General features: G+C 32.4%; 5 protein-coding genes and 1 non-coding gene across 6 annotated transcripts; 3 read left to right on the top strand and 3 right to left on the bottom strand.

Moving 5' to 3' along the window:
* Window positions 1–1,500: 1,500 nt before the first annotated feature.
* On the top strand, window positions 1,501–17,042 carry Smp_163500 (hypothetical protein; the record flags this gene model as incomplete). Its single annotated transcript, XM_018790916.1, has 7 exons — window positions 1,501–1,566; window positions 2,846–2,977; window positions 5,484–5,538; window positions 8,429–8,802; window positions 11,331–11,982; window positions 13,540–13,614; window positions 16,093–17,042. 7 exons carry the CDS (start codon window positions 1,501–1,503, stop codon window positions 16,605–16,607), a joined length of 1,869 nt encoding a protein of 622 aa, XP_018645928.1. The 3' UTR covers window positions 16,608–17,042.
* Window positions 15,212–15,283, top strand: Smp_tRNA_01698_Pseudo_TTC.1.1. The gene has a single exon. It is a non-coding gene (tRNA).
* A 2,793-nt stretch (window positions 17,043–19,835) lies between the features above and the next one.
* On the bottom strand, window positions 19,836–29,970 carry Smp_163490 (hypothetical protein; the record flags this gene model as incomplete). The annotated part of the gene is made up of 6 exons (XM_018790915.1): window positions 19,836–19,928; window positions 22,382–22,579; window positions 24,924–24,993; window positions 25,138–25,337; window positions 27,733–27,900; window positions 28,957–29,970. The coding sequence occupies 6 exons, from the start codon at window positions 29,968–29,970 to the stop codon at window positions 19,836–19,838; spliced, it is 1,743 nt and encodes a 580-aa protein (XP_018645927.1).
* Window positions 29,971–44,611: 14,641 nt separating this feature from the next.
* On the bottom strand, window positions 44,612–50,170 carry Smp_163480 (hypothetical protein; the record flags this gene model as incomplete). The annotated part of the gene is made up of 3 exons (XM_018790914.1): window positions 44,612–44,629; window positions 47,390–47,539; window positions 50,162–50,170. The coding sequence occupies 3 exons, from the start codon at window positions 50,168–50,170 to the stop codon at window positions 44,612–44,614; spliced, it is 177 nt and encodes a 58-aa protein (XP_018645926.1).
* A 1,341-nt stretch (window positions 50,171–51,511) lies between these two features.
* On the top strand, window positions 51,512–51,598 carry Smp_198760 (phd finger protein, putative; the record flags this gene model as incomplete). The annotated part of the gene is made up of 1 exon (XM_018790913.1): window positions 51,512–51,598. One exon carries the CDS (start codon window positions 51,512–51,514, stop codon window positions 51,596–51,598), a length of 87 nt encoding a protein of 28 aa, XP_018645925.1.
* Window positions 51,599–55,282: 3,684 nt separating this feature from the next.
* Smp_173110 (hypothetical protein) lies at window positions 55,283–57,015 on the bottom strand (the record flags this gene model as incomplete). Its single annotated transcript, XM_018790912.1, has 4 exons — window positions 55,283–55,414; window positions 56,329–56,519; window positions 56,601–56,755; window positions 56,804–57,015. 4 exons carry the CDS (start codon window positions 57,013–57,015, stop codon window positions 55,283–55,285), a joined length of 690 nt encoding a protein of 229 aa, XP_018645924.1.
* Between the last annotated feature and the right edge of the window lie 15,074 nt (window positions 57,016–72,089).

The following is a 72,089-nucleotide window of genomic DNA, read 5'->3' as shown; positions in this document are numbered from 1 at the left end:
AAACAAAAAAATTATCAACAATACCCTCCCCCCCATTAACTAAGTATAGTTGTTTTATTATTGTGTTGGTATTTTTATGATTGTTAACAAGAATCAATTAGATTAATTTTTATGTCAGTTATTATTTACATAACTACCTTGTACTGATTATGATTACTAAATTATGAGGTGGCATTAAATAAAAACAAATAATGTTCTTGTAAACGTACAAGTTCATTCAATGATTTTTTTTCTTCTTCTGTATAGGATATTGTAGTAATTTGGTTGTTAGATAATAATGAGTAGTATGTACTAAATTTTAGTATTAAGGAAAATTTACATGGGATAGTTTTGATTACGGATGGAATTTAGCTGGATAACAAGTGAAAATTAGTAAGGATTGAACATGATTTTGTCCTAGTATGAGACCACTTAACAGTATTTACTTCTGAGGGAAGTGATTGAAGTTGGAGATGTGAATTCCTAAATGGTGACTAAATGACCTAGAAGTAATCCGATTGCCTTGAGGCCTAAGGGCCCTCAATTTGTTTCCTGGCAAAGCTATGTCTGGTTACTGTCAAGAAGTCCTATACAAAATCGAAATAACTTTCCACTTAATTATATAAACCATCTTCTAGCTTAATATTCTCTAAAAACCTTGTATCCTAGGTGGGATATAATGTTTATGTTGTAAAAAATATCAACCAGATGAAATCAAATATTGCAAAGTTACAAAACTTGCTTGAAATATTCCAACCCTTGTTTATTGTTCGAACTAGTGATATGTATAAATTAACCCGCTAACGAAAAAAGTTACATTCCATCCAATCAGCTAATTGCTATACCTTGCTGACGAGGTTATACTATGGCTTCACAGTAAGGTGATAATTGATGAGATAGTGAGTAATCTACAGACTGACTTCCTCAACTCTATGAAGGCACTTTACCATGTCTGTCTTGTGTCAATATTTTGTATATCAGCCAGTTTACTACATTATAAAATCTACCCTTTTGGTTAGCCTTTTTTTTCTTTAAATACAAACCATTCGGAGGCTTAAGTCAATAGTATAGCCTCATGAGTAATCGTCACTCAGTCAAGTCGTCTCATTGCATATCATCGATCTATAGGAATTCTTCCTATTATTTCAACAACGGAAAATTTGTTCATTAAAATCATTAACATTCTTCTCCACTCAACTAGCTTGCTGCTCCTCGAGTAAAAAAACAGGAGAGATGAACAACCGGTACAATTACAGGTAGGTACGACACCTGACATTACCAATATATCACACAGACAATGAATATTGCTTGGAGAAACTATAGTGGAAATATCTAGACAAAAATGGACGATTTAGATCCAGCGTCTCATTTCAAGATTTTGTTTTCTTAGGGATATGCTATTTCACAGACTCTGATCGAGGCCGTCTCGGTTTAGACTTGTTTGACAGTTTACACGAAACTAACACGCCTCTTAGTTTCACATGTAATAACGTTCAATCCACTGTTTCTACAAAATTTTCAATGGAACTACAGAAAAAAGTTTCTGCTGTTTTCGGACCAGATTTGGTTCGTTCCAAAACTGTGCAGGTAGTATATCACTTTTTTGGTCCCATTAAAACATTGTCATCGACGGTAGAAAATATTCAGCAGGTATTTCTTATCACACCTAGTGAAGCAACTTTCCAGAAAAAACACTCATCAGAAACTTTGTTGGGATGTAAACTTAACACGATGCTCCTTACTGTCCCTGTGATTTCTCTAAGACAAAGCAAAGCATTAAAGATTCCAAATTACAACACTAATGTTTGATCTTGTCTATCAACCCTATCAGAAGGATAAGAAGAGATATCAAGAAGTCAAATAAAGTCATTGTAGCTTTAAGAGAAAAAAATGGATTGGACATTCTAATCTACTACGTAGGATAAGTACTCCTGATTCTGCTATTACTACAAGAATACCACTGAGTATTTTATTCAGTAACTTTAGTTTCCCAACCCAGGAAGAGAACTAAGCAGAACTAACACATGACCCGAATTCGGGTGTTTGAAAATCCCTACAAACCTTCAAACCAAATTGAAAGTAGTTGTTTGATAAACATATGACCCATTTAATCACCATCGCCATTCCTATTTCATTATATGATACATAAATCAAGTCAGAAGTTGATTCTAACAAATTATCATGTATTTTTTTATTCGTTAGTTTTGTTTGAAAAGTTATCTAAACATGAAAAACTTAAATTTTTACAAAATTTTTTTTAGTTTTAATGGTGCCATACAGTTCTATCTATAAGTTTTATTTGAATTTTTATATTCTGACTAAAAACGTTTAATGACATCTTAATGATCTTCTCAGTGATATGAAGACCTGATTTATTTTTCTAGCCCTGGAATCTGTTTCTTTTTATCGAAAACTGTTTGATAAAATTTTATTACCTTTATTAACATTTTATCGGTTTATTGTTGTGGTTATTATTTTGTCTTGGATCAATGGTGTCTCCTGGTTGCCAGTCTAAGGGCATTTTTTTTCGTCTAATTCCACAGTTTAATCGTTGAATGAGTTCTAGACAAGTATGATATTCGTGACTAATGAACTGACTATTTGGAGGCATGGGAGACTAGAGGATATTTGTATCGGAGCTCAGGACTCTTCAGTATGTTACACCTAAAAACATATCGACAGTCTAACTCAAAACCTTCAACTTACCCTCAAATCCCATATTAGTAGCTTACGTTTTAAATTTCGAATTTCATCCTCATCCTACTAAAGTTTTTTTAGTTATAAATTCTTCGTTTTATGAAATTTTGTATTTTTTGTTGTTGTATCTTTTTCCAATTTATCAATAAAATATCAACTTATCAATTAGGCACCTATCGCACCACCAAAAGAATCCCTTATACAATATGTGGTCAATGTTTATTCACATTTAGCGAATACTTATTCAGTTCAACGAAAAATAAATTATCTTGTTTCTATATTTAATTATATTCGAAAAAGCGTAAGTGATTTCAATATTCTTTAATTTTTAATATCTATATTACTATTTTATATGAAAGTCCATTCACATATCAACACTCTAAAACAAGTTTAGTCAATATACGTTGAAGATTAAAAAAAGTAGTAGAAGAAGTGTATATAAAGTTATTTCTAAATCTCTCAATATCTCCTATAACTAATGAATCAATCAGTTAGTCGTAAACAACATAGCAGCTTACACAAGTATATATCGATCCGACATGCCACACAATGAATATCAGTATTTTTCTGTCAAGTACAAATTTAAATATTCAGCTTTAAGTTAACTTTCTCCATAATTAAGATCCATATACATACACAGTTGATTAGTTTAAAATAGCATGAAACTAACGTCAATGGTTCCACTGTAAACATTACCAAATTCCAATCAATAGCTTATTTAATTGAATAGAATTATAACTAAACCTTTTCACAATCTAAATGAGAATTACATAGTTTAATTGTGAAACTTTTATTGGATTAGAGTAGAAATAGGTAAATTTAGCTGCTCAATAATTAGATAGACAGTGGTGTTTCCTGTTTTAATTAACATTTTCTTAAATTAACGCTTATGTAGCTGTTTGGTTACTCAGATGTATATAGGTAAGCAGATTCGAGCTTATGACCCAGTACCTCAAAGATGAATTTTATTTAATCATCAAATAAACCCTGACTCTTGTATATCGTGTTATGATGTAGAAAGAATTAAAAAGCAGATAAGTTGAAAGGTTTAACTATTATCGACTGAAATAGAATATTTAAATGTGGTCAAGTGCTGACTAGGATGACTGAAGGATCTTTAAGTGATTGATATATGAATATACTAATTTTTATGTGATTTATTCACTGTCAGATTTGTATAATTTGAACTAAGTAGTATGTAACATCCATTAATCACTAATTTACCATGTGAACACATACCATATTGATCAATTTTCATACTGATTTATTTTGCTCTTTTGATCCTGTCATAACAACAATTGACCATAACTTCTGCTAAATGAATATAAGAGGATAGAACAATTAAACATTTGCAACGCTGTCTATTAGTCCATAAAAATATTCGTCTAATAAACACATATACACATTAGATTGATTTTAAGCGGTGAATTTCATTTCGTACATAATTAATATGAGACTAATTTGTAATTGCAGATTAAAGATGATTGAATACGCATACGTCGTTCCGTATAACTAAACTCTGAACTTTCAGGTCACATAGTGAGCTTAGACCGTTAAAACAGATGTGGAGTTCATTAACAGTAAATAGGATAAATCTATAGATTGTTATTCTTTAATACTGGTGGTAGAGATGATTCTAGAAACCCCGGCTCAATCATAAATCGATCGAAATGCACTTAATCGGCCTTTGTAAAATGAGAAAAATTTCAATTGTCTGTTATTCATTCTACAAGGATGAATTGTAGTTTTTTTCTTTTCAAAATCAGCTAACCACGATAACTTTTGTTCTTAGCTATTACTGTGTAGTGATGCATTATCATTATGTTTGTTAGAATGATAGAAACTAGAGTTTGATAATAGTGATAATAAGTATCGAGAAACTTATACAAGTATATGTATTCAAAGGTCATAGTTTGATTATGAGTTATATATCAGTATGGAGTAGAGGAAACATTTTATTGCAAAACAAAAATCAACTTTATTGAGATCATGAACCGATTAATGTTACCCCCCATTGAAGACGTGGGAGCACTGGGCACTCGTTTCGTCCCAGTATAGGATTTCCCAATTCAACAATCTTCACAGCACCACGCTGATAAAAATAAGATTTTTTAAATCTTTAAATACTAGTACAGTTACAAAAGTCTTCGTCGTTAGATAAAATTTACTGTGTGTACATGACTAGCTAGTAATTTTTTGATTGGAAATAATTTTGTATCATCATAATCACTAGGAATTTGAAGTATCGCTTACAGTTCTGTGTTGAAGAGTTAGGTAAACTATTGTGTCTCCACACAAAAATATTCACCGATAAAGCCAAATGGTTTAAGGAGGTGAATATAGGGAGTAGATTCTTTGACAAAAATTGCCATGATACATCACTAGATTTAGTAATAATCTATATTAGAATAACAATGAACCAGTAAACAAGAGAATTAGTAAATTTTTGCATGATCCCGTTGTTGATATTGAAAATGGTAGTGACTATCTAGGCTTAGTAGTCCAGTGAATGACACACTAATATTTGAAAGGAGAGGTATAAGCATTGAGTCTAAGTAAGAGGATCACCACTGGGGACTAGATAAATTCAGCCAAAATAGAATGACACACATTCATAACAAGTCATAATCTATGTGTTCAAAAAAAGAAAAAAAATCCTCAATCTTACTTTGGAGAGTGTAGATCATAAATCTGATCCATAAACACAATCTATTTTAATTAACAGCATAGTTATACACATTGAAATATCAAAAAAAGTAAATAACTCAATTTATTTTATTTTTACGATCAAAAAAATATTCGTTTAGATATACAATTTGAAATCGGATCAAGAATTAGATGCAAACTCTTTGAGTACTGAAGGTTAGTAATTTTATTCAAAATAACACAAACAGTAATTTATGTTGATATTTTCTAATAAGTAATAATAACAATACTTTGACACAGTAACTGAATATAAGTTGGTTAATTTGATTTCAAGTCATATCCAATTGTTGTGACTGAATAAGTTGAAGAAACGTTTGAATTCTTGAACTCACGGCTATATAGTATATCATCAGTGATCAAGTCTGATATTATTTCGAAAGAAGCATTTATCATGGTTGAGTTAATAGATAAAGTGATATTTCAATTTTTAATTCAGTTAAATCATTCATTTTACCTGCTTACTCACTTAGACCTGTTACCCCTCTCAGAGGTGCATAAGCCGCCCACCAGAATTCCTTATCGAACTTTGTTCTGGACAATCCTTTCCAGTTTCTATTCATCCTTTGGTGTTTGCTTCGAATTCTCGGTGCAGTGTGTTCTTTGGCCTTCCTCTTTTCCGTTTCCCTTCAGGATTCCAAGTAAGCACTTACTTCGTGATGCAGTTTGAAAATTTTCTCAATGTGTATCCTATTCACTTCCAACGTCTTTTCTTAATTTCCTCTTCTTCTGAAAGCTGGTTTGTTCTTTCCCACAGTAGGCTGTTGTTGATGGTATCCGCACAACGGACACTGAGTTTCTTGTATAGAAAATTGTTTATAAATACTTGTACCTTTTTGATAATGGTTCTTAACTTTTCAGCTCCGTACAGTAGAACCGTTTTGATGTTCGTATTGAAGATTATGACTTTGGTATTGTTTGGCAGTTGTTTTAAATTCCATGCGTTCTTCGAAATTATAAATTGGGATTTGTTTAAAAGAATCAAATAGGAATAAAATAACTCAGTAAAATGTATTAGTGCTCAAATTCAAAGTATAATACCAAAACAAATTCCAGGCTCATTAAAATAGTGTGCTACTTTCATAAGATGTTTATATTTCCAGTTTTTATAATCTCGACTTGACCAGATTCTCTTCATGTAATGATTCTTTTTCATGGTTACTTTAATAATTTCTTTGATCACAACTTGAGAGTATGTGGTATCAGAAATCAAGTTACATTTAATCTAAAATTTGCAAACCAAATAAAACTGTGTGAAAATAATCTCAGTAAAATTTATTCCTAGTGGGGTGCGTACTACTTATGCGGACAGACATAAGTAGGATGTAGCAGGAATTAGATGCAGAATGCTTACCAGCAGATGAGTGAAATAAAGTGGACATATAGGAAAACGAAGAGCAATCAGAATATCAGCAGGAATAGAAATCTCCTTAGGTAAAGATAATTTGACTGGATATATTTTTCAACTTTTGCATCATGTATTTTTGTTGCGTACAATAGAAGTATCCATCATCTATTAAGATCAATAGATTTCAACAAGTTAATAAAGGATACTTTTTGTTATGGAAGTGTATTCTTAAAGCAGCTGATGAGTTATCTTTCAGAAATATTCATACCCAACGTATGATTTGTAGCTAGTTTCCAAATAATTTATATTTGATAAATGGATTCAATGAAGTCTGCTAGTTGTATAACGACTTAGCTATCTCAAGAGTGGAGTTTTATAGCTTCGTATTATTGAAAAATTCAATTGCAACTAATTGAGATATTTACATGACTTAGAAATTACGTTAATCTCGTTAAGTAACTCTTCTCATTAAATTACGTGTCATATATGAACATTTGATTTGTTTAGCAATGAATTAATGATAACTTATAAAAATTTTGTTTTAACAATTATGCCATTGATTTTTGGCTTTAAATGAGTAATTCCCAACAAGATATGTTAATATTATTCAAAATATTCCACTTATTTCCATCACGAATTGAATGGTCCCTTGTGCTTTGTAATCTATCGCTAAAACGAGGCATTCATCTGGTATTTCCTGGTTTTCAATGTTTCTCTCGGTAATGTCGTTTCTTAATTCAAAAGATTGAACTTCAAATATTGTGTTATCAAAATTGCCTATTCATGGAAACCTCACCTATTTCTTCTTCTTTGAATGAGTTTCAAACAATTCAAATGTGTTTTCTTTTGGAATAACAATGTTGATTTGAATTATCGGTCACTGATTTCAGTTGTTGCCTTCGTAAATCATTCAATCTATTTTATACTAACTGATCGCTATCTAGTAAACCATATCATTTCTTTTAGTTCTTAGTGCTGATCAAATATCTTTGATTTAGTTAGAAGATGCTCATTAGTCTAAGTGATTTTATATGGATTCCATGATATTTTGACTTTGGTTTTTGTGACGATTTCAGTTCCGCGAAAAGTTTTTTTATAGTTGGTTTGCCAACAGCAACTTATCTGATTGTGATAGTAAGTTATATGAGTTCGAATATTACCAGAAGCATGACATATGTCAGTCTAATAGACTTTCATTGGTCACATTTTATTACTATTAGTCAAACGTTTGTATGCTCCTAATGTCCTCATTCATATTGTTGAACTGATGCATATGTAAAAGGTGTATAACAAACTGTCTCTGATTGTATTGATTCTCATATGCCTCAATGTTAGTCAGTTGAACTGAGTCAAACAGACTAAGTCACCTATAAAGTGTTTTCTCACTTATCACGTCCAAACCTCGTTACATCGAAGTGTCAACTTGTCCATGATTCCCAGACACCTTGCTGATGGATAACATCTATCATGAAATCTTAGTCGAAACTCCCTTGTAAACTGGCTGTAACACTTCCAAGATCAATTTACTTTACTGTTCTCTTGAGTGTTTGGAAGTTATTTTTTAATGATGATGAGTTGATGAGAAATAAATAAGTTGCCACATGGTTACAGAAAACGTGTTCCTACAGTCTTCTGTATTTATGACAATAACAACATTACTCACAGTCAGTTGATTATTTTTATTTCTCCCCCCCACCTAAGATCTTCATGCTTACTATGCTTGGGTTTTCGCTCGATCTGGCCTACTTCTCACATCACTTAATCCAACAAACAACCATGACATTCGATTACGGACCACTTCACTTACAAACAATAGTAATAATGCCAATAAATCAATAATCTGTCCAGTCGCATTACAAGCTGATTATCTAGATGGAGTTTTAAATACCCCTCAACTAAATGATCAAGCAACAGGATTGAATGATTTATTTGGCTCATTGTATTGGATATGGAATGATAAAAATGCATTATACCAATCACTTGAATCTAGTCCATTAGTACATCAAAAACTTTTAAACATGGAACAACCAAATACTTCATCATATTCCATAAATAAGCAAGAATCGCAGTTAACTGTAAGTTGGCTATATTTTCACGGAGTTAATCACTACCATTTATTATTATTATTAATATTAATATTATCGTTATTATTATTATCATCCAGAGCTAATAAGGCGTATCTCTAAATGCCACTATTTATTAGATAGATTGTATAGAGACTGAGTATGGCATACGAGGTTATGTGTGGTTGGCCATTGGTAAACAGCTTACAACTTAGAAAAACAGACGAGAACCGGTAGGCACCAAGTTTCGGTAATATCATTCAGAATCATTTAAGTAAAAAACTGAAATAAGCTCCCTGTACAGTCTAAAATATCAGTTAGTGAGGACTTTATCTAGATGATTGAAAGAGATACAAATATGATAGAATTTGGAAATGATTACCATTTTTCATTGGTTTGTCATCCTAGTATTGAAATGACCAAACAATAACTTCAATTCTAAAGAATTTTATGGTCGCTCAGTACCACCGATTTTATAAAACAGTAATGGACAACTATTTGATTTTCTCTGTTTCCACTAATTTCTCAAATAACTCCATTTTGTAAAGACGGATTTTGAAATTATAATAAAGTGGAAATATTCCGTGTTATTTTGAACAAGGTTTCACATAATTCCTGTAGATTGTTAACTCCTGTAAAAGTTATACGAGAACATGATGTCAGAAAAGAACTCTGTTGATCCTAACAGTTTATACTAACATTTCGAACATGGTAATTTTTATCACAGACTGATATTATTAGCCAGAGAAGTACTGAAAATCAAATAGCATGGAACAGCTATTTTATGTTAGTTTGAAACTCCTCGGTTGCATGTACACTTGGTCTTAAACATGATTAAATCTGGAACATTCAGGTTTTTCTCCAGTCTCAACAAAATGCAAACACTGAGTTAGAAGGCAATGATCTAAATTTCTAAAATAATGAACAGAGTGAAATTTAAATCTATGATTTGTACTAGCATGGACTCTTCAGTATTATTAATTTCTAAATCCTACTAGGCTCATTTTATCTCTACAACTTTAAGTATCATCTTTTAATTTTCTATTCTTTGACATTGTCTAGTGAACTAGTTTTGAGGTAATGAACTTATCATAACCCAAAATAACTAAACTAACTGATAAATAACCGTTAAACAATCATCAGCAATTATTGCATACGAGATACGTAAATTTTCAAACTTTTTTCAGCTTAATAGTCACATAATTCAGCCCAACCAATTTACTTCAACTCATTCTGATTTCAGCTCCAGAAAGGGTTCTGAATAGCTTTCCTAACATTTAAAGGATACAAGAAGATACTCATCACTTTAGGTATTGATAACATATTCTGTCGCATTATGATACTTACGGGAACTATTATTTATCCACACAGTTTGTGCGTAGATATTTCACAATAAATAGGTTTATTTTTGCCCTTAATTTCGTACTTTTCTCAAATCTACCTCAGAGTTCAGAATAAACTCATTCACCATATAGGCTTCAAAATCTTTAAATTATGTGTGTTTTCCAAGAAATCAAACAAATTACTTGTTATTAAGCGCAGATTTATATAATTTTCATCACATATACCACTTTTACGATTTCAGTTGCAATACAAACAAGATTAGATAATCGCTTGTCTTCTCACATGTCCAGCTATTTCTTTGCTTTGATAGTGGGGTAATTAAATCGAGTGAAGAAGGTGCAGTAAATAACATAATAATTAATAATAGTTATGACTAATTTTATCTAATAAAATTTTGATGATTTATATTGATTATTTTGACGTAAAAATGTGATTTTTCAAGCACAATTCTGCTTTGTAAAGTAAATTTATTTGCTGAACAGAACTGTATTTTGTGAATGGGACCAGATACCCCACATATTTACGAAATTATTGAGAACAATAATTTTAACTACTTATAACCATATATCAGTAGGCTTTGAGTTCTAAATAAAAAGCAAATACATTCTTGATTATTTCCTCTATCATTACACATAGAATGGTACAGACAAGTCGAATAAAAATCAACGACTTCACCACAAGATCGTGTATGAACTATTTTCTATTGCTTTTCGATCACATTAATTATCATTTGGATAATAAATTAGTCCTAATCAATGATAATAAAGAATTTTTAATATCCCAGTGAGTAGAAAAACGAATTTCCGACGTTTCTCAATTTAGTTTATTATTTCGTAAGACGATAAACAATCTTTTATGTTGAAGTTGAAATGTGTATTAGAATTAAGTGCTTTAGATTGTAATAAGTTTAATTTTCTTCAGTTATTCTGTAGTCAAAGAATCCCCTTCGAAATGTTGCTATTCTTACAAACGTTTTCCACAACCGAACTAACTAAACGTCCTCTGGAGAGAAAAGACTTTTAATTTAATTACTGGAAGACTTACAGTTTTTATTTTCGGTATAAGCCATTCTCGATGGACTCTTAGTGTTTTTTTTAAAGCTATACATGTTCTAACTTCAATCACTTGTCTTCTCTTCAGCTTATCCTAATAATCATATTAGATATCTTTTATAAATTGTTTATTTCAATTTACAGACTCAACATGAATCATTACACAACATGATCAATTCGTTTGATTCAGGTCCCTCGAAATTCATTCCATATCAACATAAACATGATCACTCAACCTCTGTGGAAAATAAAAATTCATCTAATAGTTTATTTCGTTTAACTACAGAATTTAGTAGACGACGTATAATACCACCACGTCGAAGAAAAACCGTCACCGGTGTAAATTTGCCAAAAACACCTAATATGGAACATTCGAATGAGATAAAATCTTCTCCAACCAAAATACAACATAATGTTAAACATCTGACACATGATTCAAGTATGAACATTAGACAGTTCTCAAATCTATCAAAACCTCAGTCTATTTCCCATTTAACATTGAACGAAGATCACTTTTGTCCTGTTCCGCTGAATCAAAGTAATAATAACAATAATACACTATCAAGATGGCGCCCATGGATTGCACAATCAAACTTGCTGACACATTCAACGAGTACATGTCCTCTACCTGTTCCATCTTCTCTTTCTTCGACCACAAACCTACAAATGTTTTCTTCATCTCCTGTTCATGCGAATACCGTAAACTGTTTACAAGTATTAGTAATGAATGAAGAAACAAATCAACTACAGTCGTTAAATTATCCAATAAGGCCAAATATGACGGCTAGAGAGCTAAGTGAGTATATTTACATTCTAGCTGTACCTTCTGCATATATTTACTTGTTTACAAGAACAAAGATACTCATTTAATTTGTGATTTTAAATTCACTTGTATATCATTTAACGAGAAGTAAGATCTCTATAAGAACAAGTCTCATCATGAATTGATATCACCTAAGGATTTATAGAGGACCGGAAAGTATTGAACGATTGTTTTTTATTAGTCTCCTAAACCTTAACAGTATACATCAACAACCTCGTTAAAGACAAAAACTAGAACTTACAAGACATGTGATCAGCTACCAACATTTAGATTAAAAGCCCGAATTAAAAACTTCTACCAATTTTTGATAATATATGACAATTGCTCAATGTCATTGTTAAAACCCTCTTTTTACTATCGACAATAAGAATAAGATTGAATGAATACGATAGAAAATATCTACAAAAATAATCACATTTTAATTGAAACAATTAGATGATATATAAACAAAGGCATATCTAGATTGTTTGTCAATGTATTTATATTATTGAATTCAGTCAACATAGTCATGTAAAAATTCATTTGGTATTGTTTACTTGAATCTTCCCATTAATGTTTAGGACTGTAATTGATCAGTCTCTTATTGGCATATGTGCATACTGTGCGTATTGCCTCGATATTGCCTTAAATCACAAGCATTATAAGGAGAGATGAATAGTGGCTAGCAGCGCAGTCGAGGACGCACGTTTCGTCCTATTCGGGACTCGTCAGCTGAATGTATCTGCATCTAAGAGTTGATGTTCACTCTAGGACTTGAACCCAGTACCGTTCACTTCAAACGCTTTCGCATTATCTCAAGATATAAATATTGGTACAAAGAGGCACCAGATATATATGCGCCACACAAATCTTTTTTGATTTGTATGTGGGCTGTGATACTGCTCGGGTGCCCAAACCGAAGCAGGAATATCAACTTTACAATCATTTAAAATAAGTAAAACATTTTGTAAATTTTTTTGTTATAGAAATATGAGTTGATGAATCCATGCAATATCGTCTCATCTAAATAAGGTTTACAAATCTCTCAGGAAATATGATATTATTTAGTTAATACATAGAAATATAGTTTTCAAATTCTTCAATTCCATTCAGCTTATGATGTAATTAACATGTCATATATTGTCATGTGTTATTTTATTATCTGTCAAATTATATTGTTCCTTATGTTCCTTTTTTTTGTCTTCAATCAATGTTATCATGTTTATTAGGTGACATGGCTCAGAATTGATCACAATGGTGCAGGTGTATACACTCTTTATCTTCCTTTAAACCTTGAGATTAAAATTGCTTCATATTTATCTTCCTCCCTATACTATATCCTTATATACAACCTATCTTTTATGTACTACAACCACTAAATTAACTATTTCTATGAATTCGGTGTTCATCTTGTTGTGCTAATGAGGTATGACAACTTGGACCGATGCATATATGTGCCTGGTCCTACGTTTTAGCTAATTGACTGACTGATCAATGTTTATTATTTATTCACTTTGCACATATTTATTTGTTTTATTTACTTCTTTTCAGATAATCTGATAGCATTTCAAATGAGAACATTTGATTCAAAAGATTTTGGATTATTTGTTTACATTAATGGAACAGGTAATAATTTTTAGTTTGTTTCTTTTTTTCTAGAAATTAAATGTTTATATTCTTTCACAAATCAATGTGTAACTTATTTAGAGTATTACATTGTATTATTTTTATGGTTTTTATTTGAGGTGTTAATAGTCCTTAGAAGATATTACTAAGTATAAGTAACTTGACTGGAAAATTGAAAAAACTAATACACATAGTGATACTGAAACGCTTGCACAACTACGAAAGTCATCATCCAGAAGTTACTGGTGTTTATTAACAGTTGTCTACGCAAAATACTTCGGATCCGTTGGCCAGACACTCTCTGCAACATTCTACTGTGGGAGGCAACAAACCAGATCCCAGTGTAGGAAGAAATGAGGAAGAAACGTTTGAAGTGGATAGGACACACATTGAGGAGATCACCCAACTGCGTCACAAGACAAGCCCTCACATGCAATCCTCAAAGTCAAAGGAAATGGAGACAGACATGAGAAAAATGAACAAAAATTGGATAGAACTAGAAAGGAAGGCCCAAGACAGAGTCGGTTGGAGAAAGCTGGTCCGCGGTCTATTATCCATTGGGAGAAACAGGTGTAAGTAAGTAAGTAAGTAATAGAGGGAAAATTGAAATTCACGAGGAAGCTTTAATGCCTCAATCGGCGATGTATTGAGTTCTTGAAACTAAAAGTATTAATTCACATTCTGGTGTTAACCCCAATATATATGTACAATTACATCTATCTGATGAGTTCCAAGTAAGAATAAACGCGCTTCTTGAACTTCGCTGCTAGCCATGATCAATCTTTACTTAGATACTTGTAACTCAATGGCAACATCAAGACAATCCGCTCAGGAAGATATATGGCAAAGGAAACTGAATAAAATTCAGTCGATAATATCAACAACGGAAAAACTAAAACAATTACATTATTACCAGTATACTAACAAACCCACACAAAAATAAATTGTGTGCTTCAAAGCTGAGTATATGAGCTTGTACATGGTTACTAAGTTGAACTGAAATGAAAAAAGAATCTACAACTGAAGTTCTATATCATTTATGTACTGTTGATAAATTCAATCAATTCACCACCCACTGGTTTTTATTAGTGTTTAGGAATTATCATTTTTATACTCAAGACAAAGTTCATTTAATGAATAAGAAATAACGTTACTATTATTATTACTGATATTACTAAAAATGTTTCTCTGATGAATTTAATGTGTTTATTTTTATTCAACACCAATGACATTATCTAACATCACAATGGATGATTTTCTTGACCAAACCACACTGTTCATAGGAAATTCAATAATCTTTAATTGATAGATTAAAATCTAAATAAGTTCCAATATCAGTTTATTTCATTTTCATACTCAAAACAAAAAATTCAATGTATATAACTTAAATTCACTTGGTATTGTTTACTTAAATCTTCCCATAGATGTTTAGGACTGCAATTGATCAGTCTCTTATTGGCATATGTGGATACTGTGCGTATTGCCTCGATATAATCTTAATTCACAAGCATTATAAGCAAAGATAGACAGTAGCTAGCAGCGCAGTCCAGGAAGCACGTTTCGTCCTATTTGGGACTCGTCGGCAAGTGGCTATCAGGACTCAGTAGCTGAGTGGATAACGTGATGGCATTTCAAGCGAAAGGTACTGGGTTCGAGTCCCAGAGTAAACATCAACTTTGAGATGCAGGTACATTCAGCTGACGGGTCCCGAATAGGACGAAACGTGCGTCCTGGATTCCACTGCTAACCACTATCCATCTTTGCTCATATAACTTACTTTTTTATAGTATTTCTAGAGTTAATTTAATTACTAATAAGTTATCAACTAAAACAAAATTTACAGGTACTTTGTAATAGTACTTTTATATAAATGGTTAAAACATACTAATGAATACTCAAGTTATTGCTTATTTTGTCGCTTGTAGATAAAAAATCTAAACGTAATACTTCGTAATTTAATAATTGAATTAATCATTCGAATAAAGCTAGACCACCATGGAAAACCTGGAAGCACTGGATGGTCGTTTCGTTCAAGTGCGGACTCCTCAGCAGAGCTCATCTACGATCCCTCTCGATAGATCGATAAGGGAAATAGTTATTCCTGACTTTAAAAAAATTACTCTTTTCATAACATGGTATCTAAGCTAAATCATACTGGAACACCAATAAAATCTTCCTATATATATGAGAATTTTTAAAAATCTGATAACTCTAAAATTAATAACCTTGTAACTAGTGACCTTATGACTTAATATCAGGTCTATTATAATCAAGATAAAAGAAAATAGACATTATAAACCCCGTTAGTTACTATGATCTCAGCATCTATTGTAAGACTTCATGCAATCCTATTTATCTTGTCTAACTTACATATAGTATCGGCTTTTCATAAATTCATAATACCATATAAATTAATTTGTTAGATTTTGACATTCTCTGATTAACTGAAAGTTTTGTTTGTTTTTTTCTCTTTGAAAGAAATTCAACTGGAAGATGAATTACGAATAGCTGAATTTACTAGTTTAAATTCAGATGTTTTATATTCAGCACATATACTTCCAACAACAACAACAACAATGGCCACACCGTCACGTTCACAAACTGGTACACCTATTTCACCTAAAGACCATGAAAAATTTCCATTCAAAAGTCATATTTCTATCAGTTCACATTCTGATTCCACTACCAGTAGTTCATCTGAGTTCCGATCGCGAACAGTATCACATCGTTCGGGAAAGTCAAATCGAAATCGTGCTGCTTGGTGGACAATGTGTAAATCGAATGGCCAGTCAAAGCATCAGTTAGTAGTGCCAGTTCAAGATTCAGCTTTTAAAAATACTTCAGAATATCATGAAAATTCAGGCTTGCATAAACCAGTGTTAGTTTATAAACGTAAATCTGGCTATTTTGCCTTATCTGACCGACTGTTGGGATCAGGATTAAAATTTATCCAACAACAAAACCTAGAATTGTCTTCCCCTGAGCAATCGTAACTGTGTCAAATAAATAAAAAGAGTTTCGAATGATTTAAAAAATTCCAAACTCCTGTAATCAACGGAACTCCCGAAATTTTCACATTTCATGACCCAAAATGTATTTCAGAAAATATTTCACTGAATTTATATTACTTATAAATTTAATCAGTAGTAAAAAGTAACAAATTAAAATATATTTTACAGACAAAATGCCTTGGATCGATTTAAACAAATCTTTGCAATTATGTGCATTTAATCGGACCAGATTTTTTTTTTGTTGTTTCGCTACAATCAACTAAATTGTTCAACAATCTGGTCCAGTAGATACACGAGTACATAGCATTATTCATAATAACATTTATTTTGATTTTAGCTTTCATTTCATAATATGACTGACCACTAAAAATTTGTGCTTACGATGCTCTTACTTATTAAAGCCTATTTGAAAGTAAACTAATAAAATGATGGCAGTTCTATCTGTGTAATCTTTCTTTTTAAATAATTTGTTTTCTTCATATATATATATATATTCTTGTTGGAAGTTATAATTATAATTTTCCCATTGAAATTTTTACTTGCACACCTTACCTGTTATTAGGAAAACACAGCGTCAGCATTTCACGGATGAATCATATGACGTTGAACATATTGTTACCTAATACAAAAATCTATTTGGACGAGTACGTAAGTTTACACTGAGGAAATTAAACTTAAAATTCCTACAGAAAACAAAATTATGTATAAGACACAATGAGGAGAATATGATTGAAACTGGTTACCAAGAGCAAAATGAAATAATCCTCTCTAGGCCTAGGTAGCCCAAAATCATAAGCATGATATCATGCACATCTTATTGCCGCTACTAAAAGGCATATTTTACTCTGGTTAAGGTTTCTTAGCCTTTGAAAATGATTGGAATAAAACCTATGAACTGACATTTGAATATTTTGACTCTTACAAGTAAAATGATAGTTGAAACTTCTACATAACTGATTCTTCTAGATTTGAGTCCTCATAGTTGAGTGCTACGATTTAGGCTGTACTTTTCAAGTGATAAAAAAGGAATCAGCTTGATAGAGTTATATTATAGCTTTCTACAGCATATTAAACGTCAGGGTAGGTGATGCTTTCATAGATATTATCAATAAATCTTCTTGAATTTCGCTCATATCCACTACTCAACTTAAAATCTTTCAGCTTTACACTTTTATACTTCCTTAAATCAGAATATAGCATATTAAATATCCTATAAACTTTGTCGATTTGTTGTTGTTTCCCTTTCTTATTCATTTGAGTGGAAATCTTAGAGAAAATCAGCCTTTATTATCAAGGGTTCACCAGTAAAACGTCAGTGAAATAGATGAATTAATTTTTACAAGTGAATTTCTTATTAACAGTAGAGTACATTTATAATCTGTTAAATTAACGCCACGATCAAATCAAAGTCTAAAGGTAAGTGATATTTTGTAAACATATAGCATCAGACGTAGTTTGACAAACTAGCCACTTAAATGCTGAGATTCCACGTGGTATGTGCACGGTTTAGATACTGTGATGACATTAAGTGTGTGTATTATTCGGTATATCATTCGTAAAGCATAATTTGTTTAGACATTTTCTCCAAATAAGCGTAGAAAGAAGTAGGATTTTATTTAATTGCACCACAGATGTGCAACGTTTCACGTCTCTTTGCATTTAGATGATCCAATTTCTACCACATTATTGAACCGAAATCGTTCTTTTTACTTTTTCTGACTAAGAGATTGATAGTTGGGACTAATTTTGTAATTTTATACTAAAATGTAGAAGTCATACCACCGTGAACCTCATTGTTTTGGTAGTACAATATGGCCCAATCGGTCCAATCATATATGTTTGGATTTCATTAAGACTTATAAATATGATCAGAATTAAACATGATTATTTAGTGTTGGAGTATTCTGTACCTCTAAAGATTTGAAAAGATTTCGGATTTACCAAACGTTATTGAACAAAGTAAATTATTGATGCAGATTCTACTTTTTTTATGTCATATCAGGTGTTACATTTGAATACTCAAATACATGTATAACTAAAAAAACTACTTGAGTAGATAAATTTGTACTTACGAAATAAAAAATGATGCAACTCAAATCAGGTAGTACAATAGGTTAGACGGTCACTCCTTCCACCTGTAACGTATATTATCAAGTGACTGTAAGAGTTTGTTCAGAGGATTAAGGGGCATTTTGTTTTATTAGAATAACACAAGAAATGCCCCAGTGAGTTCATGTTTGATATCTTTCTTGGAATCGTTTCTTTGTTATACGCATTCACTTTTAACATTTTTTTCTCTAAAGCACATTTTGCTCTAGTTTTCATCAAGTTATTTCATCACAATAATCTGAATAATCATTTTTTTTATTAATTGGAATCTGAAAATTGAATGAGATCTAATTAATTTTGTTTTGATCGCTTAACATTTATAGTTTACTATTTATCTTTTATCTTTCAATCTGTGTTTTATATTTGAATTATGTTAATATGTCACGAATAAAATAATAGAAAATGCATTCAATTAGTATTGTTTATTTGAATCTTCCCATTGATGCTTAGGACTACAACTGGTCAGTCTCTTATTGGCCATATGTGGATACTCTGCGTATTGCCTCGATAAAACCTGAATTCGCAAGTATTATAATCAAAGATGGATATTGGCTAGTAGTGGAATCCAGGACGCGTGTTTCGTCCTATTTGGGACTCGTCAACTGGATGTACCTGCATCTCAGAGTTGATGTTCACTCTTCAAACGCCATCGCGTTATCACCCCATTGCACAAGCAACTGGCTATCAGGACTCAGTAGCTGAGTGGATAACGCGATGGTTTTCCAAGCGCCAGGTACTGGGTTCGAGTCCCAGAGTGAACATCAACTCTGAGATACAGGTACATTTAGCTGTGGAGTCCCAAATAGGACGAAACGCGCATCCTGGATTCCACTGCTAGCCACTACAATTTTTGCTTATAATAAGAAAAAATGGGTTCACTTTTTCACAATAAGTTTTAATGACGAATTTATATCATTTTTCTGTTTGTATCATTCACAATGGTCATGTTTACTTCCAAGAGCAAGGCGTATTTTAGAAATTAGTACGTTTAGAAAGATTATATGAGTACAGTAATTAATAAAGTATACAGTTTCTACAAGTATTCTGTTTACAAAAGTAGAAGTTAACAGTTAGTGATATCACTAAGGCATTTGAGACCTTTCAAGTAGTTGGGACAACGAATAATTCAAGTAAACTAAACATAAGTGTTGAAGAATTTATTTTTAAGCCATTTGTAAAACTTGAGTAAGGCACCTATCAAGTGGTTAATAGCAAGTTATAGTGAAGTTCAAATTGGGGTCAGCACTGTGAATACATGTAACACAGAAAGTAAACAGTTTGTAATCAGAAGAGGTTTTGTGACTGACTTCAAGAGATAATTCCTGAAGTTCTAATGAGAAGTGACCAGCGGAATTGAAACCACGTCTGTTGTGAGATATCAACTCACTGAAGAAAATTGGTGAACGGTTGTTCAACTTCGTGGATAGATTGAAGTTAGACATTAACACCATCGGATACTGGCTCAGTGGTCTATCGGTTAAAGGCTCTGGTGCAAGACTGGTAGATCCTGAGTTCGAATCTCCTAAGGCGAGGTCGTGGATGCGCATTGCTGAGGAATCCCACAATAGGACAAACGGATATCCAGTGCTTCCAGGTTTTCCATGGTGGTCTAGCTTCAATTGATTCATGCTTTCAACTATAAACAGTTTGTGTTCAGTTACACGTAAAGACTTTAAGTTGATAGACTGGTAAAATATCATTATTGTTAAAGATCAAAGTACTGACTGTCGATCAATAAATTATTGAAGTTAAAACGAAAATTAATTGACTGGAACACTACTGAAGTCAAAACACAGGTTTTCTATTAGTTGACTCTACTAAAAAAGTGGTCGAGCTTCACTTTCTTCTACCTTTCTGATGTACGATATATATTTATAAGATAATTCTTCTACCTACATATTAGTTGAGTTTTATGAACTATTATACACTCATATTAGAAAAACCTGTGAAAATACTACAATCTCCACAAATCCCCCATACTGTTAGCAATCATGTTCTCACTAGTGACTAGCTTCAAGATGCAACTCCTGGAGATTTTATTAGAAACTGTGACCAGTGGAGTCCGATATGTATCATGTGTGAGACAGTTATTCACCACGAGTCGTGGATGAAGAGTTGCTCAAGATCATAGATTGATTGAAGTTAGACATTAACACCGTTGAATACTGATTCGGTGGTCTACAGGTTAAGCGTTGAAGGTCTTAGATTCAAGTCCCACTTGGGGAATGATTGATGTGAAATGCTAAGGAATCCCATACTAGGATGCAATGTTCATTCGGTACTCCCGATTTCTAATTGATGGTCTAGCTTATATGAACACGTGATTTCAAATGTGCAAACATTTATCATCATATATCATCCAGCGATGTATTCGATAAAATTTAATGAAACTTAACGATTTCGTGAACAAATAAGATTACAATTTATCTTATTTAGAGTTGCGTGTTTTGGCTGTTAATTCAAGTGTATTTGTATCATTGATATACCTGTACTTAATATTGTTTTATGGACTAAGTAGATGAAGTCCGGGAGTCAGCATGAGACCGGATATATGGATTTTTAAGCTAACTAAGAAACGTGTCCGTGATCTCAACATGTATATCCTTGATTTCATTGCTTCTAGTCAACATTCCCATAGATTTTAGATAATAAACGCTAACACCGAAGTTATCTATTATTCTTTAAAACAAAAAAAATCATTTGATGAATTTCAATAGTAAACAGTTCAACTTACAAAATAATTCCTATTTAAAACGAATTAATTGACCAACTAATTATCATCACCAAGAATTGAATGAATAATAAACATTTTTGTTAAAGATAGTGTGAGAAAGAAAGACAAAACAGATAGAAAGTCCCAATAAATCAAAAACATTTTTATACTCTAAATTAGTAATCATAATAATAATAATAATAATTGCACAGCCATTAATTAAACCAATGAAAGTATAATGATGAAAACTGTTTCATCGACACCATCGTGGAGAAATAAACCTAGACGATAGTGAAACAACAAGTAAGAGGTATAAGATCAAGTCAATAAAAATATTTGAGAATAAATATCATTGTAGTTATGGAAAGAAAAACCGAAAAAATCAGCATACGTCACTAAAAAAGCAAACTATATATATATATTCTTAGAAAAAAATATCCTTTACTGTTAATGAATAAAGCAATGACAATGGTAGTACAAATGATGACTACAAGAGATTATAAAAAAAAGAAAGATAAATGAGAATAATTAAGTGTAAGGAAGAAAGAACAGAGTTTTAGGAAAGGTAACTACTTGAAAACACTGGTTCATATATGTTTATTTGTTTATTAGTGGTTGTTTTGTTTTGTTTTTTCTGAGAAGATGTAGATGTTAAGTGCTTGGATGAAAGATAAGTGAGGGAAAAAACGATTTGATATATTGAATGATCGATATGTATAAAACTTTGAATATCCGATACATTTGTAAACAGCAATATACACAGAGATATTATATCTATATATTTATGTATATTGAAGCAATTTATATCTAAGTGACTTATAAGAGCTATTCTTGATATGTGAATTTATTAGATATGTAACGTATAAACAAAAAACAGTGAATTTCATTGATATTTTATAGAATGATATAATAATAATAATAATTATCGATTTACATCTGAAGATTTTCCTATAATGCTAATTTCTGGCATTAAACGTAATTCTGATAATGAATCAATCGATTTATCACGTCGGCTATTAGATGAATGTTGACGATGATGATTTCGTTGAGTTGATGAAGAATTTGATTCTGATCTCATTAATCGTCTATCATTTATACTATCATAATTTGTATTATGTTGTCCATCAGTAAACTGAATTGACAATAAATAAAATAAAAGGTGATGATTTACACTTGAAAATTAATTTGACAATTTTAATTTCATAATTCATTTCATCATTTATTCATCTGAAAACATTTAACCATGAGAATAAATTAAAATTAATTTTAGAAAACGTTTTAGTTCAGATTTTGAAAAAAAAATCTATGATTGAAATCATGAATCAATTGAAGCTAGATAACTATGGAAAACCTGAAAGCACTGGACGACTGTTTGGTCCTATTGTGTGACTCCTTGGCAGTGTGTATCCATGATCCCATCTCGCAGGATTCGAACCCAGGACCCATTAATCTCGCGCGCGAGCACTTAATCTTTAGGCCGGCTCTGTAGTCAGAGGTATAGCACTCGCGTGCGAGACCGATAAGTCCTGGGTTCGAGTCTCGTGCGGCGGGACCATGGATGCGCACTGTTGAGGAGTCCCACAATGGGACGAAACTGCCATCCAGTTCTTCCAGGTTTTCCATGATAGTCTAGCTTTAATTGACTCATGGTTTCATTTAAAATATATTTATGAAATGAGCAATAATTCATTGCTACTGAGATTAGTTTTCTATGATATTCCATTTGTGTATAATATGTCACATGGATAATAAGAGAGAAGATAATTTACAATCTACACTTAACTGATTGATATCAATGACTTAGTTAGTTGATCATTTAAAAAGAAATAACAAAACAATTAACTAAACTATCACCAAGTAATTGATTTAAATGTTTTCTCAATGATTCTTATTTTCTATTAGTTATCTTCAATCCATAAGCACTTTGGGAATTCTTATTGTAAACAAAACCTAAATAAATTTTTACCTTTAGTGAATCAACAATTGTAACTTGATTACTTTACATAACCAATCTGAACTCAGTTCAATTCTTGTTCGAAATTCAAAAAGTAATATCAAGTAACAAGTAGTTTATGACAATGTTTATAAATTATTATCTTCATTTTGATGACTAAATAATTTGGAATTGAAAAGAAATCTGTTGTCATGATAAACTATAGAGGATATGCTATAGGAACAAACTTACATGAAAACACTTTTCTAATAGAGATTCTATTCAAAATATAGAATTCATTCCTTCATTTTTGTTTAAAGCATACTTCAACAAAATCATATCATGATTAACTCATTGAATAATAGAAACTAAAGTATGATATAGATTGGTTATTAAAATACTCAAAAATTTCATTCACATGGTTCACAGATTTTCCTCTCATAAACTCGGTTCATTGACTATTTAATGAGTTTATACCTAACTATTGTATAACTATGTGTAATCATTTCACAAGTATATATACAACTTGTTAAATAGCTCAAATATTTTAATGGTCAGTAGAATGAACGTATTCGTTTGTAGCTAAACTGCCTACTCTAGCCTACCTATTTTAAATTTTATAGAAAAGCTCTCAAGTAAAGCTTTTACAAATGTTTCAGTCTATTGATTTAAAAATAGATTCTTGATTCTGATTTTTCTATTGATTAGTGAATAAGGGTGACGAAATATCCAAGGTCATTCTTAGCCTCTCTCACTCTCTCTCTCTCTCAATCTCTACAATGTAACATAGCTTTATCGTATTCATCAGACTGTTAGTTGTTCCATGAAAAATCACTTTACCTAACTTACTCATATATTATCCTTAAACTTCAAAGCTAATCACAATAATGAGATAGATATTTGTATTCTTGTGAAACCAGATGTAAACCACTTCCAAAGTACCGATTTATCGGACAAACTATGAGTTAAATTTCTAAATGTATTCTAATAATTAAAAGTCAAGTGCTTTAACCATTCATTCTTTACTTCGTTTTACTATAGCCAATGATTTAAATGGTTACCGAGCAAGTTTAATCATAATTCCATGTGTTTTACTCATTAACGTTACACAAATTTATCAATGATCAGAAAATTATTTAGTCAGATTTGTTTCATACAAAATTAAATAAAAAAGTAAAAACAATGCCGATTGATGGTATTCTTGTCTTGATAAAATAAATAGTGAATAAATAATATAGTTGAAATCACGAGTCAATTGAAGCTAGACCACCAGGGAAAACCTGGAAGCACTGGACGGCCATTTCGTCCTATTGTGGGACTCCTCAGCAGTGAGCATCCACGATTCCACCTCACGAGATTCGAACCGAGGACTTATCAGTCTCCAAGTTTTCCATGGTGGTTTAGCTTCAATTGACTCATGATTTCAACTATATAAAATTACTAAAATTTTCACAAATCCCCCTTCTGAGAATAAATAATAATCAACATTAAATGCAATTCCACCAAACTTGTAAAAAAGAAACTTAGTATTACTTCTCCTCACCTCTGTGAATATAGTTGTTTTGCTTAAATCTGTTTTCCGTCCGCTTACATCTCTTCTTAAATCACCATATCTTGAAATTGATGGAAAATTATTTTTGCTTCGACAAATGTCCATACCATCCTCTTTACAACCAGTGTTGTTATTGTTATTATTAGTACTATTATTATTATTTGCTATGGTATATCGTGAAGTAGATGGTGATTCCATTGTTAACATACAAGGTGATATTAAAGATGTTTGAGAATGTGCTGGTGTCAATAAATCAACTGCCGCTTCATGTGCTTTATTCAATTGAGACCAGACGATCGCTTGTTGATTAGACATTTCCGCATGAGATAGACGCATATTGGATTCTGCTAATTTACTCATTAATTCCATTTCTTTAATTCGTTGACCAACTTTAAACTCTCGATGCTGTTTATCAGTTTTGAGAGAAAAGTGATAATAATAATACAATAACAGAATATTATCAACTCAGCATTTCAGTGAAATAATTTAAGTGCAACCAACTTATAATTAGGCAATATAAACTGATGACTAAATTCTAAGGTGTTGTAAACTGGTCACATACCTGACCAACCATCACTAATTAGCTGGAAATAATGTGATTTAGAAATTTGAGAACATTTTTAAATTATCTCAGTTCAGTGCATTCAAATAGTTACGAAATTTTATTGTAGACTCAGTCAGTCAGCTACAACGTAGGATCAGGCACATACATTCATCGGTCCAAGTTCCCAGACCTCATTAGCGCAACAAGATGAACACCAAATTCATAGAAGTAGTTAGTTAAATGGTGGTAATATGTAAAAGAAAGACTTGATATAAGGATATAATACAGGAAGAAAGAATTAGTTCTTAGAAAGAAAGGTATGAAGTAATTGTAATCTCACGCTTTAGGGAAAGACAAAGAGTGTATACACCTACGTCATTGTGATCGATTCTGAGCCATGTCACCCAGAGTCTACAATCACTAGTTACGATAGTCGTGCGGACCGCAACCAAGTAGTCTACATCTACCAACATGGCTCAGACCAGAAGTTAGTGACTTCAAGCACTGATGCCACGTTTTGGTTTGGCCGCCCCTAACTCTCTTCCAACGATCCCCTACACTAGTCAGCATAGCGCGTCGTGGTAATCGGTGTTCAGGCATACGCAATACGTGACCCAACCATATCAATCGATGAAGATTTACAAGAATCAACATTATCCCATAATACCCTGCATCCCAGCAGATGCGAGCAATATTTCTAAGACATTTGTGGTCAAATACTAGTAACTTACGATTATCTCCTGCTCTTAATGGCCACGTTTCGCAATCGTAAAGTAGAACAGAACGAACTGCCGCACAGTATACTCATCCCTTAATTGGTAGACGGGTATCTCACCTTCGCCATAGGTGACGCAAGTTGGCAAAAGCCAAACGCCAGATATCAACCCATTATGGCTGATCAGGCTACCAAGATAAGTGAAGTCGTCGACGCGTTCGACTACTTTACTCCCTATCCTTAGCTCAGGTGTTGACGCAGGCCAGTCCTGAAACAACAACTTGAATTTAGAGGGAGGGAAACACATCCTAAACATCCTGGCATTGTTTCTCAGTGCTACCAAAAGACTCTGCATTTTATCAGCATCTTCACCAAACAGGACTATGTCATCTGCGTATTCTAAGTCGATAAGTGGAACTCCTGGAAGTAGATCAATTCCTGAAAATTCGGTCGACAAGAGCGTCATATCCAAGAGTAGATCTATGATGAGACTAAACAGAAATGGAGATGGTGGACAGCCTTATCAGACACTAATTGAGGTTGCTAAATCAGATGACAGTTCGCCATAAGCTCTTAGTGTTCGAGTAAAGAGCCTTCATAAGGTCTATGTACTTCTGCGATATACCCCAGTACGAGAAACTGATTAATTCACTAAATATTTAATAAAGCCTTTATATTAAGTGAAAGTAAGACATTGTGAAGTTTGCTCAATTATTATTACAGTCCTAACCACTTCTCAAGCTGTATTGATAGGATTTTTTGTTTATTTATTCTGGATCAATTATTGTACATTTCGAGATACTGCATTCAATGTTACCTGTTCAGTCTAAATTGACTCTACTACAATAATGTTGTCATAAACTTGATCGCAAGTGACAATATAATAAACAGAGGATGAAAAGTAGTATTGGACCAAATACTGAGTCATTCAATAAATTAGCAGTATAGTTACTCATTACTACATGTAACTGAGTTGTTATGGAGATCAAACATTACTTTTTATTTAAGTGACGGAAAAGATTATTTAGAGACATGGAGATTAGTCAAATAGTCTGTAGTTCTTAGACTGACCTACTTAGCTAAACGAAAAGAATACAACTGTTTGTAATTAAGTGACAGAAAGCCTAGACTTTTTTTAATGATAAGTGGCATTTGTTAGCAAAACTTTTATGAAGTCTTAGTAGAAATACATCGTCCATTGTCACAATCAGAGACATCACTACTGGAAACGGTAATGGAAACTGTTAGTTTCAGCGAAGCGTTCATCAATCCAGCTAGACTTATGCATTATCTTGTCAATTGATGGTTCATTGCCTCAAGATTTTCAGCATTTTCAGATACTTCATTTTATTGCTCCTTACTTTCCCATAAAAACAGTATGTCTAGTCCAACTATGAATTTGCCAAAAATGAAATTCTATTGAAAGGTAATATCTTTAATGGATATATATACAACAGAATAAATCACTGAACTGAAAAATTCACCGTAAAACGAAGCTGAAATAGAGAGTTGAAAATAAAAAAAAGTTTTATGATGCATACCTCAGCTTCTAATTGAAAGATTCGAGTTTGTAAATTTCTAATTTCTTGACGAAGTTCACGATCATTAGCTACAGCATCCTCAAGTTCAGACATACGAAGTGAATTGATAGCCTCCAGACGATCAATGTGACGTTGTAATGTTTGACATCTGGACTGCACTCTAAGAACCTGAGGAAATAGACAAACAATACTTTAGTTTCATTTATCATGGACTGATATTTACATATTTTATGGTCTACATAGATTTTAGGTACAAGTATCCAGTTCAAGCTCTAGAATAATGTTAAGCAGTTATTAATTATAGTCCACCAACTTCTCCAGTAATACGTTACTTTAAAAAAACTACCACCATGACCCAGTTAGACCTTCAAGTTGTCATGCATTGCCTAACTACCGATCATGGAACTGCACCTATTTATAAGCGTGACTAGTTTTTGATTGCCTCGCTTTGTCGCATCTGTTATGCACTTCTTATCACGCTTTTTCTTTGACAGTTATTTCTTGTTCTTGTACTCGTTCTATTAATTTATATTTTAGAAATAAATGAAGTTTTTGACGACACATTTTGGCTTTTCTCTCCAAAGACAGTTTGAGTCTCCATGTTTGACAGTTGAGAGATTTATTTAGAAAATCTACTTACGTGTAAAATTAGATCTTGACATAGTTAAATGACCATTATTGATCTCAAATTATACAACACAGCTAATTAAATAACCAACCCAATAATATGTCGTACTAATTAGTTGTCACATAATACCCATATGAAAAAGGGTCGAATTTGTTTTCCGGGAATCTCAGTGGGGACTTTTATGAATGTGAATGTTGGGAATTAAGAATAATAAGAGAATGAATATCCATAAAGGTTCAGTAAGCCTCATGTAAGCCATCACCGCATATATTCATTATAATTTAATAAACGGCTTAAGTGACTATCCGACATGAACGACTCATTTGAAAATAAAACTAATTAAATTGTTATTAGTTTTAAAACAGCTACTTGGTGCTGTTACAGTAAAGGTTTGATAATTAAATGAACGATGTTCTGGCCAATAGAGTAATAAGTGGAAGATTTAGATTCAGATTCATTTAGGAATACAAATATACAACTATATATTAGATGCAAAAGAAGATCAAATACGGTGACTAGTTTTTAATGTTAACCATTAAAAATGATGTCAAACAGAGTATGTGTTAAATTGAGCACTAGAGTAAAATAAAACTTACATCCATTCTGGTTTCTCTGAGTTTTAGCAAAGCTCTAGCTTCACCTTGCCTAGCTGCAAAGGCTTCCATTCGAAAATCTGGTTTTGATAAAGGCCATCCAAATGACTGTCTTAGAGAAGCTCTCAATCGACTTAAACGATCACCTGGTTTTCTCTCATTCCCACATATCTCATATTGTTCTGGTCCCGAAGCACCTGATTCCGTCGGTGTTGGAGTATCTATGGATGCTCGATTATGATTAATTGTGTCATTTGAACAAGGAGAGTTAAGTTCACTTCGAAATCCATTCATCATAACATGATCAGCGGCACTACTACGACTTCTACGTAATAATGAAACAAATCCTTTTGGACGATTATTTTTTGACTCTGAGTCAAAATCTTCATCTTCATCACCACCACGACTTCTGTCTCGACGAGAAGGAGATATCGTTTTATTGTTTGCTTCAATTTGAAAGTTATAATGAGGTTGAGTTAATCGTCTAACATTTAAACGATTATTAGAATTATCATAATTCTCTACACCAGCAGTTACTCGACCAAAAGCATTTGTTACATCTTTTCCATCTTTACCATCAGATGTTGTATGACTAGCCAGGCTACAACCACTATCACTTTGTGGTGAATCCAATCCTGATTGTTGAATACCTCGAGGAAATTCACTATCAATATCATTGTTAAAATTATTATTGTATTGTTCATTTTGAAGACGAGAATAAATTCGACTAGTGTAACTGTTATTATTATTACTACTGTTGGATACACGGCTGTACATAGACTTATTGATAGATGGTGAAGCTAACTTTTGAGAATTGTTTTCTTCAGTTGAAAATGGAGATGAACGAATTTCGTGTAATATTCGCTGATCTTCCATATCAGATAAATTGTTTTGTGTCGATTGATAATTGGCATATTTTGCAGGTGAACTGATCTGACTTGAATTAACTATCTGAGATTGTTTCTTCAAAGATAAACTTGTTGGTGATATGGTAACAGCATTAAAAAAGTTCTCCATTTCCGGATCCTTCAGATTGTCATCAATAAAGCAGGTAAACCGAAAATTATGTAAAAATCATATTAGCTTTATTTCAAACAGTATTACATTTAAATATGTACAATTCTTAAAAAGAGTGTGGCTTAATTTATTAGCTGATCTGGAATAAGTTGTTTGTTCTGAACTGAAATTTTAGTAAAAGTCAGAAAGTCAGGTGATATATGTTTATGACTGAAGCAATAAGACACAAAGGTTGTCTACCTTCGTGAAAACATTGATGCTTCCTAAATGGGTTCAGATACATTCCTCTGATTCGAGCTAATGAATGCAAAATCTTGATTCACAATATCTTTATCATTACCTCCAACTGTTTCATTCTAGTTTATTTCATGATCTCATCATAAGATTTAATGTTCACCAAGTGAAATCCGATAATCATAACTGATTGACTTCAGTTGAAGAATAAAGTATGAAGCAAAGAGCAATAGTTAGCTATTACTCGAAGATTTTATATTTGCCTGAATCTGTATGATTTTGATCTTATACAGGGTAGCTGAGTGCATAAAGTAAATAAGTGTTAAACTATCCTATTTCTCACCTAATTACTAACTGGTATCAATTCATTTTTCAAAATGACATTTTCAACTACACATTACTCCATAAGAAAGGTGAGTTGTTCTTATTATACTAGACAATTTAATGAATGATAACTATAACAAAACATAACAAGTAACTGCTAATTTGTAAAACTGTAAACAACAAACAAACAAGCTTAGACATTTCATTATAATCAAGATACAAACAATGTGTTTATATTCTTCTTATCAATAAACAACTCTTATTCAAATGTATTTGAAATATAACACTATTGTTTTGTATATGTGTGTAGGTAAATTTTCAATGTATTTTGTATATCTATGTATACATAGAAAAAGTCTATGTTTATTAATTGTTTTTCATTAAAAAATAATCTTTTTCTAGATTCAAATAGAAATACCAACGGAACAAAATGATCAATACACATGTGAGATGGAAAAAAACAATACACAATAAGGTATAATTAGTCAATTTACTTATATAGTTGTAATCATGAGTCAATGGAAGCTGGACTACCATGGAAAACCAGGAAGCACTGGATGACCGTTTCGTTAGAGTGTGCGACTTCTCAGCAGTGTGCACTCACGATCCCGCCTCGCCAGATTCGAACCCAGGACTTATAGGTCTCACGCGCGAACGCTTAACCTTTAGACCACTGAGCCGGCTGGCATCCAACGGTGTTAATGTCTAACTTCATCCAATCCACGAAATTGAGCAACCGTCCATCATTGTTTATTTTATATAGACAATGACTGAAGTTTTGAAAAGTACTTCTATTAAGTAGTTATTCGAACCAACGACCTTAGGTCTATTGATTAAATATACAACCAAATAGTAAGTTGCATGATTCATTTTTTTTACTATGGATAGTCATGGAGATTGTTGAATGTTTTATTTTCATGTCACCGGCTGATCTTATTTAGGAAACCAATGAATGATAAGAACTAAGTATCTGATTCATCCTAGTAAGAGACTCTACGTCAGTACGTAACCTTAACTCACTAGATATTGAAACCAGGACCTTCAGTTCTCGAAACTAGTACCTAACTTTCAGATTACTAAGTTAACATTTGCTTGCTTACATTTTTACTGCAGTTAATTTGATGAGTAGTTTCCAGAGTTTCTGTGAGAAGTCACGGCTGATGGAGTTCAGTCATGTCGCATGTGAGACAATCATCACCATTGCCAATCGATCGTGATATTGCATAATCTTACACAGTCGATTGAAGCTTATTCTTGATAATCTAGTAATTAAATTAACTGTTTTACAGCTTAAAAGCTTGTAATTTAACTCCCTGTCGTTATTGGTGTATTATTTTTGTGTTTCAATCATAAATAATATACATTTCGAGAGAAATCAGTTTTATATTCAGTTTATCAATTTCATATGACAATCGTTTTCATAAACTTTAAAATAAAACTAATTTGTAACAGTTAAGAAGTGACTAGGTATTATCAAATGAAAAGGTTTCTATAACTAAGGAGTATCCTTCAAGTAATTATTTTATATCAGAAGGGGTTTTTGTGGATATTATATTAATGTTAATAGTTGAGATCATGAGTCAATTGAAGCTAGACCACCATGAAAAACCTGGAAGCACCCCTTCTGATGCTCACTAGTGACTGGCTTCAAAAGGTATGTCCTGGAGTTCTAGGGAGAAGCAGTGACTGATGAAGTTCAACCAGGTCTGTTGTGAGATAGTAACTCACTGAAGACAATGGTGGAAGTGTCACTCAATTTCGTGGATCGGTTGAAGTTAGACATTAACACCGTTGGATGCCGGCTCAGTGGTTCTAGAGGTTAAGCGTTCGCGCGCAAGGCTGGTAGGTCCTGGGTTCGGATCTCGTGAGGTGGGATGGTGGATGCACACTGCTGGGGAGTCGCACACTCGGACGAAATGACCATCCAGTGCTTCAAGGTTTTCCATGATAGTCTACCTTCAATTGACTCATGATCTAAATATTTTATAGTGTAATAAGTAGACGAAGATTATCAGAACTTAGTGTATTCAAAAACAGTTTGTTCTCACCTTGAACCTAACCTGGTAATATTAGCTTATTACCATAGTGATTAGGTTTCTAAGTGTTTTCACATTGTTTTCATTATCCCTGTCTCCTATTACCCCTCCCCCTATTTCTAGTCTAATTAACCTTTTATTTTTATACACAAATATTCTTAACAAGTGCATTATGTGTGATCAGATTGTTCGATATGTATTACGCTAATATATCATCACATAGTTCTGATAATCTTCGTCTTCTTATTACTATACTATCGAAATTTATCAAAGGGACTAATTACTTTGAATTATTATTTTATGATATTTTCATCTAGAATTAATTGTAAGGTATCGTATGATAATTAAACAACCTAACGGTGAATCGCTCAGTTTTGAAGTGTCAACTTTTGTATTTTATACCATGAATTCTATCCATTAATTTATAAACAATGTAACAATGATAATATCTGCGACTATTACCATTTATGTATTATGAACACTTTTTAATTATGTATGTCTTTAGATCAATAAATTGTGATACCTTAAGATTGATCACTTCATTAGTAAAATTAAGTGACTTGAGAATAATATTGATAAAAACGGATTAATGACCTAATGTCCTGTTGTTAGAATCTCACATTTTTGCTAAGAAAATTGAACATTTCTGTGACATCAATTATGAAAAGCATATGACAACAAAGTTGATGAAATTATTATTAATGAAGTAGAATAGATACCAATACCCAATCAATATACATTTACTTTTTTCAAACTGATGAAATTCTTACCACAATAGAGTTAAAAGTATTCTTTCTATTCAGTGCTATATATGGTAAGTGTTATATCCCCTGGTGAATTATGAATGGTAAATCTGAGGTCTATTTATGGACAAATGCAATATGCTTATTTCCTATTGTATAGTTGTTAAATAACTGACATAATCGTATTCGTGTTCCTCTTATCATAACCTTTATTTTGACCTTTGAACTATTATTATTGATTACTTTCCCCCTATCCACAGCCACATTGGCCAATTATTGTACAAATGTTATTTTTCTATTTTTTGGTATAATGTGGTCTGTTTGGTAAGTATATAAACCCAGTATGTTTGTAAATAATGATTCATATTGCCGAGGCTATTATTTGTGTTCTGGACTTAACGGGCTGGGCTAGGCAGATATCAGGACCGAGTAGTAATCAAGACTGCTCGTACGATTTCAAGTATCATTTGCGTCCGATCAATAAATTCACTCCTCTCTAATTGCACGTTTATATATATTACGAGTCCATACGTTATAACAGTAAGCCATTTATACCTATGACCTTTTGTATTATAAGAATGGATTTTTACTTCAAAATAAATAATAACCAAAATAAAATCTCAATGAAAGGGTTGTGGAGAACGTTGAATGCTTCTGAGATTGAGAATAAACCTAGGAAAACCACAGAAAACCACTAAGCTCTAGGCAATTATCTTGTCCTAGAACGAAACTTGTCAGTAATAAGCATCCATAATCCACTAAGCATCAAGACGGTGTCAGTTAGCTACCAACCAAAGGCAACAGAAGATAGTTGAACACTGTTTCCAATGTACACTGGTAGGCACTACTTCAGTGGTCTAAAGGTTAAGGGTTCATCGTGAGACCTGAAGGCTGAAAGCTTGTTCCTCTGTACGGTCAGTGGTGTGCACTGTCAGGGAGTCCCATAACAAGACGAAATAGCTATACAGTGCTATCTTTCTTTCAATGGTTATCTAACTTGGGTCAGTTCGAGATCTCAACAGAATAACAATCCAGTGGAGTTTCCAAGCGCTGTGATGAACTTTCTCCTCATTTATGACTCGTTTTGCTTCATTTTTTTAACTGCCTTTAACTAGAAACGACACATTCACATTAAAACCACCTGGTGTGATTTTAACAATATGATCAAAATGGCATATGTGGGTGATGTAAGATGAATTAACTTGTGACTACTACCAACCATTTAGTCTATTTATATTAATTTATAACAGATGTTAGTTGAAAAAACTATTGATAACTAAAAACCACTGAACGGTTTTTTCATCCTTGTTTGAAAATCTATAGAACTGCGTTATAACAAAGTGCTCATGAAAAGACCTCACCGTCATCATGGGAGATCTAAACACCAAAGTCGGAATGGACGACACAGGATATGAAGATATCATGGGACGAAATGGACTGAGAGAGAGAAACGAAAATGGGGAGAGAATTGTAAATATGTGTATATACATATGTATTCAACAAAGTGGTTATATGCGGCACAATATTTCCACACAAACGCATACACAAAGCTACATGGATCTCACCGGACCACACCACAGAGAACCATACAGATCATGTTTGTATCAACAAAAAATTCCGAAGGACAATGGAAGACGTGAGAACCAGGAGAGGAGCAGATATAACTTCAGATCACCACCAACTAGTTGTGGCTAAGATGAAACTGAAGCTAAAGAAACACTGGACAACTGAGAAAACAGCATTACAAAGGTTCAGTACAGTCTTCCTTCGAGATACTAACAAACTCAACTAATTTAAGATAACTCTCAACAACAGGTTCCAAGCTTTACAGGATCCACTGAAAGAAAAAACTACGGTGGAGAGTGACTGGAAAGGGATCAAAGAAACATTAACTTCAACATGTCAGGAGGTTCTGGGTCGCAAGAAGCACAGTAGCAAACAATCAGGTGAAGAAGAGCATTAAAATAAACTAGCATAAATACGTGGAAGGACTAGCAACGACGGCGGAAAAGGCTGCAAGAGAAGGAAATATGAAACAACTATATGATACAACGAAGAAACTAGCAGGGCGATATGGTAAAGCAAAGAGACCCGTCAAGGACAAAGAAGGAAAAATAATCACGGAGGTTCAAGAACAGAGGAACACATGGGTATGATACTTCGAGAAACTGTTGAATAGACCAGCCCCATTGAATCCACCGGACATCGATGCAGCACACACAGACCTTCCTACAAATGTCACTCCACCAACGATCGAAGAAGTCAAGATGGTCATCAGACAAATCAGGAGTGAGAAATCAGAAGGACCTGACAATATACCAGCTTAGGCACTGAAGTCAGACATAGGATTCACTGCAAACATGCTTCACCTTCTATTCAGGAAGATTTGGGAGGAGGAACAAGTGCCAACGGACTGGAAAGAAGGATACCTCATCAAAGAAAGATCTGAGCATATGTGAGAACTACACAGGCATCACACTACTGTCAGTACCAGGAAAGGTATTCAACGTAATGTTGTTGAACTGGATGAAAGACGCAGTAGACGCCCGACTTCGAGATCAAAAAACTGGATTCCGTAAGGATCATTCGTGCACAGACCAAAATGTGACACTACGGATCATCGTCGAGCAATCAATAGAATGGAACTCGTCACTATGCATCAACTTCATTGACTATGAGAAGGCGTTTGACAGTGTTGATCGGAGAACATTGTGGAAGCTTCTTCAACACTATGGTGTACATGAGAAGGTCATCAATATCGTAGGGAACTCATACGACGGACTACAGTGCAAGGTCGTGCATGGAGCATAGCTGGCAGATACATTTCCAGTAAGGACCAGAGTCAGACAAAGCTGTCTACTCTCACCCTTTCTTTTTCTTCTGTTGATTGACTGTAGAGAAGCATGGAATACAATGGACATCTCAGAATCAATCAGACGATTTGGACTTCACAGATGACCTAGCCCTCCTATTCCATACACACGAGCAAATGCAGACGAAGACAACTAATTTAGCAGTAGTCTCTGCATCAATAGGCCTCAACATACATAAGGGATAGAGCAAGATCCTCAAGAGAACTCTAACCCAATCATACTTGATGGAGAAATTCTGGGAGAGGTGGAAACATTCATGTGTCTAGGTAGCATCATAGATGAACGTGGTGGATCTGATGCAGACGTGGAGGCGAGGATTGGCAAAGTAAGGACAGCATTCCGACAGTTAAAGAACTTATGGAACTCAAAACATCTGTCAACCAACATCAAAGTGATAATCTTCAATATGACCGTCAAGACAGTCCTACTGTACGGAGCTGAAATGTGGAGAACTACTACATCCATCTTCAAGAAGGTACAAGTATTTATAAATAGTTGTCTGCGCAAAATACTCAACATTCACTGGCCGGATACCATCAGCAACAGCCTTCTATGGAAGAGGATAAACCAGCTTCCAGATGAACAGGAAATTAGGAAAAGACGTTCGAAGTGGATTGAATATACATTAAGAAAATTATCACAAGGCAAGCCCTTACTTGGAATCCTGAAAGGAAGCGGAAATGAGAAAAGTCAAAGAACACATTGCGCCGGGAAATAGAAGCAAATATGAAAAGGATGAATGTTAACTGGAAAGAACTGGAAAGGAAGGTCCAGGACAGAGTTGGATGGAGAGTGCTGGTGGACGGCCTATGATCCTTCGCGAGGGGTAACAGGCGTAAGTAAGTAATGAGATAAACCTGTGCCACCTAGTAATTTCTTAAAGTACCTTCAAACCAGTGAGTAGAAATCCATAGCCTTACGATAGATTTTTTCCAGTAAAATTGCTGTGAATATATTTTTCCAATTCAGATTCCTGCGCCGACCTTTGCTTCTATCTGATTGGGTATGCTCATTTTTAGCTTGGTAATTTTACTATGACTGAAGGTTATGTTTCATTACTATATGTACAGAGTTGTTCTATTCCAAAGCTATCTTCATGAATATTAATTTTTCATGATCGCCTGACTTTTTCCCGTCTTCCATAGTGTTAGGGATCACTGTCGAAGTGTTGTGTGTCATTTATCTGGTCTATAGAGTCCACATTATATACCATTTACATTATAGTAATCTTAATCATTCAAAATTTGAAATTACCATAGGTTTATTCAGTCTCCAATGTAACAGTAGTATAAAACGAAACGAATGAATGAAATCATAGAAAGTGAAGCTAAGAAGGACCACTATATTATTTTAGGGGATGGGGATTATGATCACATCACGTTGATCAAGTATCTAACGTCCTCAAACGATAAATTAGGCCTGTTGCGCTGGACCATCCAGGAGGTCTACGTCCGCTGATATGGGTTAGTGTTAAGTTTTGCGATCGACGTACAGTAATTCCTAGGTACCAATAATTGGGATTGTTCTCAGATGGATCGGATCTAATGCAAAATCCATAGACTGGACGACTAACACTTACAACACCTCAACGATTATCCCCGCTACGATGGAAAAGGTGGAGGATATGCGTTCAGGTGAAGCCTATTATTAAAAAGTCTAATTTAATACAGAACAACTCTATCTATGTAGCAACTAAAATTGGGACACAATAAAATTAGTTAATCAAAGAATATTGTGATTATCCTCTCACAAATGAACTAGCTTTTGTTAACAGGAAATTAGTTAGCCTAAAGTCTCCTTAAGAAACAAACATTTATTGACTATATGCACTAATGTTACTTTTTTATTTAGCCTTCTCTAGTTATTTTCCAATTTGCTTGCATGTCAGCCAGCATTGTACGTAGGACGAAGAGTCGTTAAACACATGTATAATATGCTACAACCACCTGAAGCAATAAATGTTCATAACATCATAAATCACGTGAGCCGTCTAATTTTAGAAATGATTTGAAGGTATGTACGATTAAATGTTAATAGCCCATTCATATCTCCTACTTTCATAGATTAGGTTTTACAGACATAGGAGTATACAGAGCGGGCTATATATATATATATATATATATATATATGCCCCTCAAAAAACTAAGTCAAATCTCGGCTAATAGCGTGCAAGTGTTAACATCTCTCACTTATCGCTTGGCTTTGAACTGATGTGTCATTGATCAAGATACAAATGAATCCGACCTTTTGAAGTCAGCTGCAGAAACTGACATGGAGCTACATCAGAAGTAACTATTATAATCTACTGTGGAAATTCAAGTAATCGGCACCAATTTATAATCTCAGTAAGAACTAAAAATTCAACCTCGATGAAAAATGAACAGTGTGAAATTAATTACAAATTGATAATTCATCAAAACACTATGCTTTACTATCAGTTTTATTTTTTATATTCAGTAGGAGTGTAGTCTCCTACTAAGGGAGAGAACAAACCAGATTTCAGTGGAGAAAGAAATCAGGAAGAAGCGCTGGAAGTGGGTAGGACACACATTGAGGAAATCACCCAAATGCGTCACAAGACAAGCCCTCACATGGAGTCCTGAAGGCCAAAGCAGAAGAGGAAGACCAAAGAACACATTACGCCGGGAAATGGAGATAGACATGAGAAGAATGAACAAAAATTGGATAGAACTAAAAAGGAAGGCCCAGAACAGAGTGGGTTGGAGAATGCTGGTGGGCGGCCTATGCACCATTGGGAGTAACAGGCGTAAGTAAGTAAATAAGTAAGTAGGAAGTGTAGTCACTAAAAACCCTGACTAATCGGTTTTCAAGACAAACAAACAAATTTTCGCCTCATTTTTACTGAATAAAATGGATTAAAAGTGGAATATTCAACTAAAATCATTCATCCATTCATTTATACAATTGAAAGAATTAAAACTGTCAGTGACTTGAAATTTTCAAGTGTTCATTGCCTAGTAATAACTCATTTCAATATTACTATGACAATAATTTATAAATCCTAAAATTTTTTTTGTTTTTTTTGACAAATAATAAAAAAAATTATTTTTTTAAAGTTCCAATGGTAACAGAAACATTATTTGTTCATAATAATTAGTGCATTACAAAGTTTAATATGAAATCTCTATGTGTAAAAGCGAAATAAGTTACATAGTGACCACCATCATACACAGCTTAAACAATGTGTTAGAAAATAATAAGACCAGTGAATTGTCTGGATAAACTGTTCAACCACATAAATGTAACTAACTGATTAGACTGTTTATTTTTTTAAAGAAATATAATTAGAATTAATGAACAGGTTTAATGATTTGACTATGACTCTTTCTTAACTATAAGTGTTTATCAATAAGCCAGAAATAATCTCAACATTTAGTATGATGATGATGATGATGATGTTGATGAATAGAATGGCTTATATCATTGACTGAATTTATCAAGATAATTATTGGAAATCATAGAATATTTAACAATTGTGTTTATCAGTATAGGGTTGTGTAGATTGTTTAGTCTAGATTGATATCATGAATGGATCAATCTTAAACCACCATTGAAAACCTGGAGGCACTGGATGAACGTTTTGTCCTGGCATGGGACTCCTCATCAGCGCGCATCTACGATCCTGAATGCGGGACTCAAACGCGGGACCTTCGATCTTGAGCGCAAACGCTTAAACTCTAGACCACTGGCTGAGTATCCGACAGTGTTAATGCTTAACTTCAACCAATCAACGATATTGTGTGACCGTCCACCATTACCTTCAGTGAGTAACTGTCTCACAACAGACACAGTTGAACTCCACTGGTTAAAGTTAGACATTAACACTGTTGGATGCTCACTCAGTGGTCCAGAGTTTAAGCGTTCGCGCGCCAGACTAATACGTCCTGAGTTTGAACCCTGCGTGCAGGGTCGTGGTTGAGCACTTCACATAAATCCCATACTAGGAAAAAATAGCCACACAGTGCTTCCAGGTTTTCCATTGTGTTTATCCATGCCTGGAACTGTTCAATAACTCAAACGTACAACCGCTACCTGTAACTTTTAGGCTTTATAAAGAATATATTATTATGAAATTTCTATGACATTCAACTAACTATGTTTTTCGGTGTTAGTTAATAAAAGTTGTAAGCATATGCCTTTTAAAGATAAACATACCAAGATGAAAATACTGATTATGGCTGTCTAATTTTTGTATAGTTCCTTATCTTAATCATCACATATTAGACAGTTACACTTAACTAGTACGATTGTTTAAAGATAATTTATAAGATTATTTCATATTGTATATAGTTGATGAATTGTATTTTAACTAATTTTTCACAAATACCTAATTAAAATCAATTTTATTCAGTCACTAATCATGTGAACTTCAATATATTTTGAATTAAAAATAAAAATTGTTTAAATTCTTACTTTTACAAGTACTTTACTTGAGAGAAAAACTAACAGGTAATTATCCGTTAATTTATAAATAAAAAGTAAATACAAATCAGAGAATGAACCATATAGTTTCTGCTATATTTTGTCTAACTATATTTGTAGTTTTAAAAAGTGATTTACAGTGGAATTCAGAATGCCTTGATCCCAGAGTTGATTTTCACTCTGGAGTTCGAGCCTGGTACTGTTCTTTCCAAATGCCAACACTTCATCCACTTAGCTACTGAGTCCTGATAGCCACTAGCTTGTACATTGGAATGAATTTTAATTCATTTGGTATTGATTGGTTGAATCTTCTCATTGATGTTTAGGACTGCAATGGACCAGTCTCTTATTGGCATATGTACATCCTGTGAGGATCACCTCGATCTTACCATTTAGTCACATCTTTCCTGATAATGCTTTCGACCGAATTGCGACACTGAGGCGATCCGCATAGGATGTACATATGCTAATGAGAGATTCAAACAACCAATACAAATCAAGGGTGGCAAGTGGGAGTTTCCGATGACATTGTTTTTAAAGATCTTGATCTCACCCAAGTCTGGATTTCAGCATGAGCACCGAAAGACAATCTTAAACTGTGAATCACCAATTATCATGTGTTATGTTTTCATGAAATCTCTAATTCATTTCAGTTAATGATGTTAATTTCAGTGATTTGATTTAAAACTCATTCAGCTTCAACAAGGTAATATCATTGTATATAAAATGCTTTTTAAGACTACTTAACCGCAAAATACTGCAATAAATATTAATCAGTAGTAGTAAGAATAGTTGAAAGTGGAATTTTATCAAGGCTCTTATTAATTACAATAAATAGTCTGTCTAATAAACAGGTGAACTCAAATTCAGGATGGTTTTCGACAACAGTTGCTCCCTTAGCAATAAATATTGAATGTTTACATTTACTTGGAAGCAAAGTAATACTTTTGCGGTCCCATGTATCACTACATGTGTGTAACATTAATAGTTGGCTGCTGTACCAAAAAGACATATGGTGAGTGACTTTAAGTTTCCAATCTTTAATCAACACTCTAGATCAATGTCCCTACTCGTTAGATTAGGTAGCTTAACCAGTTAGCTCACTACTAGACAAAATATACATTAATTGTGTTGTCAAAAAAAAACAATTAATTCTCTAGAATAAAACTAGCTCAGTGAAATTGACAACATCAAATAATAACTATCATAACAACAGTTCATGAATTTCAATGAACAGATATTAAATCTCAATTAATTATTCAGAATTATTATCAGAAGGGGTTTTGTGGATATTATAGTAATTTCAATAGTTGAATTCATGAGTCCATTGAAGCTAGACCACCATGGAAAACCTGGAAGCACTGGACGGTCGTTTCATCCTATTATGGGACTTTTCAGCAGTGCGCATCCATTAAACATTCTATACGTTCATTCGTTATCATAATTTCAACTTATTCAGTAACTTAGAAAAGATGATACTATTTTATTGTTCTATATATATTAAAATGATTATATTATCTATTATCAATTATTTAATTTATAATTATTATAAGTTATGTATAAATGGTCAGATTTTTATTTTATTGCATATACTGATCAAAGTCCTTAAATCATTAATTGATTTCTACACAATTAGATAATTAATTTATTAAATATTTTATTATCAGAAGGGGTTTTTGTGAATATTATAGTAATTTTGATAGTTCAGATCATGAGTCAATTAAAGCTAGACCACCATGGAAAACCTCGAAGCACTAGATGGCCGTTTCATCCTATTATGGGACTCCTCATCAGTGTGCATCCACGATCCCGCCTTGCGAGATTCGAACACAGGACCTATCGGTCTCGTGCGCGAACGCTTAACCACTAGACCACTGACTGAGTCGGCATCCAACGGTGTTAATGTCTAACTTGAACCGATCCACGAAATTGAGCGACACATCCACTTATGTCTTCAGTAAGTTACTATCTCACAATAGACCTTGTTGAACTCCACTGGTCACTTCTTCTCTTTAGAACTCCAGGAAATACCTCATGGAGCCGGTCACTAGTGAGCATATGTTGATTACTATCAGAAGGGGTTTTTGTGGACATTATAGTAATTTTGATAGTTTAATAATTATTGAATCGTTAGCATTGAGAAAAATAATATTATCATTTGTAGGCTGTTTTATCTATAATTTTATTTATTAAATAAAGATTTAATGTTAATTTATAAAATTCAATTTCTAAAAACATGAAGTTCAGCGAAGGGATTTCTTTTCAACAGATTTATTACCAAGCTGTATGATTGTATATAGCTATATAATCGGTATAGCGGAGTTTGTAGCAGAACTTTTTTAATTTTTTTATTTTATTCCTTCCATTTTTGTATTTTTGTATTTTACCTATTCTCTACCTTCGTCTCTTGATTCTTACATAACTACAGTATTACTGACTGTTCATCAAAATATTTTGTTAGTTCTTTCTTCTCTTTTATATATTATGCAACGTAGCAACAGCTTGATTTTCGAATAATTACTTTGATTAGTGTTGATTTGTAATCGATATGTCATTATATAATTATTACTTAACGTATCTGCTCGAAGAGTGTTATTTCATTATTGTAAATCATATATATATATATATATATATATATGCTGAGGAGCCCCACAATAAGACGAAACCGCCATGCAGTGCTTCCAGGTTTTCCATATATATATATATATATAAGTGTAGAGCCATGATGAAGAACTAATTGAAAAGAAATTTCTTCGCTCGATTCGTTCCTCTTTATTTATCAAATGTCAAAATGGAGATTTTCACTAAATTAAAAAGTTTTTTTGTTAAAGTACTAATTACGTGGAGAAATGTGAACCTTTATTCTAGCTTCTGAACAAGCCAATCCACCTGTCCATCATGAGTCATGTTTTCACCTTGTCAATTATTCACATATTAACGCCGACTACTTTTTATATGAGCGTAGATGTGTGTACACTTCATCGCATATCTGTAACTTATTCTTGTCTGACTATAAATATTGACTAACGCTTGATTACAGTGAGTTGGCTTACCCGCCATCTCCAATGCGTGTCACTGTTGTTTCACTCACTGATATTTACTCATATGCTTATAACTTTCCGGCCTGCGTCATTTGTCAATGAAACTGTAGCTGCCGCTTCTTTTTGCCTTCTAATGTTATGCACCGTTAAGATTTGTATTATAACGGTTATCGAGGTGAACGATTAGCGAAGCACAGCACTTCAAAATTATGTACATATATATCGTTTTTTTCTACTTAATTCTTTTAAACAACTATACAAATTAAACAAAATTTACCCGGAAGCTTTTTTCACATTTTAATATGATGATTCAATTGTATATTTTGCCAAGGCAACAATTAAATAAAAGAATTTTGAATTCCTCACCTATTCTGTTTACTTCTGATTTCATGTATCATTACACAGTTAAATCATTCAATGATTAATGCCATATGATTTAAAATTTAACAATTAAAATAATAGAAATACCGTTAGTTTACGTCAGAGACTGACTGCAATTGATTATATTTTTTTGTATTTACGTAAAAATGGTGTGTTGTAGCATGGAAACTGTTTGTCTGTTTGTTGTTTTTTTGTTTTTTTTACACATAAATGAATTTCACAAAAGTAAATTGATATGGTGACAATGAAAATAACGATAGTCATATTCAGTTTATTCATCAGAAACTTATAACATTTCATTTATACATAATCAATGTTCACTTAAAAATTGAAAAATAAGTGGTGACTTTTTTTCTTAAAAAAAAAAGTGCTAAACAGATAGGTAAATGAATATGGATATGAAAGTCCTTAGTCCCGTTACCTTACATGGCTGTGGATGTTTACTTTTGAGGAGTCATATACTAAGATGAAACAAACGCCTAATAATCCTTACTTATCATTACTTTTCTTGTTACATTCACTTCATGATATGCTAACTGTATTTATGTACTCATTATTGATTAATTTTAATCGTTCTCGAAGTTCTGATGAAAATCTGTGGTCAATGGAATTTTAACCTACTTAAAATGGAATTCACAACTATCAAAATAATGTCGTTGTTTAGTTCTCCGTAGTTAAGTATAAACTGAAGAAAAATGCTTACTATTCAAATTCACATTTGTTAACTAATGTGCTTTTGTGAAGAGTTTTGATGAAATTCAAAGTCAATTTTTTCTCAAAAACTGATGTAAATGAGAAAACCATATGGTGAATAACAATAAAGTGGTTAATACTTGAACGAAGAATATTCTTTTCGTGAACACCTACGAGCGTGGCTAAGTAAAGGTCTGGTGAAGAAAGTAAACAGCTCGATATTGATCTATTTAGTACAAACTGGTCATAGTGCCAGTATAAACCAATCCTTTTCAATTATTTATAGGGTCAGTGTTATTTCACTAAAGCTTGTCAGGCTTAAAGTCCTTCAAACGGCTAAAGCAGTAGCCATTCGGACCATCATCGAGAACCTGGAAGCACTGTAAGGCCATTCCGCCCTAGGATGTAACTCCTCTGAAGTGTACATCCACGACCCCGCACGCACGGCTCAAACCTAGGACCTTCGGTCTCGTGGACGAATGCTTAACTTCTAAACCACTGAGACGGCATCCAATAGTAGAGACAGGTATCTACCTCAAACAATGGGAGGTGGTCGCGCAATATGATAAATTGGTTGGAGTTAGACATTGACACTTTCGGATGCCCGCTCAATGGTCTAGAGGTTGAGTGTTTGCACGCGAGATCAAACATCCTGGATCCAAATCTCGTGTGCAGGATCGTGGTTGCGCACTTCAGAAGAGTTCCATACTAGGAAGAAACGGCCGTCCAGTGCTTCCAGGTTTGCAATGGTGGTCTAACATTGATCTATTCATGATTTCAATCAAAAATGAACACATACTTAGGCAATTACTTATCTAAAAACACTGGGCTTTTAGCCATCTAATTATAAGTTCATCTTACATGATAAATATAACTCGCAGAATAATGAACATATGTATTTATCAACTTTTGTAACAGATTTAATTTTCTTTTTTACAAACAAAATGTACGTATCATATCGGATCATAAAGATATTAAGTTTATTTCTATTTTTAGTAACTAGGTAATTTTTACTCGGTTCATTAATAAATCTCAAAACTATAATTAGAGGCAGTCTATTTATTCCTTCAAAAGTTCATCGTTCAACAAGCGATGTATGAATATTTAACTGGAATTTAAACATACTAACTAATAAATCTTAGTCCATTGAATAAGTGGTAACATAGTTACCAATAGACGTGTATGCCTTAGGTCATATGTTTTACTAAACTTTCATAGTAACATAGTTGAAGTCATACAAACTTATTAAATCGATAGAAAATTCTCATCATAATAAGACACAGCTATTTGAACAAAGAATATTCTTTTCAATAAATTCCCATCAGTTTCTACAACCATATATCCCACTTTAATAACATCAAAGTGTCCAGAATAAAGGTAAAATACATCATTAAAAAGATGGTAGCATGTGAATTTACAATTGTAAGATGTAATCAAATCGTTAGTATTGAGATGACTAATATGAAGTGTTAACTTGAATAAGTTTATATGTTAAAATGAAATTATGAGATTAATGAACAAAGGTATAGTTAGAACTTTTAACAAATTTAGGGTATCTATAGCACATTAAATGGCCCTGGGCTTCTGGAAAATCCCGGAACATTTCTAAACATAGTTGCAGGATAAGCAATCATCCAATCATGTGACTCTTCACTTTCTAGATGTTTCTGAGAGACTTCCTTTGAATGTTGATTGGATAAGATGTTTCCCAAAGTTTTCATGGCGCTGCTGGACTTTTTTCGAGGAATTTTCTGGGTCTTTCCAACACTTCTCACACCTCAGATCAAATTACGAATACGCATAATCTGTTATTTTAACACACTTTTCTCATAGGCACTAAAGCAAATACCTACTTTAAACATTGTTAACATGATTGGATGACTTGTTAAGTATACAGTTAACCAGAGAACCATATACTTATTTATATTCGATAATTTTGATGTGTGATTATATTTCCTCAAAAAAGCTTGGATCAGATCGCCGGATGAAACGTTTGATTTACTACAAATTCATTCGCTGAAATTTTACAAATACATTCTTCCTTCTTAATGTTTCACATCAACTTAGCACCCAAATACTGTAAAACTACTCGATCAAATTTAGACAAAAAAAGTTATATCAAAATACTGTTAATGGTATTTCTTTAGTTAATAATGGAAATATTGGTGATCGGTGATCAATATTCTTAATTCCATTATTAATCTGAAAACCACTTTACAAAATATTTTAATTAAGTTCTAAACAAACAATAATTTATGGCAAAATCCGTGTTGTTACTAAGCTTTAGTTGTTGTTCAAAATAACATCACCAGTATCTTATTTTGTTTAGTTGACTGTTACTTGAACAATACAGTCAACTGGACTCTAAGAGTAATGTAAGATAACAAAATTTACTAGGACAACTAAACATAAAATGATCATCCGGACATACTGACCTAATGTTTGTGAAATTATTGAATACATGGAGTAGACATAGATGGTATCCAGAACTCTAATGAAATCTTCGTAATTAAATCATTTAGCTCAAAGAATGCAACATCATTAAAAGTATCTATCAGAGCTGCAAGACCTCTTTATCATCTTAGAATAATTATAACTATACATGGTTAATATTCTTATGGTATAATATGAACATTTATCGTATAACTTACAGTTTCTATAAGCCGATCTATAGCTGTAATACGGTGCTGTAATTCTTCAAATGAAATGGTCAGTTCTGCTTCTCTCATTCGTGCTTCACCTAATTCCGTTTGTAACGTTAAAAGTTCATTGGATGGATCTACTGCTGCTTCTCGTTTTTCCTGAAAAACAAAATAAAAGGAAACTATAATTGAAGTTAGAACCAATCAGCCATTCATTTTATAAATTTCATAAAACAAACATTCATCAACAGTTATGAAGATTACTTGATACTCAGATAGAAAATACAATATTTTACGCCAACATAAAAATAAGTTAATCAACTATGCCTTAATTTAGAATATAACATGTAATGAGCATAATCTAGTCGAACAATGCGTCATAATTTAGTGGACATTGAAGGATGATTGCTAGACAAACCTACCTTTTGAAATTCTATCACTGAGCTATTGATGTCAGATTAATAAGATCTATTTTACCTTGAATATCTAAAGACATATGAAATAAAGCAGAGTGAAATATTTTATTTGGCTGGATCAATAAGATGCTTCATCTTCTATTCCTTAAGTTTCCAATCGTTTGAAAATCACCCTAATTTCAGTCTCAATAATAAGTTGTTGTATTGGGATCTTTCAAGCGAAAGACTGTGAATTTAATTTGGTCCAAATTCATTGTCCAGGTCACTATCCCTTTTCACGTGAATCGTGCTTGTTTTCTAGTTTTGAATTTATGAATGATCTCAAAAGGTTAATTGTTATATATATGCCCTGAGCAATCCGTGAACCATGATAAATGGGTGTTTATCTTATCAGTGGTGTTAATCGATCTGATTACGACGTGGTCACTAGTACAAGCGATTCAGTATCAGTGGTTAGAGATACTCGAAAAGGTCTGAACATAGTTTTTGTCCTAGTTAGCTTTCATCAGCAAGATGGGTTTACGATCATGAGAGTATTGTTGCTACTTGTGAGATTTGGACGCAAGTCCACTTGTGTTACAGTTAAAGGTGATATGTTTGAAATATTTATACTGAAACTAAATAATATAAATTCGAGCCCCTACAGGAAATATCAGTTTCCTCAAAATTATAAACACACTTTACTAATGAGTGCCAAATAGCATGAAATTTATTTATATAATACCTCCCTTCTTGTTTTTCTTCTAGTTTTGTTAAACTTTATCTTGAAAATTTATGATTGTTTAAATGATTCTTTTTAATTTAGAATAGAATCAAATATTTCTATATAAAAAACAGTAGATATTATTGATTAATTTTAAGATTTATTGATGGTAGATATGAATTGTTTTGTGTATTTCATTTATGAAAACCGATTTCTTTATTGGTGATAAGTAATTAATATCAGAAGGAGTTTTTATGGATATTATAATAATTTTGATGGTTGAGATTATGAGTCAATTGAAGCTAAACCGCCATGGAAAACCTGGAAGCACTGGATGGCTATTTCGTCCTATTGTGGGACTCTTCAGCAGTGCGCACCCACAATCCCGCCTCGTGAGATTCGAACCTAGTGAAGTGAACGAGAAGACAACTGGGGACAATCGAATGTATTTAAGCACAACATTAAAGACTATTTCACTAAATTCTGATAACCATACAGTCAACAGTTAATTTGACAAATAGCAATCAATTGTCTCAATCTTCATTGTTCCTTCTGTAAATATCAATCCATCTTCTCTTATTTCATTGTTTATGCATTTTTCTACCAATCGCGCTTCATTTCAGTTCTTTCCTTATCGGTCTTCTGCCAAAATACATTCTACGTCTGACCATTACCATATACTACTTATAAGGATATAAGTAGACCACACCACACTATGACCTATTAGTCTCGTGCGCGAGCGCTTAACCACTAGACCACTAAGCCGGTATCCAATGGTGTTAATGTCTAACTTCAACCGATCCACAAAATTGAGCGACACATCCAGCATTGTCTTCAGTGAGTTACTATCTCACAACTGCTGAGGAGTCCAACGATAGAACGAAACGGCCGTTCAATGCTTCCAGGTTTTCCATGGTGGTCTAGCTTCAATTGAATCATGATCTCAACTATTAAAATAATTAATTAATTAAATATCTAAAATATAATTTAATGGTGAAAGTATGTTTTATTTCGATTTAGTTTCAATGTTATATGTATGATTATTATTACTAATTAGATAGAAACTTGTTTCTTTCATATTGAGATATATGATTATGTCATCATGAAATGATGAATAAACGAATAAAAAGAAATAGGTAGTAAATGGAAATTACTTAAACTCAAATATCAATTATTTCTTAATCACTGACTATTAAAAATGTGAAATCAAGGTGGAATTAGACTCAAGATTTTTAGATTATCACTATTAGTAATAATTACTAGGCTGTAAGCATTAATTATGTATATATCTTTCTTTATACACAAATATATTGATTGAGTGAATTGATCAAATAAATGTGGATAGTTTACTACAGTTAGTTTTTTTATGTATTTCCCAGTCTAACTGTTCCTATGGAGCCATATACTTTTGACGTACTTCTGTTAAGCACTTTCAAATAGTAAATGACAGACAAAAATAATAAAAAACAACAGTCTTCTTTATCTAGTCAGAATTAAACACCGAAATTACGATTTTTTGGCTTCTGAAGTTATTCACTAAATCTTATTCGGCTAGTAATTTACTCCAAGATTTCTCCTCTGATATACAAATGGATGATCTAAGAAATTTATAAACGTAACCTTTGTGTCTAGAAGAATTATGTTTGATCATAATTTCTTTACCACGACCATTGTTCAAAAACTGTAGCATATATGCAAATGATATATTGCATTTTAGCTTGCTTAACTATTGTTAATTATAAACTGTTTGGCTATTTCATGCATTGTTGTACTACGAACTATCTATGTATGTCCAACGTGGCAACTTGTTTCAAGCAATTCTACATATAATTAACAATCAGTATATGGTTGTGGACATCGTTGACTTTCATTGAAATCATGAACTCATAGGTGTTAGGCCATCATCTAAAACCTGAATGCACTGAACCGCAGTTTTATCCTAGTATGAGACTCCTGAGTAGTGAGCATCCACGATCCCGCACGCTGGACTCAAACCCAGGACCTTCAGTCTCACGCGAACTCTTGACCTCTAGACCACTAAGTGGGCATCCAATAGTGTTAATGTCTAAATTCAGTCAATCCACGATATTGCGTGATCATCTTCCATTGTCTCCAGCAGATAACTGCTTCACACCCATTCAGTAAGTTTCCGAAATTCCTTTACGACCAGTTACGTAATCCGTAAGTAATCAGTTAAAGTGTATTTGACAGATAAAAGTTTGGAACTATGTATTACCCCGATAAGAATTTTTTTCATGAACGCTATTGATAGTGAATTCACAATCATTCGATTGTTAATGATTTTACTGTCCTTCGTTAAATTTATATCTAGTGAATGCACATTCATAATGGGGGGGTAACTGAAGCCAATTGTGTAATTGTTCAAGTGGTTTCTTTTTAAACCATATAAAAATTAAGGTAAATTGTAAGTTTCCGCTTTTAGTAATCTATGGATTACAATATTTACAAATATCTATAAGAATTACTTATCAATATTAGAAAACATGTCATGCTAACTTTCAAAAATAGAGATGTTATTTAAATAACCTAATTCTTCAGATTATATCGAATCCTACTCTATATACACATACACATCTACAAGAGATCCAATAACTATTTTGAACAATTCCATGCCAAATTACGTAACTGACTAACATCTTTAAAAGTAGTTGAATTTCCAGTAAATCAGTGGCAGTATTTTTTTTTCATTAAACGGCAGTGATTACCCTTTCTAAACAAGGAAATAAGTTCTGATGCATATCACATCAAAAGGTTTTCTGATCATCTGGAATTTAAGAAAGCAGAATAAAAAATATGACCTGCTAATTGGTGAAACAGACAATTACGTAGATAGTTCAGTGATCCTTCCAAAGATCTCTATCAAACGAATCACCACTAGTTTTGAATGATCATCTTTTAATCAAAAATACAAGTAACATTTAGCAGAATTACTAAATGCTTAAGAACATCAATACCTAAGCATGCTAATAATTAGCAGAATTTAGAAAGTTTATGCTTTACAGCTCGACAGTAAACACTGAAGTCCTTAACGATAAGAAAAATTATAAGAAACATCAATGTATAGTGAGAAATTATTAACTAAATCCAAAACGAATCGTATTAATTATCATTATCAATATCATTGATCTGTTCACAATTCTATTTGATCCGATAAATAATTCAATGTAATACCTTTTTACAGATGTAAAGAACTTACAGAATATAATATACTACTTACTGATGATAAGTAGTATTGATAAAAGCTATTCCTACTTTCAAACAAAGTGTTATATCTCGTGGAGATTTATGAATGGTAATTTTGAGAACTTTTTATGGACCAATATGATACGTATAATCCCTATTGTATAATTGTTAAGTAACTTAACTATTCATATTCATGTTCCTTTTATTATGAGTTTTATTTTGACCTTTGAAGTATTATTATACGGTTTACCACTCTTGAGTTATCCCTAGTCAATTAATTACTGTTCCCCTTATTCAAAGCCATATTTGGCCAAATCTTGTACAAATGTTATTTTCTATTTTATGGTAAGATGTGGTCAAATTGTTTGGTATATAAACACATTATGTTTGTGAATAATGATCTATATTGCAGAGGCTGTTATTGATGTTCTGGACTTAACTGGTTGGGCTAGGCAGAAAACAGGACTGACAAGTACTCAAGATTGCTCATACAGCTTTCGTGTATCATTGCTCTGATCGATAATTCACTCCTCTCTGATTGGCGGGATTCAGCACGTTCATATATATCAAACAGGGCATGCACCCATTCGACATAACACAAGGTAGTTAACATTAGTTCATTAACAGATTTTGTGAATTGGATAAATCAACGAACCTTACGCACACACTCTCTCTATACCTTAACATACTTTAAATAAACTAGTCACTTGTGTAAATAAGTAAACATTCTGTTATTTCGACGGAAAAATTAAACTTTACCAATATTTAACAGTGTAATCCTGAGAGTTTGGATTGAAAAAAGTATTCGGAGCTATACAGAACATGGAATTTATTGCTTTTTAAACGAAGAAATGTACTTCTTTTAACTTCATGTCATGATAGAAAACAATTTCATATCAATCACTGTCAAATGATAAACATGAAATACATTTTGAAGCACACTTGACAAACTTTAGATTCAATCTTCAATTCTGATTGAAACACACTATAGACTACAACAGAAATTATGTCATCATTTCATAATATTGCTAATACTTAGGTTACTTTCGTATATAAAGACAAACTAATCTAAAATGAATCGAGTAGTGAATATATATATAGGTAAAAAAACGAATCAATAGCTCATGATCACGAGTTTAAGGTTGTAGTATCGGTTTATATGTTAAGCCCATATACTTTATTCTAGTTACTGGCCAAGCCAATTCACCTATACATTGAGTCATATTTCGGTCTTGTTAATTATCCGGTTATTGACCTTGACTATACTTTTATATGAGCGTATATGTGTACCCTTCGTATCCTACTCATCATATGTCTGTCATTCATTTTTGTTTGATTATAAATATTGAGTAATGCTTGCTCATGGCGAGTTAGCTTCCCAGCCATCTCCAATACGCATCGTTTTCGCTTCGCTCTCGAGTTGGCTCCCAGCCATCTCCACAATGCATCATCTTTGCTTCGCTCGCTTACACTTGCTCATGTGACCACAGCTTTCTGGTCTGCATCATTCATCAATAAAAATGTAGTTGCCGCTTCCGTTTGCCTCCTGATTTTATACACCGTTAAGACTTGTACCATAATGGCTATCGAAGTGAGCTATTAACGAAGCACGGCACTACAAGGTATTTGTGGCCTTTATAAGTATCGATCTAATGATCATTGGAAGGTAGAATTGATATGAATATAGAAGATATGAAACCTCGGTAGTTATCTTTTGAGTGAATTAATCTATTCTATTTATATAAAGACAGGACAAATATTGATGCAGAATAGTATGAATTCATTATATTTCGTGGTTTCTCATCAGCTGCTTACAACCAAATATGCATTAGAGTTTTAGCATTGAGGTTATAAATAGGATGAATATTTGGTTTTAAGCAGCTGATGAGAAACCACGAAATGTAATGAATTCATACTATTCTGCATCAATATTTGTCCTGTCTTTATTTAAATTCATAAAGGGAACTAACTGCATGATATTCTATTTATTTACTAAACAATTGTTTAGTTGGGTTTTTATACAGCCTTAGTTGTAGGCTATACCTTTTCATATATTGTCATGACTTCGTCTGATGAACCTCTTAGACAACTGTCCATCTTAAAGCCGGGTAAAGAAGAAGAGTTGGGAGGGGAATTCAACAACCTCACGTTGTAGAAATTATCTCACTAATCAGAAATTATTGTCATAACTTTCACAGATCGAAAAAAGTTCTTGATTAATTACTAACTGATTACTTAGTTTTTATAGTAAAATGTACTAATTGGGATGTAGTGAATGAGAACACCAGTGATGACAACCAAATGTGTTTGAATACAAAATACAGAATGTTTTAGTAGAATCTGAGAACCATACAGTAAATACTTCATTTACAAAATGTCAATCAATCGTCTTAGACTTCACTGTTCCTTCGTTTCTACATTAATCACCTTCTGTTCTTGTTCTCTTCTCTTCGATCTTCCCAACCTTCTGTCTCCAGGCATTCCACTTTCGATTGATGATACATACTACTTATATCTGTCAACATCAGTAGCATACACCACAGAGATACTGTCTGGTCTTGTATTTCATATTGGTAATTATGTGGGTTGTGTATCGGAATAGATGCTGAAAATGAAGTGCTTAAGACTGCTTATTTCATCTTCAGCTGATGTATTGAGAAGTTTAGAAACTGAGCAATAGTTTTTAATGTAATAGGAAGACGGAGATTATCAGAACTATGTGATATACTAGTGTAATACATTTTGAACAATTTGATCACATATTTATTTGTTAAGAACATTCATGCATAAAAACAAAAAGGTCAACTAGACAAATTTAGGTAACATGAAACAAAGATAATATAGAAAACAATGTGAAACTCACTACGCTGGATAATAAACTGTTCTCGTCTGAAACCTACCCTGGTAATATTAGCTTATTATCCAGATTGGTGAATTTCACATTGTTTTTCATATTATTTTCTTTATTATTTTTTGTCTCTTACCTACATTTGTCTAGTTGACCTTTATATTTTTATGCACAAATGTTCGTAAGAAGTATATATGTGATCAGATTGTTCAAAATGTATTACACTAATATATCACATAGTTCTGATGATCTTCGTCTGCTTATTACTGTGTCGAGTAAAAGATTTCTTTAAGAAACAATGTATAACTAAAGCCGATTGATTTTTAGACCATAATAGTAATCTATTTGATGAAACATGATTAACTTATTAAATGGCAGGGTAGTTGGTCAATTATTATCAGGTTTTGTAAAAAATAATATTGTTTTTGATAAATTCTTATCAACCGTTCTTGCTTTGAAATAATAATCAAGGAATATAGGCCAATTTGATAGCAAATGCCTAGTTAATAATACCAATAGTTCTATATTAAGACATCCAGTTCAGATGAACCATAAGGCTAACACTAATCAATCATTCGCAGTGATCTGCTTTATTAATACAAATTCATCATAGGCGGTTACAGTCCAAATTTTTCAAACTATGGAAACGATTTGCAAAAAGAATTAAAAAACCAGAACAGTGCATTCAAAAGAATCAAGTTCTGATTCGTTTCCTATCTCAGAATCACTAATCAGTATTTATCTTGATAATAGAGTCGAATAGGTACACCTCCTGTATGTATATTCTTCCCTTCAATATTTTTAAGCATAAATTTATCCCATTTAATTGGTTCGAATGATTTTATAAACATTCGTCGTTGATCCTGAACTTATTAGTCTTGATAAATAGTACTAGTTAAAGACGCTTGGTCATATATCATTGCCATATCACAGAACAGACTAATATGAGATGCTTCACCTCCTCTAGACGTTCAGCTTAGCAGTCACACATTTTTCAGTCTTTCCACACCATCAGAAACTCAGTTCCTACAAATCATCGTCTCCGTCTTCCTTATTAGTCTTTGGCGTATTACCTTCTGTAAAGCATCTATGTCCTATTTATTCATATTATTATCAAGAGTATCTTCATAAACATTATGTAGTAAAATATTAGAGTTATTTATTATTTCTATTACGCTATATTATCTGTATTTATTTTAATCATAATTCTCATGTAAACATCTTAACATTTACAAGCAATGTTTAATTCATCAATTCGTTAGTTAAAGCTGCATTTGCTAGAAAATTTCTTTGGTCACTTGACTATTGATTTAGAACCTGATGATAATTCATTGAAATTAAATATTTTTCAGTATGGGGTTGTATAGATTGTTAAGTTTTTGATTGAAATCATGCATGAATCGATGTTAGAGCACCATTGAAAACCTGGAAGCATTGGACGTCCGTTTCATCCAAGTATGGGACTCCTTATCAGTGCGCATCCACGATCCTGCACACGGGATTTGAACCAAGGACTTTCAGCCTAGACTAAGAGAGCTTAACCTCTAGACTACTCAGCCGGCATCCAAGTTTCAACAGTGGTCTGAGATCAATCTATTCATAATCTTAATCAAAGAATATTTTTCGTCCTAATATCTTTATCTTAATGAAATGTGAATTTTTAAACAGTTAGCAGCTAATCGCTTCATGAAAAGAAATCCCAATGATCAGATATCATTTGCAATCTATTTAAGATTTTCGTAGTAAACAAAAAAGTATGTGCGTATATATTACTTACGCGTTCGATAAATGCTATCTTTTGTCGATAATCGTCAATTCTTGATACAAGCTTTTCATTTTCTTCTAATAATTTCGATATTTGTGATCGTAGTAAATCAATTAGATCTTGATTCATTGCTTCACGTAATGGATAATGAAAACAATCTATATCAAAATTGTTATTATTACTATTGCTTGTATTATTGGTAACTGGATTAGCAATAGCATTATTATTATTATTATCATTATTATTAATATTAGTTGAAATAACTCCAATTTGACCTATATTACCACTAGTACAACTAGTAAAACCACTACCGACACCATCATTATCGATCGATTTCAAAATTTGGATTTTTGTCTCAGAAGAAGATGCATTGGAATCCTCCATATTGTAATATGGATTAATCGTGAGATATTTATTAGGTGTATGTCGATTTGAATTACTTGCTTTATTATTATTATTATTGTTATTATTAAAATGTTCTGGTGACCATCTATTATGACTTGGATTATATTCAGATGATAAATTGTCAAATTTTGAATGATTTGTCATTCTATTAATAGCACTGCTACTAATATTATTGTTTGGATTATGCCCTATTGACTCAATTGAAGATGTTGTAGGTGATAAAATTGAAATTGAATGTTTTCTTGATGTATTATTACTTTTTGCATTCCAGTTGTCTTCACTTTCAAAAATCATCAGTTATTTAGGATTCAGTTAAATTGTAGCCTACTTTATATATAAGAGAAGAAAAAACAAAGATACGTTATCATTAGTAATGATGATGAAAGGTGTGCAGAGTGTTAAATATAGTTACATAGTATGATGACAATCTAAAAATAACTTTATAACAATTTACAGTTTAACGATTAGCAACAAAATATATGACTTGGAAATGAAGACTTTTAAGTTTTGTATGTATTTATATGATTATTAAACTCCTTAACGTTTTTAATAGCGGAGTGCCTTCTATACAGTTAAACAGTTTTCAAACGTGACTGGTATACACAGAGTCAACAACAACTCAGTTATCATAATTCAATATGTGAAGGTACATACGTACACATCTTCCAGTCATTTGTATACAATCAAATTTAATTTATTCCAGAGGCTAACATGAACCGAGGGGTCACTGAAAACCAGTTATTTGTGAATTTACACTTTATTCTAATATGAGACTACAAAACACCAGGAGTCAGAAATAGGGTATTCTGGTTGCACTGAGAGTTTGCAATGTTTAAGTTACTAAGTTTAAATCTAATTACGTATAATTCTAACTTAAGTGAATTCTCAGAGTAACACGATAATGATCTCGTGTTGATGGGTAGTCTTATACTAATTAATAAAACAATGTTTAAAGATTTTTGTTTGGTGACATGACGATATTTTACTAAAAGAGGTATTTCAACCTCAGTTTGATAGGATGAACGAACCCAGATATATCATGCATATGTGAACGTATATTATTTCAGGGTCGAATGGTCTGTGAGTGAGGTGAGACAGTACATGCTATTCACTAAAACCATTTGTGTAGCTCGTCAAGGTTTGGTCCAAACATCCGAGGGATATATGCTTGCATATATACCAGTGAGTTGCCAATACAATTTCCCAGTTGTTCTTAGTCTTCTCACTCAAGTACTACGTTGGGCTCAAGTTTAGGAAACATGTATAACAAATCTACGTAGGACAACCATACAATCTGGCAAAGTTTTTAAAATCTGAAATAGTTTGCTAATCGATATAAATGTTCAATAGATAGTTACACGTTTCTTTTTTCTTGAATTCTTGTACCTTTCCATCCATAAAGTATCATTTCCTTTCTTTTTTAGATAACAATCCATTTCTTAACAATTCCATGAAGCTTAATGACTTCACAAATCATCCCCTTTATAAAACTAAAGATCATGAAACAAATGGTTATCGTTTTATTTAAAATTCCATCCCTATAAGAAATATGATTTCACTAGGAGTGTGGTTTAGTTTCAACAGTTTTATCGTTGGAATCAATATCTCGTTGTTCTAATTCCTAGATCTACTAAGAGATCCGCATTTCTGGTTAGCGAATACCCGATAAAAAACTATTTTATTGAAGGCCTTCAAAGACATATACAATATGGTGTAGCTCAAAAGAAAAAATACAAACACAAATATGAGAAACATTAAAATTTGAAAGATTTTAGATGAAAACTAAACTCAGATACGTAACATGAATAGAAAAGTCACCAAAAGCGCTGGATACAACACACTAAGTGGTCATTACAGACGACCTTTTCCATTTTTAGACATTATTCAAATACTACCACCATACGATAATCTTTGTCAATAGTCACTTCATTTATATCCACATTCATTAGCAGAAATATCGTCCATTCAAATAACTAGTAACGTAAACCGTTGCGGTAATATATATTAATTGTTGATTAACACCAAATATAAAAAATTGTACAGTATCAGTATACATTAAGAACTTAGTTGTTACTATGGTGAAACATAACGTCCAATAACATCTAGAAATTCAAATCCTAATCAGTTTAAAATTAATAAAATTTGAATTAAGTCCAGCATTATAACTTCCTTTCTTTTTGCATTTGATTTACTACATAATTGTATGCAAACATTTCAGGCATTTATAAGTTTTTTTCCCCGTCTATTATTACCTATTCTCTTGTAGATTATTAGTCTGAATTAGTCTATAGAGAAAATGTTATACACACAAGTATCACCTTATGAAAATATATTCTTACATACATATTTTTTTAAAAAAAAAAGAAAAACGAAATTTTTAGAATAACGAAACATATTATATATCATCATCAGAAGGGGGGTTTGTGGAGATTTTAGTAAATTTATATAGTTGAGATTATGAATTAATTGAAGCTAGACCACCATGGAAAACCTGGAAGCACTGGATGGCTGTTTCGTCCTATTGTGGGACTCCTCAGCAGTGCGCATCCACGATCCCACCTCGCAAGATTCGAGATTGGTTGAAGTTAGACATTAACACCGTTGGATGCCGGCTCAAGGGTCTAGTGGTTAAGTGCTTTGGCGCGAGACTGGTAGGTCCTGTGTTTGAATCTCGCGGGGCGGGATCGTGGATGCGCACTGCTGAGTCCCACACTCGGACAGAACGGTCGCCCAGTGCTCCCAGGTTTTCCATGGTAGTCTAGCTTCAATTGACTCATGATCTCAACTATATAATATTATATATCACTTAAAAATGTTTTGTTTGTTAAGTAAGATAACCATAATGAACAGGATTTTAGCTTAGAATTGATTCTTCAACAACTGGTCATTTAATGTAGGTACTTCATACTAATATGAAATGAATGAAGTAAAGTTGAAAATCTAGTAATAATAATGAGAAGTAACTGTATTCCTTACAGAATATATTTTTTGTCAAGATGTGAGCAATAATTGAATGTGTATTTTACATCATTTTTAAGAGCTCATATATTGTATTTAGAAATAAGTATATCTTATAACAACACAGTGTGTTTGTTAATCAATTATCAACCGTGAGATTATCAGGCTTAAGTGTATTTGTTTATATATTCAAATATATTTCTTTTAAAAAAGTCTGAATCTTAGACTTTAAGGTAATGAAATTGTCATTAGATGGTTTTATGCAGTCAGCTAGAAACAATATTTATTGAAATTTAGAAGGAATTATGGTCCTCGTGGAACTCAGACTGACTTGAGTTGCCTCAAGTTTACAGATACAGTTTGCTTACGAGTTCCAGCCAGTATATAGCCCAAGTTAATTGTTTCTTTCTGATTACTTTCATCCATCTAAAATTAGAATATAATGGGTGTAATGTTTAAATCATTCAGATTAGTGGCCACATTAATACTTGACTAGTGGGATTAACAGTAGAGACTGAAAACATAAGACAATGGTTAATGCTTAATGATCGATCATTGTAAATCAAGCTATTTCTTCACCTCTATACTTAACTAATGAACTCATACATCACGGAATCAATGAATAAAAAGTGTTTCTTCTGAGTTCAGACGTAAATAGAGACTAAAAGATAAAAACTAAAACGACGGAGACGGTAGAAAAAACACTTCCTGAGTTGTCGAAAACACAAGAAGTAGGACTGATGACTTGTGAATTTCGAATATCAATTTAAAATATTTCTAAAGTTACACAAACTGATATAAACTGTCTTGAAGATGTAACAAGATCTTGATAAATAATATCAGTCATGCGTAATGCGAATATAACCAAATGACATTATTAAAAATGGAATTCAGCTAAGAAATTCTTATTTTTGACGAAATTCTCTACATAATCTGTTCATTAGTATTTATACTTGTATGGTAAATATATCATTACGTAATCTCATTTGATAAATGGAGTCTTGAATCACTTTATTATGCAATCGTTTCTATCCTTCTATCGACATATATATTCACCACACAACTAAAAATACAAATGTATAGCTTAAGTAAATAGTTTCGTCAGAAGGAACATTTTCTTAGTTTAATTCTCTTTATTCAGTCTGATAGTTTAATTTAACTTGTTTAACATTTCCAGGAAGATAATGTTAATTAATTCATAAACTGTACAATCATATATATTCATCCATACAGTTTACGATAGTGTATCCGAGTAAAGTTCAAAATGATACATATATTTGTCAAAGTAAAGGGGATACATTCATAGTTTAATTGTTTACGCCTCGCTGGAATGAATATATTATTATTACCAAACTACTGATTGTAATTGCACACAGCTCAAATTTACAAATTTAAACAAAAATGTGTTATAAAAATTAACAAATGTGATTAAAATATATATAATATATACATTATCTTATTATATAGACCTTATGACGCTCATTCATTATTTATTTTATGACAATAGTATCATTTTGTTACATTATCAAACCAACCGGTTTTAATTTTAGGCTCTACTGATATGTGTCCTTTTTGTAGAACACCCACTATGTATTACCTGACATAAGAACATTTTATTTTAAGTCGAACACTGGTAACCAGTATTCAGGTGGATAAGCACCTGTCAACATTGGGAATTCAGTAAAACAACTAAACAAAACATACAAGGTACTTTCAAAAAGAAATCATTATCCCCTTACATAACTTTTTATTAATATTCTTAACACTGCTTATATCGTATAAATTATCATAGGTCATTATATTGAAAAATAAGATTAGTATTTAATCAGTGATTTTTGTAATCATCTCCTAACAACAAAAAGTAAGCGCTAAGAAATTGACTGGTTTAAAACTAGTTTCTCTGGAGAACGAAATCAATTTATTAATATACATCGTTATTATTATTATTATCGACTTTTATCATTTTACAATCGTATCTGTAGTTTTCTCCTCCAATGTTTACATCTAAACCTGTTTATTTAAATATAAATCAATATAGATCTCTCTTATATACACAAAAACACACACATTTATATAAACGTACCGTCCTAAAATTTCCTCATATTTTCATAGTTTACACCACGGATTGATCTTATTCATGCTATCATTGAAAATCAGGAGACAATGGACAGTTTTTTTCTAGTTAAGAACTATTTAACAGTGCACATTCATGGGCCGATCACAGGAAATCGAACCCAAAGTTTCTGGTCTAGTACGCAAGCACTTACATAGAAGCCCTATAATAATTTCCTTACATACTCATTACTTTATGATTTATTCAAGAGGTAAACGGAATATCGGTTACTATTACTATTAATTGCTATTTTTGTTATTTGGATTATCTATCATTTTAAAAATGAGCACTATAGGTCATTACTACTGATTTTATCGACAGAACGAAAAGAATTTGTTTTTCGTCGTGTTGAAATGGCAGTAAACTAAAGTGGTTGACCTTACTTCTCGACTTCGTACTTTAAATATGATAGACAGTATTAAACTTTTGTGGGGCATATGACTGAATAAGTTAGTAAATGATTGAATGAAGAAGCGCGCATTTATTATGGATATCATATCACTAGCAAAATTAAAATTTAAAAAGCTTGTCCTACAAAACTATTTTTATTGGAAAAAGAAATGGATAAACAAATCAAAAGTCAGAAACTATTTAGTTTAGTGACTGATGGAAATCAAATCAAATCGATTAAATTCGTATATATCAAGAGTTTGAAGCTTGTGAGAAACAGCTGTTCAGTTCCATGTGATTTTCAACAGTTTTTAATTGATGTCAATCTATGATGAAAACTACTGGCAAATTGAATAGGTCATTCAAAATCGCTAATGTGAATAATGATTATGTCTTCATTAATTAATAACTTCAAGGTGAATCCTTGAAGATATTTTAGCTTAATATTTAACGGGTGAAATCCAATAATATTAAAATTGAAGCAATCATCTATGGTAGTGGATAATCATCAGGTTATATTTGTGGAATGACAGAAGTTGAAATGCACAATATTGGATTTCTAGCAAATAATCTGAAAATAGCATACTTGACGTTGGGTAACAAGATTCTGGATTTGAACTCATATGTTATGGTGTTAATACAGTATGTTGGAAAGTCTGAAACTAGACTAAAAATAGGTGTTCACTTCATTGTGATTTTCAATGGTCAAATACGTTTTATCAATCTGTGAAGAAAACTGTAATCAGAAAAGAGACATCCTATTCTTCATTTTATTTTATCTATAATTTCCAAAATTTTTAGATCGAATGGTTTCATATACAATAAACGTAATGAATCATATAACTTTAGGTAATTCAATCCCTTTTACTCTTCGTAAACATTTGAAAATCCACAAAGTGATCTTTAAAATTATTTATCATATCCATAATAAACTGGACCAATATTTGGTTATAGTAAAGATCCTTTGAATTATAAGCATCTTCCATTCATTGAACAGTAGTACTCAAAACATTCAGGTCCTTTAATCTATTCTAAAATTAGGGTCCTTAATTTAGAACTAAACAGCTTACATTTTCTAAATTTTGATGCTTCATCACAATCTTTATTCTCCTAGTACTTAAATCCCAAAATTTATTAATATTACCATCTTTTACAGAAAATATTCTGCTGAAGTCTAAATAACACAGGTTAATCACAAGACAAAATATGCCAGTATCAATTAAATATAGAATAGGGTAAAAACATAAAACATTTAAAAAAAAACGGATTGTTTTAATCTCCGGAAAAGTTTCAAGATACGATAAAGTACACATTTATTTCATTCTAGAAGAAACAGCATTTACCTAAACACAGTCAACTTGTTACAAAAATTATTTTCCAGTTTAATTATTAATCCAACTCATAATATCTAAGACGAGACTGATAGGTCCTGGGTTCGGACCTCGTGAGGAGGGATCGTGGATGCGCACTGATGAGGAGTCCCACAATAGGACGAAATGGCCGTCCAGTGCTTCCAGGTTTTCCATGGTGGTCTAGCTTCAATTGACTAATGACCTTAACTATATAAAAAAACTAAAACCTCCACAAAACCCCCTTCTGAAAATAAGTCTGCAGTTAAATATGGAAATTTACTATCGAATGCCTGAATGTAGTTTTATTTTATCTATAATAGATACAACTTTTCAAAAAATTGATCCTAGATTAGTAACACAATAAACTTTCACGACATAATATTGTGGTGTGGGTTACTTATATTCACATAAGTAGTATGTGGTGATGATCAGGAATTGAATGTATCTCAGCAGAAGATCGATAAAGAAAGAACTAGAACCGAACACGATCGGTATGAAAATGCATGAACAATGAAATCAGAGACGATGGACTGATATTTGCAGAAGGAACAGTCAAGATTGAGATAATTGATTAATAGCTTTCAAATTAACTGTTTACTGTATGATTGTCAGATTTTAGGGAGATATTCTGTAATTTTGTGCTAAAATGCATTCGATTGTCCCCACTCATGTTCTGCTCACTACAGTTTCAGTAAGAGTCAACAGTAAACTCATTTATAATCAATTCATTCGTTGTATTACACTCAGATTTGTTAACTACATCAGTAAACGTTTGTTTATGGACCTTTTTATTTTTGTGCATCAACTAACTTTTAACATTTTCGTCACTTGTAACTTTCTGAACTCCAAACGACAAAACATCAGTGATCAATTAGATAATAAGTATAAGTGAATTTAAACTTCAGCCCATTCACAAACAAGTGGCTATCAGGACTCAGTAGCTAAGTGGATAACGTTATAGCGTTTGAAGCGAAAGGTACTAAGTTCGAGTTTCAGAATGAACATCAACTTTGGGATGCAGGCATATTCAGCTGATCAGCCCCAATTAGGACGAAACGCTAGTCCTGGATTCCACTGCTAGCCACTATAAGTGAAAATGATAAATATCTCATTTTCAAATTCCATAAAATCATAAAAAAATTTAGGTTATAAATATGAAATGTTTATTAGAGATTCCCATTGTGAAAACTAGAACAACACATGTAAGTGAATAATTATTTTCAATTAGATCATCATCAGGCTTTTTACTCTAATATACATGAATATTTATACGGAAATTGTTATATCCTGTGGAGATTTATGAATGGTAATTTTGAGAACTTTTTATGGACCAATATGATACGTATAATTCCTATTGTATAATTGTTAAGCAACTAAAATATTCGTAATCGTGTCCCTCTTATTATAAGCTTTATTTTGACCTATAGACTATTACTGTACGATTTACCATTCTTGAGTTATCCTTGGTCCATTAATTACTGTTCCCCTTATTCACAGCCACATTTGGCCAAATCTTGTACAAATGTTATTTTCTATTTTATGGTAAGATGTGGTCAAATTGTTTGGTATATAAACACATTATGTTTGTGAATAATGATCTATATTGCAGAGGCTGTTATTGATGTTCTGGACTTAACTGGTTGGGCTAGGCAGAAAACAGGACTGATAAGTACTCAAGATTGCTCATACAGCTTTCGTGTATCATTGCTTTGATCGATAATTCACTCCTCTCCGATTGGCGGGGATTATCACTTCATATATTAAACTTGGCACTCACTCAATCGATATAACAAAGTTTTTCAGACCAATCAAGGCTATTTGAGTTAATAATTACAATGGAATAGAATGTATCACCGAGCATAATTGGGTAAAAGTACAAGTTGATAGTAGGAAGAGGGGTATACTGATAGTAGTAATAAATAACATAGTTGAAATAAACATATTAGATTGTACTACTAAAATGTAGTTAATATTTACTCTTATGATAACCATAGATGACATTAAACGATTCTAATTCTTTTTATACCCAATATTATCAAACTAATTAATTAAAATCACTTCGTATTGTTTGTTTGAATCTTCTTATTGATGTTTTTGGACTGCAACTGATCAGTCTCTAATTGGCATATGTGCATACTATGCGTATTGCTTCGATATAACCTTAATTCACGAGCATTATAAGCAAAGATAGATAGTCGCCTGGCAGTGGAATCCAGGACGCGCGTTTCGTCCTGAGCATCAATGGGAAGATTCAAACAAACAATACTAAGTGAATTCAAACTTCACCCCATCGCACAAGCAAGTGGCCATCAGAAATCAGTAGCTGAGTAGATAACGCGTTGTTAATTGAAGCGAAAGGTATTAGGTTCGAGTCCCAGATTGAACATCGACTCTGAGATGCGGGTACATCCAGCTGATGAGTCCCAAATAGGACGAAACGCTAGTCCTGGATTCCACTGCTAGCCACTATCCATCTTCGCTTATAATGAGTTAAAAGATTGATTAAATCAATATTCCATTACTCAAACTTAATAGAAAGTAAATATATAATGATATATAAACATATATATATATAACATAGTTTTAACAAATTCTTCAATTCTTATTGATTGATTTCTTTCTTAAAATCAGAATATTTTTTTCTTTTTAATATAGCAACAACTGTAGAGAGTAGATCTATGTAGGTTTAAATCATTTATAAGGTTATAAATTAATTTTTTATTGATTTCATAATAGTTAGAGTGGGTGTAACCCAAGTTTATTTGTTATCAATGAGTCATTTAAAAGGATTGTGATTTACTTAATTAAACAAAATACAAAATATAAAGAAAGATAATAAATGGTTATATGAAAATTTCATAAAAGAATAATTTATAATTTATATGAATAACGTTTACTAATTTCCATGGTACATAGTATATTTGTGATTAAGATTAACAAATTGAATGGAAACTAAACAAGATCACAGATTCCAGGTTTTCCATGGTGGTCTAGCTTCAATTGATTCATGATATCAACTATCAAAATTACTATAATATCCACAAAACCCCTTCTGATCATATACCGATATTAGTTGGAGAATTATTATGAACTGAGAGGTAATAGACATCTGTTTTAACGTAATCAGCTGCGATTCTTCAGATGCATAAATTCATCACCCTACACAGAATAAAGCCCTTGATCTATATGTATCTCAGTGTACAGGTTTCATTGATGCCAGTGATTGGAAACTCAAGAGTTTTTATGTTTAGCTTCAGTTATCTTATTACATAAAACGATCCCTTTTTAAATATAATTTAGGAGTTTCTGTCACATTCCTAATTTAAGATGAAAGAATTGTCTAGTTGTGTTTTTTTCATTCATTGATACGAATTCCGTTCGGAGACATAATGTATATTGATAGTAATTATTCTGAAACTGGTCGACGCTCGTTGGTATCACACAGGGAGTACTAACTCCCTTAAGGTTACAGCTACACTTTTCTGACAACTTCCAGCTAGCATGAAACCTAGGTTCATAGTTTCCTGTAGACTACTCCAACCACCTAACATCTCAGCATAGTGAACGCGGTGTCGACCCAGTTAGATTAATGTTCGGAATGCAACTTCATTGATAGAATTAGAACCCCAATTAAAGGGTAAAACTATCATGATAATGGCTACTACTTGGAAATCGATCATTTGTAGTGAACTACGATGTGAGATGAAGATCGTGCCATTATCATGATAAATTCGTTACAGTTGGAAAACATTAGCAAGTGAATTTTAACGTGGTGGCCTTGTGTCAATCTACTCGGTTAGAAACCTAAACGCCATAGGTTTGAGCTCGTGTCAGGTGGCACGTATATAAAGTTCAGGACTCCTGTAACTGAGGTGAAACAATTATCCAGTTTTCCCCGGTAATATCAGTTCGATATACTAGCTCTTCTGAAAAAAAATCTAAAAGAATTACAGAATATGTGGATTTTAATAGATATGTTGTTTTCCCTTCACTTGAAAATGTATAAAACAGGTGAATCATTGAAGTAATAAAACCTTAAAATGAAACTGATAATTATCTACTAATATGTTCATTTTATTTTGATTAATGAATAATGTTTCTTTTGATACCGAATACATCTAAATCAATTTTCGGCCTCCTACAAACATCAATCGGTGTAATTATTATGAACTTCTTCAAATGAATATTTAGTTACGTGACGTGATTTATTATGATCATTTGTAAAAAGCTTCATTCAATTTAAATTAATCTTAACTAATTATTCTTTAAACCTGTGTTTAGTTACTAATAAATTAGAGATTTTATTGAACTTAAAATGGATACACAGTATCTTTTTCTAAAATTTATTTCAGTAACAATCGACTAACTATTTAGTGGGATATTCAGAATCAAGGTGTCTATCGGTTAAGTGCTCTGGCACTAGACTGGTATACCCTGGGTTCGAATCTCGCGAGGTGAGATCGTGGATGCGCACTGCTGAGGAGTCCCACAATAGGACGAAACGGCCGTCTAGTGCTTCCAGGTTTTCCTTAGTGATCTAGCTTCAGTTGACTCACGCTTTCAACTATGAAAATACTAAATCTCCATAAAACCCCTTCTGATGTCCATTATTTGTTAGTATTTTTGCGTAATTTTTAACTAAAAAGGTTGACATGTTTGTGTTCTTGATTTTTTTGTGATTGACACAAGAAAAACGCACTCGTTAATGTTTATTTGAGTTCTTCCTTCATCCCAAGGTCATGATATTACTGCTATAGTTTTCAAAGTGTAAAATCTTTGTATGGTAATTATAGATCAAAAGATTCCCAACTGTATTCACCATTTTCTTCTAAATATTACGTAACTCCAAACATCCTTTTCAATTAACTATTTTATAGTCAATAATCCAAGATCAAAATTGTTCCCTTTCTTAGGAAACTAACGACTATCTTATAAAGATCAGTGATCTTTCTTATCCTATTTGCTGGTAAATGTTATTCAAGTACAGTTATATGATTTTTCTTCTGGTATCTTGGTATTAACTTTTTGCTTGTATTCTCATTTGAACTCTACCCACTTTACTCCCAGTATGGATCACCGCATGAATACACTGTATTGGAGTTAAACAAAAGGCAGCATCACTGCTGACTTTATGGGCTTGATTTCTGTACATTTTCGTAGTGTTTTTAACAAAAGAAAAGATTAGATAAGTGTATTGTCAGATATGTGAAGTATTTTAAAGAAATTTTGTAAACTGAAGCTTTTTTATCGAGTGCTTGACAGTGCAACTGACTTATATGTCTCCCTACTACCCTTTTCCTTACATAGTACATTATCCAAACAATAGCCCAGGAAATTATACATGATTTTTTATCAGTAAATATGAAGAATCCAAGAAATATATTTTTTGCTTCTGTCTAAATTCTTTCTCTGCCAATCACAAAGTCCAAGTAACATTTTTACTTTTTAGTTAACTTGCTTAAAGTAACCAAGATAACCATGAAAGTAATCTGTAGAAAATAATTAATATTTGTCGATAGGAAAGGATATTTTCGGTTGAGATTCAGTAAGGAACATAAGTGATAAAGATTTTACACATTTATTTAAGTACAAATAAAATCTAAATGTGTTTCCATTATCGTTTTGAATAAATCAAGTGTTTTTGATGGAGTTTGTTCTCTGAGCTAGATGGTTTCATCGTGGATCTTTCATCGTTCTTCTGAACGACATTATCAGCATAAACTCCGGGTAGAAGTGAAGTGTTCAAATTTCTCCACATGTGGTTCACAGCTTGTCCTGTGCACCTCGATGTGAACTACATGTGGAGAAATTCGAACACATCACTTCTACCCGATGTTTGTGCTAATGATGTCGTTCAGAAGAGCGATGAAAGCTACACGACCAAACCATCCATCTCAAAGAACAAAACTTCATCAAATTCATACACCTGAGCTATGAATCTTCTCCAACATCTTATAAATCAAGTGTTTTCTACAATTGTGAAAACTTTTTATTGACAATGATGAAATTAAAAAAAGATGAATTGATTTCGGAGTTCAAATGAAAATTATCATTATCGTTCCTATAGGTACATGATTAGGTAATTTCTAATAGATTTTAAGATAACTTTCTATTATGAAATTATTAGAAAGCAAGAATTATCTAATAACTTATTGAACTTTTAAATTCACTTGGTATTGTTTAAATCTTCACATTGACGTTTTAAAACTGCAACTGGTCAGTCTCTAATTGGCATGTGTGAATATTGTGTTTATTGCCTCGATATAGCCTTAATCCATCTTCACTTACTATTATTGAACTTTTGATATTATTATTCATTAGTTAATGTGTGTGTGTATACGTTCATTTTTCATTATTAAAATGGAATTTATTTAAACTATAGTTACTCATTGATCCAAATGATATTTATATAAATCAACATTATGAATACACATTCTGAGACCAACAGTTTAAGAAACATATACATGAAAAATATTGATCTTTTCTTTTAATCAGCTAGGTAACTCCAAATATGTACATTATGCAGTACATCATTCATGAAATTCATTGATTAAGAACTTACTATTATCATTGAAATAAGAAATGAATTCTTATTGATTTATATTTCAAGAAGAGTTCACAACATATATAAATGCATATATATGATTGTTAATGTTAAAGGATACTTTGAAGAAATTTTTCAAATGGCTTCAAAGAATTCGTTATTGAAATTAAATCGATCTGAAGTCTGGAAGTTCATCAGTGTTCTAACCTAAACAGCCATTGCTAAAAGTAACCTTTACATAACATTTATTTATACATATTCAGGTGTATTCAACTGTTTCTCTTTAAAAATGTCAAGTTAATAATAATACTCTTTTTAAAAGAAATAAATACAGTAAGTTCAATCTCATGTTTGTATCTTGAGCTCATAGAAAACAATACAAAACAACTATCTAATGCTGCTTATTTTTTAATAGTTATTTAGCTAAAGTCAATCTATGATTTAAACCGTCTAGGAATTACCGTAAATAGTCCAGGCTATGAATTATCTTCATTAGATTAAAAAAAGACAACTGATTTCTATTGGTTTGTTTAATAATTATATATCCTAATAATGGGGTCCCTTTTCATAATATCTGAAATGTATGGTAATTATTTTATGAATAACTTCTAAAGATCTTCTAGAATAAACTTTCTATTCTTATGATTCAATGAATAGATAAATGAGTATGTATATTGATAAACTTAATTTATCCAATAGAGTTTTGAAAGTATCATAGAAACTCATATGATATTAAACAGTGAACACATGACTTAATAAGCATTTCATTTTATTCAAATTATACATTATATCTGTTATAGTTTTTGAATAGAGATATGTCATAAAGTTCCCTTAATCTGTTACCAAAAGAAATACATTTCTAAATAATAGGTTAATTTTAATAAGATGACCATTGAAAATTAAGAAGCATTGGATAGCTGATTCGTCCTAGCATAGGATATCAACTCAGTGATCTAGAGGTTAAATGTTCTTTACGAGGCGGAAAGTCTGGAGTTTGATCCTATCTAGTATAGTCATTAATGTTCACTGATAAAAAGTTCCATGCTAAGATGAAACAGCTGTCCATTATTTCCTGGTTTTCCATGATAGTCTAAGACCATCCTGTGATATCGTTAACCGTTTTACCATCATTAACCAGTACCATATGGCCAACCTCGGCACTATTTATTCAGTGATCACAACATACACGAGCAATGTTTCGAAGACACTTGTAGTCATCTCTCTTTTTAGTGGCTATGTTTCACATCTATAAATTTGAAGTGACCAAAGTACTGCGCGTTAAACTCATCCTGTGGTTAGCAGATCGATATCTCACCTACAAAATGAATAATTTTCGAAAGATATTCCTTGTTACTCTGCTATTCATTAACATAGACTTGCTTGCGATGTTGAATAACTGTCCTCTTCACATTTTTTCGTAATATATCATTTCATCCGTTTATGTTTTATCGCGATTACCCTCAATGTATGTGAAAATCCCAATTATCTTTATGGTTCATATGTTAGATTACTTCGAATATTTCGCTATTCAGTGATTTAGAAAAAAAATTCAATCAGATCATTTCTAACAACTTGGTTAACTTACTAGCTAAGAAATTTCGGCAAATATGCTACTTGGCAGTTTACACTCTTCAACCAGATCTACTTTTATTTTTACTAAGGTAGGATTGTTCATTAAGTTTACTGATATTCTAGTATTGATATTGTGACGAGACGATGCAAAACGAAACAACATTGATTGGCTTGTGATTTTTATATTTTACCTATTTGTTACTTGACAAGAAGTAATGTATAATCCATAGATTTTGAGTATTTTATAAATAAAGTAGAGATATAGTTTCACATGTAATCAGTCTCTGGTCTAAATTCTTATATTGACTTCTTCAATCATATCAGCAAATTACAATATAAATTGTTCTGTTATATTCACATTCATCTAAGTAAAAGCTCTGATAGAAAGGTTGAATGTATATACTGTCATGGAGGTCCACTATTTACTAATGCTTTCCCG

The sequence above is a fragment of the Schistosoma mansoni genome (assembly GCF_000237925.1).
Source record: "Schistosoma mansoni, WGS project CABG00000000 data, supercontig 0013, strain Puerto Rico, whole genome shotgun sequence".
In the NCBI taxonomy this organism is placed as follows: domain Eukaryota; kingdom Metazoa; phylum Platyhelminthes; class Trematoda; order Strigeidida; family Schistosomatidae; genus Schistosoma; species Schistosoma mansoni.
Note: the sequence above shows the minus strand (reverse complement) of the source record. Positions and strands in the feature narration are given on the sequence as shown.